The following is a 72089-nucleotide window of genomic DNA, read 5'->3' as shown; positions in this document are numbered from 1 at the left end:
TCATTTCATACCTCAACTATTTCTCTTTTTGCCATAATGATTTTGTTTCTACATTGAATTATTTTGGGTATGAAAAAAAGAAACCCTTTAATATTATTGAAACAAAACAAAAGTAAGCAGACACAGGAGTATCCAGAGGTGAATCTGCCCTAACAGACTACATGAAAAATAAAAGTTGGTTAAATTGGCTGATTTCTCCATTGCTTCATTGCTCAAGAGCCCCTGACATTTTAGCTTCACGCTTCCCTGCCCACCCTTTGTTTTCTTCAGTAAGCCAGCGATCAAGGAATTCTGATATGAATCACCACTCCCTAAGGTATCTATTTGAAATGTTTAAATTTTCTTTTATTGTGATTGCTGAAAACAATGACAAAACTATATTCAATTATTACATTTGTGGTAAGAACTTCTCGTCTATTGGCCCGAAGCTTTACTACAAGTGTAAAAGCATATATACATGCTATGAAGAAGATTTGCAAACTAATCTGTTAGTAGTAGGAATAGAGACATTCAGCTCAGAAACATAGATAGGCAAGGCCTCTTTCTGATTTCCCAGGAGTCATGCCAGGACGAGCAATGGCCGGGCTGAATCCTGGGTGGGTGTGAAAGAGGCAGGCACTGAATTTTGTATCTGATTCCAGCATAATCAATTACCCTTGATCAGCATGACTTCTTTTCCTCAGTAGTTTCCATGGGAATGACATTAATAAAACGTTTTAACTTCTGAGAATAGCTTGCTTCTTTTCTGAGCCATGGGGCTGAAAACCGCTGATGAGAGGAGAATAAATATTTAGAAGGGAGATTAACTGTCTTTTTCCAGAACGCAGACACTGCAGTGGTCCCCCTTATCCACAGTTTTAGTTAACCTGTGATCAACTCTGGTCTGAAAATACTAAATAGAAAATTCCAGAAATAAACAATTCATACGTTTTAAATTGCATGCTGCTCTGAGGAGTGTGATGAGATCCCTCACCTTTCTGCTGTGTCCCTCCCGCGACATGAATCACCCCTGTGCCCAGTGCATCCACACTGTAGATAGTCCCTGCCCAGGAATCACTTAGTTGCCTTCTTGACCATCAAATGGACTGTGGTGGTATCTCAGTGCTTGTGTCGCTATTTTACTTTATGAAAACCCCAAAGCCCAAGAGTAGAAATGCTGGGAATTCAGATAAACCAAGAAAAGCCATGAAGGGCTTCCTTTAAGTGAAAAAGTATGCACATATAGGAGAAAGCATAGACAGACATGGGGTTTGGTTCTATCCTTGGATTCAGGCATCCCCTGGGGGTCTTAGAACATATCCCTCAAGAATACTGTGTTGCTAATTTCTCACACTCCTCTCACTCTCCCGGAAGAGTTACAGTCCTGTTCTAAGCACGTAGATGAGCACAGCATCACTATTAATAGACATCCCCAATAGATGCTGGGTGAAGTTTCGAATCTGCATATTTCCATTTTGTCCTCACAAAAGACTTGTGAACTAGAGGTTATTACTCATAAGACTAGTTAACTCCGGGTCCTGTTTTCAAACGCGTGCATTTCTCTCCAGCTCCAAGCCTTACCACCGCCGTACGCTGCAGTTTGACAGCAGTTCACTCTCTCTCTTAAGATGCTCTGTGCTACAACACACAAGTAAGAAACTTCAAGCAGCTTACAGGTAAGATGATATTTATATCCAAAATCCATGAAATGCCTACATAGAATGATGTATTTGTTGGAAGGCCATCTTGTACCCATAGCTATTACTTATAAGTCATACAAATCGATGCAGTATTTTATATTACTCAAAAATTGTATTAAGAACCTCATCTAACAATTTGTCTTACTGGTCCCCACTCTTAAAAAATATATTATTTGGTGATTTTTTTTTCCATGCTTAAGTTTGGCTTATTCGTCAAGAAATAATTTTAGGAGAGACTAGTGTTAGACAACACTCAAATAATGCCACACCAGTATATAAATTACATCCTTTGAGTTTATCTTTCAAGATACAAATGCTTCTTTCTGAAAAGACTGGAAGGAGCATCATGACTCATCACTACTGAGGACCCAACATAATCAGTACTGTGTGTCTTCTTTCCATAGGGTGGATGACAAACCCCTTATCTCTGAGATTATATATGCTCAGGCAGCAGCCTCATTGTGCAAAGCAAGCTTGATAGAATGTATTGGTAGAAATTGGAAACCAAGAAGAAAATTACTTTTTTTATACCTAAGATTTCCAAATGTTTGTGGATGTAAGATGTTTCTCTGTTTTATTATATTAGAGAATTTCTATCCTTTCTGGTGAAGAGAATATCAGAAATATTCTCAAAGTCCTCAGTGCTAAATTTTTACAGAAAATCCAGAAGACAGGATCATAAAGAGTTATAATGTTTCATTAGGCTAAATGTGTGGTTCTCCCAAGATTTATTTATTTAATTTTTAATTTTTTTTTTGTTACAGATGTTTCTCCTTTTTTACCCCATTGACACCCTCCTCCCCATTTCCCCCTGCCCTGTCCCCGGCTTTTTTTTGTCCATGTCCATTGGTTATGCATACATGCATATAACTTCTGTGGTTTATCTCTTCCCACCCCCTCACCCCCTCTTCTGAGGGATGTCAGTCTGTGCCCTACTTCCATGTTTCTGGGTCAACCGTATTCCTCAGACTGTTATGGTCATTATATTCTGTATATAAGTGAGATCGTGTGGTATTTGTCTTTTTCTGCTTGGCTTCTTTCACTTAGGATAATACTTTCTAGGTCCCTCCATGTCGTCTCAAAGGATAAGAGATCTTTCTTTCTTACAGCTGCATAGTACTCCATTGTGTATATGTACCACTGCTTTTTTATCCATTCATCTATTGATGGACACTTGGGCTGTTTCCAGATCTTAGCTATTGTAAATAGTGCTGCTATGAACATGGGGGTACATATATTCTTCCTGGTTGGTGTTTCAGGCTTCTTAGGTATATTCCTAGAAGCGGGATCACGGGGTCAAATGGAAGTTCAATTTTTAATTTTTTGAGGTAACACCATATTGTTTTCCACAGTGGCTGCACCAGTCTGCATTACCACCAGCAGTGTATTAGAGTTCCCTTTTCTCCACACCCTCGCCAACACTTGTTTGATGATTTGTTGATGGCAGCCATTCTGACAGGTGTGAGGTGATACCTCATTGTTGTTTTAATTTGCATCTCTCTGATGATTAGTGATGATGAGCATTTCTTGATATGTCTCTTGGCCATTTGTATGTCCTGTTTGGAGAGGTGTCTGTTTAGGTCTTCTGCCCATTTTTTAATTGGGTTCTTTGTTTTCCTTTTGTTGAGTTGTATGAGCACTCTATATATTTTGGAAATTAACCCCTTATCTGATATATCATTGGCAATGATACTCTCCCATACATGGGTTGCCTTTCCATTTTGATGATTGTTTCTTTTGCTGTGCAGAAGCTTTTTAGTTTGATGTAGTCCCATGTGTTCATTTTTTCTTTTGTTTCTGTTGCCCAAGATTTATTTGTTAAGGCACTGTTCATTCAAAGGAATGCTTAAAGTAAAATTAAATGTAATAAGATGAAAGGACACAGTAACCCCCTATCCCACTCCCCACACACACATACAATTGACCAGAGTCCTCAGTTTAACCAAAATAGTCTGACATTTGACATATTTTCAGAGATAAGGGTAGATGATAAGAACAGGAGGCCAACTTCAGTATTTCTTGAAAATAATCCCTAAATGGTAGTTGTTCTACTGAGGTCAGTACACATTATTTATTCTCCTACTGCTACAGTTCTAGAGGTTGAAAGTTGGTGTAAAGAATGGTGACCATGAATCCTTACAAAATGCTTTCTCAGAACAAAAAGAAGGACTTAAGTCATCTTTATTATAATGAAATATGCTGTAACATCCTGTAGACATTTTTAATATAAGCATTGGTTAAAAAGCATTTTTTTTAGTTTAACCAAAATATACTCAGGAAAACAAAATTGAGCAGAGCATCTTTTATTCCCCTAACAATCAATATATATTTTTTGCAAGGAGGTGGAGTGGGAGCAGTGGGGCATTAGTACTGGTCTGGGGCTACACAGAGGAAAAGTTAACAAAGAGTTCCTACATTTGAGATGAAAATGTCCCTCTTCTGGAGCCAAGGCAGGTACAAGGAGCCTGTCACCATTATCCATTATATTTTTTGTGAGATGCAAATTATTCAATAAATGACAGTGGTGCATTTTATTTCATTATGAAATTACTATTGATTTTTTGCTATTATCAATTTCAAACTGATAAATCAAAACAGTACAATAATACTCACTAAAACCAGGGCCAGCAAATATGGAGCACTTCTGTTGTTGCTATTTTTAAAAATGCCTACAACTGTGAAGAAAGTATAAAAGTCCAAATCTAGCTCATACATGCATCTAGTCTGACAGATGTGCTAAGTGGCATTGTAGTTCAAGTATTCCTGCTATGTGACCAACCCTAGCATAGACCCCAGAGCACAAGATTAAAGGGCACTAATTCTCCTTGTGCAGTGTTTCTCCTCAACTGCAGCAGCTTCTGACAAGGGCACTAGGGCTGATACCCACAGCCCACAGGATGAGGGAATCCAGGCTCTCTTAGATCTCATGCTGTGCTTTGAAAAGGAAGAAGTGGGAATCGGATTTCACACCCCCCACCCTAGACCAATGTTTATAATTGCATACCCTTAACAGTTAGAAATAATTGAGTATATCCTCCCAACATATGTAGATGTATTTATTTATAAATTATATCCATATATTATTATTCTAATGAAGTATGCACATAAAACCTATACAAATAGACTTTTTATAAAAAATTAAAATATGTAAACAACAGTCCTCATACTTTTGGGCTTCATCCCAATGGGTTGTTTTGAGCAATTCCTGGAGTGTGCATACCCTTTCTCCTCCCACTTAGGACACCGCTGGTCCAGGCTGGATAAGTACAGGTGGCCTGTCCTTTTGAATTCACAAGTCCCCTTATTAGCAACTATCTTTTTTTTTTTTTTTTTCTTTACTGACTTTAGAGAGAGAGGAAGTTAGAGGGAGAGAGAGATAGAAACATCTATGAGAGAGAACATTGACTGGCTACCTCCTGCATGCCCCCTAGTGGGGATCTGGCCCACAACCTGGGCATGTGCCCTGACCTGGAATAGAACCAGCGACCTCTTGGTGCAGGGGTCGATGCTCAACCACTGAGCCACACCGGCCAGGCAGCAACGATCTTATTGTATTTAATTTTTAGGAACAGCATTAAAGAACAGTTGAAAAAAATTACCACATTCATTTGGGAACATCATTTCTAAAGAGAATGTAAGCAGTGGTAAAAAATAATTTCCCTGGTGTCTAGGCCATTTCTCGTATTGCTTGAAACCGGGTTAAACCCAGTTTGAGAGAATTCAGTAAAATGGGCTTATGGCTATGTAAGACATTAATACAAGTTTGGTAAAAACAATATACTGGCTAAAAGTGGGACTAATGTGTAGAATTCCTTAATTACTTATGTTAAAAGTCATTTTTAGTTAATTATATGTATATACTATGGGTTATGTGAGATCATAACATTTTCACAGCATATTCAATTAGATATTTCATAAAATAAAAACAATAAAATGGCATATTTACATATAAATGTTTGAGTAGAATAACAGGACATAAATAGTTTTAAATTTGGGATATTTTATTTATAAACCAAGAAATAGTTTTTTTCTGCTGGCCCTAACTAACCCAGTTTTACCTTTGGCAAGCCTACCCGTGTTTCAAAATTTCTCTCTAATTCCATTTCTTTATCAACTATTTTGAAATCTGTTCTCACTATAGTCAGAACTAGTCACTTTTCTGCAGTCCATCCATTGCACATTTGTGCCACTTTTCATCATCAGCCTGAATAATAATAATTTTGTCCCAGATCACAGTTTGTAAATGGCAGATCCAAGAAGAGTTCAACTCTCTCTGAACTCAAGTCTATGTCCCTCTGCCATACTGCATCTTAGGAATTATAATGTCTAGATCGGGGTCCCCAGAGACCTGGCATGGTGTTGCAGCATTTAGCATAGTACCTTGTACAAACTGGGAAATCATAAATATTTGGTCATTTAAACTGATAAATGCAAAACAGCTACTTTGAATATATGTATTCAAATTTTATATATAAACATATTATTTAATAAGTAATTTCATAAGCACTTAAATTCATATTGTTCTTCAAATTTATTTATTTGTTTATTTATTTATTTATTTATTTATTTTTTTATCCTCACCGAGGACATTTTTCCATTTTTGTTTGGATAGAGTGGGAGGGAGAGAGAGAGAGAGAAACATTCTCGTGAAAGGGACACATCGAGTGGCTGTCTCCTGCACAAACCCAACCGGGGCCGGGGACAAACTGCAACCAAGGTACGTGCCCTTAGCAGGAACAGAAACTGGGTTTCTCTGGATCGCAGGCCGATGCTCTAACCGCTAAGCCAAACTGGCCAGGGCTCAAATTTATTTTATTATTATTATTATTTTTTAAATCCTCACCTGAGGATATTTTTCCATTTACCTTCAGACAGAGTGGGAGGGAGGAAGAGAGAGAGAAAAAAAATCAATTTGAGAGAGACATGTTGATGGGTTGCCTCCCACACAACCCCGACCAGAGGCAGGGACGAACTGCAACCAAGGTATGTGCCCGTGGCTGGAATCGAACCTGCGACTCTTTGGTCCATGGGCCAATGCTCTAACCGCTGAACCAAACTGGCCAGGGCTTCAAATTTATTTTTAAGGAAAAGAATATGGGGCAAAATATAGGGAGAAAACCAATCGACTACAATAATATTCTATCAGAAAGCAAGAGAATATAACTTAAGTGGAAATAAACTGAAAAGGAAAGAAATTAATTACTTGAGATTGATTTTACAATCTATATCCAAAATCTTTGTTCTTCTTTGACTGTTTCCACTTCACACTAGATGGTTAATAATGTACATTAAAAATATAGAAGAATTCTACAAAGGATATTCGCTGCCTCATAGTGATACTTGAATACCCTTCTCAAGAATTCTAGGATGTCAGAATAGGCCATTGGAAATCCTATTTGACTGAGGTTTCCCAGGAAAACTGGTCCTTTGTCCAGACCCTTGGAAATGCTGGTGGAGGGGTTTGTAGGATATTAGCAGATGTCTGAGAAAGACGGGACGTCCCTGAGGCAGGAGAAAGTCATCATGTAAGATGAGTCTGGCCTTGGGAGTCTATCCAACTTGGTTAGAAAAGGGCCCTCTTGAGAACGGCTCTGGGTGGATTCTGAATACCTTCCAGGGCAACTCTTGAGAAAATGTCCTAAATTTCCTGTAAAGAAGCTTCTAAAGCTGAAAGAGTAGGGCTATTCTTTGGAGCCCAAAATAGCTGTATTCATCATTTAAAATCAATTCAAGCCTGGCCAGTGTGGCTCAGTGGATTGAGCATCATCCCGTGGTTCAATTCCTGGTCAGGGCATATGCCCAGGTTGCAAGCTCGATCCCCAGTAGGGGGCATGCAGGAGGTGGCTGATTGATGTTTCTCTCTCACATAGATATTTCTGTCTCTCTCCCTATAAACTTAGTAAAAACATATTTTAAAAAAGAAAAAGAGCCCTGGCCAGTTTGGTTCAGCGGATAGAGCGTCGGCCTGCAGTCCAGAGAGACCCGGGTTTGGTTCCCGCTCAGAGCACGTACCTCGGTTGCAGTTTGTCCCCAGCCCTCGTTGGGTTGTGCAGAAGGCAGCCACTCGATGTGTCCCTTTCACATTGATGTTTCTCTCTCTCTCTCTCTCTTCCTCTCTCTCCCTCCCACTCTATCTGAACAAAAAATGGAAAAATGTCCTCTGTGAAGAGAGAGAGAGAAAGAGAGACAGAGACAGAGAAAGAGAGAAAGGAGGGAGGGGGAGGGAGGGAGGGAAGGGAAGGGAAGAAAGAAAGAAAGAAAGAAAGAAAGAAAGAAAGAAAGAAAGAAAGAAAGAAAGAAAGAAAGAAAGAAAGAAAGAAAGAAAAAAAGAAAGAAAGAAAGAAAGACAGTCATTGCTCAGTCCTGAGTCCCAAACTTGACTTTTAAAAATTCAGGAGACAAGAGTCTTGAAAGAAAGTTTTCAAGAGAGAATAAGAAAAGGATTTTTCTCATCATTATCAAAGTTTGGACTTCATTCTAGACCCAAAGATTGAAGGGTTTATCATGAAGAGAATATACAGCAGAAACAATGGGAATATGGTACAGAAAACTGAGGGTGGAACCAAAAGAGAGTGGCTTTCTCTACCCTATATCCAGAAGTGAGTTCCACAGGAAGACACCAGGACCCAGAGTCCACGTGGGTTGAACAATTTTAATTGATGTCAACCATAGGCCGTAGAAGACCAGACACTCTTTCCCAAATGACATATATGAACGTTTTCTGTATGGCCAGAGGCCACCTTGGAAAGAAAGAGAGGAAAGAAGAGAAAAATATCCCTGAGGGAATAAACAATCATCCAGAAGATACCTTTATAAACCTTGAAAAGACTGAGATAACATCATTTGCAAGGTAAATTATCTCTGTATTAGTGTCCTAGGGCTCCTATAAATTAGGTGGCTCAAAACAACAGAAATGTATTCTCCCCCAGTTCTGGAGGCTAGAAGTCTGAATCAGGTATTGGTAGTACCATGGTCTCTCCGAAGACTCTGAGGAAAATCTGTTCTATGCTTTGCTCTTAGCTTCTGGGGTTGCCAGCAATCCTTGGAGTTTCTTGAGAAGGGTATGCAAATACTGTGTGGCAGTGAATTTCCTCTGTAGGACTCTTCTGCTTCATTAACTATCTACTGTGAATTGGGGAAAGTCAGAGAAAGGCAAAAGTTTTAGATGTAGAATGTAAAATAAGCCTATTCTGTCAAGTAATGAATTTATTTTCTTTTCAGTATTTTTCCACTTAAATTTTATATATATATATTTTTTAAATCCTCACTCAATGATATTTTTCCATTTATCTTCAGATAGAGTGGGAAGGGGGGAGAGAGAGAGAGAGAGAAACATTGATGTGAGAGAGACACATCGACTGGCTGCCTCCCATGCCACCCAACCAGAGCCAGGGACTGAACTGCAACCAAGGTATGTGCCCTTACTGGAATGGAACCCGCAGCTCTTTGGTCTACAGGATGATGCTCCAACCACTGAGTCAAACCAGCCAGGATGTATTCTTTGTTTTCTAATATTTTTCTTTAGAATAGTACATTATTGTAGTCTACTGGCTTTCTCTCCATTTTCATTTCTGTAAAGAAATAACAAAAATATATTTAAAGAACAATATGAATTTAAGGGCCAATGAAATGACATTATATTCTACAAGTATATATAATTTGAATACATATATTCAAAGTAGATGTTTTACATTTATCAATTTAAACTAGCAAATTTTGTGATTCCATGTTTTGGGCAAGATGCTATGTTAGATGTTACAATACCATGTGAGCCCTTTGGGGACCCCAATATAGTCATTATATTTCATAAGCACTAGACATTAATGCTTAATATTTTTTGAAGAGACATAATTCACCCCACAATAGCCCCCAATAAAAACATGGGTTTAAGAGCTAGTTCAGTTCATTTATGTGGTTATTTTTATTATTATCATTTTTTTGTACTGATTATCGTGTGTATCGTACGTTTTGACCCCTCTCCGGTGGAGCTGACAAACTAGACTACATGTGAATTTCATTTAACCACTTTTTTGGTTTTGCTAAGGCACAACAGCTGTAAATGTTTTTTTACATTTTCAATGGTCTTAAATCAAAGAAGAACATTTCATAACATATGAAATCCACATATGTAGTTTTATCAGAACACAGTCACAATCATTTGTCCATGTGTTTTTGTTTTTTTTTATCCTCACCCGAGGACATTTTTCCATTTTTTGTACAGATAGAGTAGGAGGGAGAGAGGGGAAGAGAGAGAAAGGGAAACATCGATGTGAAAGGGACACATCGAGTGGCTGCCACCTGCACGACCAACCAGGGCCAGGGACAAACCACAACCGAGGTACATGCCCTTAGCGGGAACCGAACCCGGGTCTCTCAGTACCGCAGGTGGACGCTCCAACCGCTGAGCCAAAACACAGGGCTGTCCATGTGTTTTTTATGGCTGCTTTTGTGCTCAGTGGCAGAGTGAGTAGATACAATGGAGGCTGCAGACCCACAAAGCCGAAATTTTTTACTATCTGTCTCTTTACAGAAAAAGTTCGCCAACCTCTGATCTATGGTGATGAGGGCAAGAAGAGGAGAAATGTAAAGTGATGAATATAAATGAATGGAGAAATATTCAGAGAGTTCACCTTTAAAAGACGAAAAAAAATGAGAACAGAAATATGAAAGGCTCATGAAGAAGAAGAAGAAATATTTGGAGAAGTAGCAAGGTTTATATAGAATGATGTCAGTGAGGCTAAAAGCTCAGAAAATTCTGAGGCTTGTGAAAATTGTTAACAAGAAAAATAACTTGTATTTGTGAGTAAGGAAACAGGAATGGTATGTAAGGCTACCATTTGGGATGAATGGCACAATGTTACTGGATAGAAGAAACTAATTTGAAATACTTAATTTTCTTTAACGCTACTAACTCCTTGACTGTATTTCCTTCCATCGTGTCTGTTGTAATTTATCATCATTTGGACAAGGTAAATAGTAATAAGAAGAGAAGAAGATCAAGAGAGTAAAATAGTAAAGAAACATACGTTGGCCCTAGTTCATCTCCAGGCCTGGATGAATATCCCAGGATACCAAAAAGATAGCACCATTTCAGCCTATCTAAAAGCTCTTGACTATTACAAAGCAGCTATTGATAATCTTAAGCAATTTGGAGAGAACTGAAAAGGTGCTTAAAATATAGAGTTAGTAAAATAAAGTCTCAAGTTTAAAAAGAAAATGATGCTGTGAACTATGCAAACTGTGGGATTGAGAGCTTGCTATGACTACCAGTGAGACTCTAGAATAAATTGTTGAGTGTTTAGGAACTGAGAAAGGAAACTTGTGATCAGGTTAATTAAAAAAAAATTATGGCAGATAAACCTCATAATATTTTGATAGCATTATGCCATATGTCTTGATTTTCCAAACTCCTTTGACAGGTTCTCTCATAATATCCTTTGTAGAAGATTTAGAAGAAATGATGCTTGCAAATTAAGAAGTATAATCAGTGCAGTTATGTGAATTTGTAATTGGAGTGCTTGATTAATGATATTCTCCAAAGGGCTGATTAATGAATTAAAGCCAAGTCATGAAGACTTCTTCAGGGGTATATTACGGTTTTATTCTCTCTCTCTCTCTCTTTTTTTTTTTTTTTTTACAAATGATTTGGTTAAGGATATTTCGGACATGATGCCTAAATTTTAAGAAACTCAATATCAGTAAGGAGTAGTTAGCATGTCCCATGGTAAAATCAAGCAGCAAAAATACCTTCAGAAACTGAAGCAAAATTCTACAATGAGACTCTAAACAAAACAAAGCAAAACATGACACCCCCCCCAAAAAAAAAGATCAAAACAAAATGTGGTTCTCAATGCTAGTTGCACAGAATTACCTGGGGAGATTTTTATTTCATTGGTCTGGGTGAAGCCTGAGCATCAATATTTTTTAGAGGCATCCCAGCGGATTCCAAGCTCAGCTGGAGCTGAGAATCACTTGCGGTACACTGACAATGAACTTGGAGGAGGGGTGGGAAGTGGAATAACCAAGCCAGTGCATGTACAAAAGTGTTTAGAGGATTCTGTGGGCCAAAAAGATCAATAAAGCAACATGTGACAATTGAAAAAAGCTAAAATGACCTTAAATTGTAAATATTGAATAGATAATTAGGAAATGGTAAAAGTAACTCCCATTTGTCAAGCAATTACTCTTGCATCAGGCAGAGTAAAAAAGGATTTTTCATGCATTGTATAGTTTAATCCTCACATTATCACTATGAGATAGACATTATTATCCCCAAATTGTAGTGGAGAACACTGAGGCTTAGTGAGGTTAACTAATTTGCCTAAATCACCCAGGTAGTATATGGTGTGGCTAGAGTTTACGAAATTACCATATGAGTAATGCATTGAAAAGGGCCTAGAGAGATTAATTGTACTGGGAATTTATTAGAAAGAAAAAATCTAAGTGATATTTTAATGAATTGGTGTTGACGTGAATATAGATAATGAAGAAAATGCAAATTTTAAATATTTTCCCAAGATTTCTAGCCTAGGAGACTGGAATATTTGTGGGACCTATGAAGAGAAATGGGATAGGGAAGATGGTTAAAGATAATTTTTGTTTTCAATAATAGCAGGTAATAGTTATTAAGTACTTACCTTGTACTTTATACATCTCATTTAGGCCTCATATAATCCTAGGTAGTATCATTATTCTTCACCTTCTAGAGAAGTTGCCCAAGAACACGGAATAAGTGGTATAGTGAGGATTGGAACCCAGCTCTCTGTGAGTGAGAGCCTGCACTCTGAATCACCTGGCTGGAGAGTATCACATACTGAGTTTATGGTGACTGCAATATCTTAGCAGAAACAAGCGGGCACAGTTGGAAATATGGGAGTAACAGCATAGGCAAAATGATTGTATTATATGTTCATGTAATAAGTAGTTTATAACTATGCCTACTGGGTAATTTTAAATGGAGTGTTAGCACATAAACACTTTCATGTGTCCTAAATATAGGATCACTAGTTTCCAAAATTTGTTATCAAGACTGTAGAGATGTATGGGAAATATATACTCTCTTTTATACAATTCCTGGTTCCTCCTTTCTAGTTTGTATCTCTTGCTCTCCAGTAGTGACAATTCTGAGTTATTCTTTTTATGTCTTAGATCCTAACTACTTTCTTTTGGGGAAAATCCATGAATGAAAACTAAAAATTACTTTGACTTGTATTCTAAGTTTGTTCTTAGCTAACTTGGCTTCTATTTTTATCATTATTTTGGCATCTTTATTGAGGTATAAATAACATCTGATAAACAGCACACATTTAAAGGGTACACACTGATGAATTGTAACACTTGTATATACCTGTGAAACCATTACGATAATTAAAATAACAAATATTTCCATCAATTCCAAATCTGCCCTGGAGCTGTTCACAATCTGCCCCTCTCTTCAGCCTCATCTCTCTGCAACCACTGCTCTGCTTTGTGTCCCTGTAGATTAGTTGGCAATTTCTAAAATGATATATAGATAGACTCACTGATTTTATACTCTATTTTTCTCTGATTTCTTTCACTTGCATGATGATTTTTTCATTCATTCATGCTGGGGTGTGTATCAGTGGTTCTCTCCTCTTTGTTCTAGGAAATATTCCATTACATGGATACATCACAATTTGTTTATCTGTTCACCTGTCGGTGGACTTTTGGGTTGTTTCCTGTTTGGCACTACAAATAATCCAATATGAACATGTATGTTCTTTGTCTTTGTATAGACATGTGCATTCATTTCTTTGGGGTAGACACCTAGAAATGGAATGATTGAGATATATGGTAGATGTATGTTTAGCTTTTTAAGACTGTTTTCCACCAGCAATGTAGGAGAGTTCAATTTGTCCCACATCCTCACCAATACTTACGGTATTGCCAACTAGTCAACAGGGACACAAAGCAGAGCAGTGGTTGCAGAGGGATGATGCTGAAGAGAGGGGCAGATTGTGAACAGCTCCAGGGCAGATTTGGAATTGATGGAAATATTTGTTATTTTAATTATCGTAATGGTTTCACAGGTATATACAAGTGTTACAATTCATCAGCGTGTACACTTCAAATGTGTGCTATTTCTATTTCCCTGATACTAATGATATTGAGGACCTTTTCATGTGTTTATTTGTCATCCTGTAGCTTCTTTGGTGAAGTGTTTGGTCAAATCTTTTGCCCGTTTTAAAATAAGAATTTCTGTCTTATTATTATTATTGACTTCTATGAATTCTGAATACAAGTCCTTTGTCAAATACGTGTTCTGCAAATATTTTCTCCTGTTTTAAGCCTTGGTTGTAATTGTTAAAAGTTATAGTTTGCCCCAATCAGTAAGCATTTTCTTCTAAACCAAGTGTAGATTATGACATATCTTAATTGCTAATAGCTACATCCATTATAAGAAAGTTCTTACACTTGTTAGGAATTAATGCAAAATTCTTATTCACCATAAAATACAAAAAACGTTTACCTAAAAATTTTTTTTTACTTACATTATATAGAAATGTTTGTATTTTCCAAAGTTATATAAATATAGTAAAAGCACCTATTTCATATAATGAGCAATTTTTTTCTAGATTGTTTTTAGCACTTTACCTATAAGCATAAGTAATAATAATGGACTGATTTCATTGCATGAATAACCATTGTTGAATCTCAGCACCATTTCATTAAATTTATTTTAACTAAAATTACTATCTTCCCCACCTACTTTTATTGTAATATATATATATTTTTAATCCTGATCCTGTGGACTCATTGGTCTTTAATGACTCTTTCACACTTTTTCCCCAAAAATAAAAATCTGCACCTGATAGCAAGCAGGTACCTTCATAAGCAATGGAACACGACATTATCAGCAAAACATCTATATTTAAAGTAAAATGCACCATTTGCTGAATTCTGGCACTTTCTTCTGTATCCTTCTGCCAAACTGATAACCAACTTTCACGTTTATAAAGTTATATTTTTAGTTGCCTGAAAATCCTAGACAGTAAGTGATCTTATACATTTTTATCAAAAAAATGTTATGACTTTTAAATGCCAGATGATGGTTAATATTATTATAAAAGTTAAAAGTAAAAATAAAATGGTAGATATTCTAGAGGCAGTACTATTGTGACATAAATAATCTTTGTAATTTTCTCTAATGTGCTGCAAATGTATTTCTAACTCTAAAAGAATAATCCCTTCATAGAATAGCAATAAAGTTTGATTTAGAGTGCCACTAAAAATTAACAAAGAGCTTCTAGCAGTTGTTTAGAAGAGAGTAGATCATACAAAAACTCTAGCTGTTGGGTTGTTTCCAATCAATTGAAAATAAATCTTCTTGAGATTAGTCCTATGTAGCATTTACTTCCTTTTGCATCTAAGTTGAATTCAGTATTGACAAATTATCTGTAACAGGAAGCATTTTGTGTCTTTTATTTGCATGCAAGGCTGTCTACACTGAAATACAAATCAGAACTGCCCTTTTCCTCCTCCATTAACATATCAGCTTTGACATTCAACAAAGAATTATATTTCAGAAATTAATAACTGGTTGAATAAATATAGCTCTATTTTCTTTATCCTTTAACTCAATTTACAACAAACGTACGAATTAAGCACAGTCCACATTTACTTGGCAGAAGGCTGTTTTAAAATGTCAAATAAACTAATTTTCCATCAAGACTCTCCTTCCCATTACCCACTGAGAATTCAATTCAGGAAAAAAAAACAAAAAAAAAAACAACGGAACAATGATATCTAAGTTATGCTTCATGGTACACTGATCCCTTGAGATGGTAGTAGAACTTTTAAAAATTTCAAATGTGTCAAGTAGCTGCACAGGGAAGGAGAGGGAAATGAAACACAATTCAGTTCATAGGCATTGTATATATTCCTCTTGGGGATTCACAGGGCATTAGCATATGAAATGTTCTGAGATGTTCTGCAGTTAAGAAAACTGTTTTCTAATCTATTTTACTTAATCATAACTTTACCCTCTATCATGCCTCCCCCTTCCCCAAGACTATCTGCACTTATTGACATCTTATGGAACTAGCGTTGGGACTAGTACACAGTTTGGGAAATGCTACAGAGGAGCCTCCGTGTAATAACTGTGCGGAATGATGGAAGTTGATATAAAGCCCTCAAGCATCTCTTGGGAAAATAACCTGGACTTAGTAATATTCCTCTCAAATCACCGGGGAATCATATGTTACCTATTTCGGCTTCAAGAGCTATAAAATTAACAAAGAAAATTTCATTCTTTGTCATTATCACTCCAGACCTTTCCCTTCTCTCTACAAGTCATTGTCATTCTAAACTTGTCCCTCTTTATTGCCCTTCCACATTCTTAGAGGTCTCTTTCCTCACATTCCTTCCACATATATATGAAATGAGACATTTTCTACTGTCTCAGAAGTTCCCAAGATGAAAATATTAGCCATAAAATATCCTATTTTTAAAGAGACCCCCCAAGGGGTCCAGTCTCACCTAGCAGTGACTTTGTTACTATCATCTTACTAGCACCCTCCAGTCTACAAGATGACAACCATGGGAAGAAAGGATCTCAGAGAAATGTGACAATTATTAGTTGACAGAGTGCTGGGTGCTGGGTCTTTCCTTCCCTTCCCACTCCAGAAAACCCCAACCAACAAAAAACCCCAGCAGAGGAAATGAGAATCCCTGCAGGACGGGAAGGCTGTGGAGAGCTTTGCGGTCTGCCCAAGATATTGTTAAGGGTGAAGGAAAATATTTGACAGAGTGAGTGTATCTGAAAGCAGTGATTGCAAAAAACAAAGCAATAAAGAAACATTTCGCATTTTGGTACCCCCAAACTTCAGATTATTCTTCCCTTAGTTGGCCACGTACTGATCTGTGCAAACTTGAGGAGGGAAGAAGAGAAATGGAGAGAAGTGGCAGGATAGAGGCATTGCAGTGCAGCAGCCCACACACCCTCCATTTAGTGTGGCAAAGGTGCATGAGTCTCCAGCCGGCCAAGTTCACACTCCCTCTGAAATAAGTTGCGCTTGAGACCCCTTAAGGTACCCAACTATGAGTACTACTTACCAACTAGGGGGCTAAGGAGTGCTCAGATGTGCTAGATCATGGAAGTGTCCAGAGGAAAGGCCTCTGAAAGACAACCTAAGTAAGTCGAAACCTTGACCCTCATAAGACAGTATGTGGGTGTCTGCCAAATAGCATCTACAGTCAAGAGAGAAGTGTTAACTATAACAATTAAATAAAGAAATTTTGCTTCTTCCCCCCTTTCTTCTCTTTTGTCATTCTCCTTTACTTTATGGGATCTAGAAGCAGAAGGGGGTAGCATGATAAACACCGGACTAAACATCACTGGACTCTTCAGACTTCAAAGGGAAAGCTGTGGAGCCCTGGCGGGTTTGGCTCAGCAGTTAAGAGCATTCAACCGTAGACCCAAGAGTCTCCCGTTCGATTCCAGTCAAGGGCACATACTTTGGTTGAGGTTCAGTCCCCAGCCTTGGTCAGGGTCATGCAGGAGGCAACCAATTGATGTGTCTCTCTCACATGGATGTTTCTATTTCTCCCCCCCCCCTTCCACTCTATCTGAAAAAATAAAAGTGGAAAAATATCATCAGATGAGGATTAAAAAATAAAATGGAAAGCTGTGGGTCTGTCTAATAAGTCATTAAGAGTCATGGGAAATATTTGACTGTGTGTTTGAAAACCAAAACAAAGTAACATTTTATGCTGGTACCCCAATAATTTCATGAGTCAATAAATCAGTGATATAATGTTTCCATTGTTCCCCCTTAATTGATATTTATCTCTAAATTCTTAATTCACCTCAGTCTTACCATATTTAAATATTTTAATAACAATTTCAGGATCTATTTCTCATTACAAGTATAGAATATAAATATAAATTCATTTTAATTCTATACTAAAGATAAGCAATTTTCTCAATTTTGCCTAAAATACAAAAAATTAATTTAAAAATTTAAGATTTGGTCAACATGAATGTTCCTCATAAGGAATGTCTTGCTCATCTTTGCATTCCCAGTATCTAGTATCTGGCATAGTATAGGCACAAAATAAATGTTTGTGAATTAAGCTAAACTACTGGTTGATATTTGAAGAAACTTCTAACAGTTTGAAGGACTCATTTTTTTTCCTCTCTCAAATTTCTTGTCTTAATTTTCCATTGTGATCATTAAATAGAAAGAAACCATTTAGAGGATAGTCTTATCTAGGCTTATTTCTTTTGCACTTAAAAATTAGCATTGCCCTGACCGGTTTGGCTCAGCGGTTAGAGCATCGGCCTGCGGTCCTGAGAGACCCGGGTTCGGTTCCCGCTAAGGGCACGTACCTCGGTTGCAGTTTGTCCCCTGCCCTGGTTGGTTGTGTGGGTGGCGACCACTCGATGTGTCCCTTTCACATCGATGTTTCTCTCTCTCTGTTCCTCTCTCTCCCTCCCACTCTATCTGAACAAAGAATGGAAAAATGTCCTCGGGTGAGGATGATAAAAAAAAAAAAATTAAAAATTAGCATTTATTGATGCTAAAGGAAAGCATTTTCCCACTGTTTAGTAACAAGCTATGTTCAGTGACACACAAATCAAATCTCCAAGTGGTCAAGAATACAAAATAAAATTAAGTACTATTGAGTGCTTATTACAAATTTGCCTTGGGCTAAGTCCTTGAAAGAAGCGTAAGTGGTTTCAAGTTGGTGGTAATATGCTCTTAAGGAACTATTGGAGGCTAGCATATAAACACTATGATTGGTTCAACGTTTAGGAAAGGCAGGCAGATGTAAAAGGTATTCCAAGTGGGAAGCATTCCAGTACAGAGGTTTGGAATATAGCCTCTGAAGCAACACTGCCTGGGTTTTAATCCTTTAGCAAGTTGCTTAACCTCTCTGTGCCTCTCATACTTAAAATGTGGGTTAAATGAGTTTATGCAGTACGTGGCCTCTAAGTAAGTGCTTATGATGATGACAATGTACAAAGACTTGGAGTTGGGTCTTTGAGGGACTCAACAAAGAAATTGATGGGAGCAATTCCTATATTAGAACAGTGAGAAAGGACAGGAAGAAAGTGACAGATGAAGGAGGCCACTGATTGCCAAAACATTTGGATTTTATTTGGTAATACAGTCACTGAACTTTTAAAATTGGTGAGTAACACTATAAAAATAGTATTTTGGAAAACTGGCTAGTAGAATGGTTTGGGATAGGGACAAGTAAAAGACAGAGAATATGATAATAATTGCCAACTGTTATTAAATGCTTATCATGATCTTTGTAAGTATGCAAAAAATATTAGGTATAAACATTCCTATTATGTCCCAGACAATGTGCTGAGTACTTTATATATGACATCTGTTATAGACTGAATTGTTCCCCCCCAAAGTCATACGTTGAAGCCCTAATCTCCAATGTGAAGGTATTTGGAGATCGGGCCTTTAAAGAGGTAATTGAGATTAAATGAGAATACAAGTCAAGTTAAATAAGGTTAAAAGGGTGGGGCCTAATCTAATAGTACTGGTTTCCTTATAAGAGAGAGACCAGGGATGAGAACACAGAAAAAGACTGTGAGGATACGAGAAGGCAGCCATCTGCAAGCCAAGGCCTTAAGAGAAACTACCTTCGCTGGCACATTGATCTTGGACTTCTAGTCTCCAGAACTGTGAGAAAAATACATGTCTATTGTTTAAGCCTCCCAGTCAGTGGTATTTTGTTATGACAGCACAGGCAGACTAAGCTCATTTGACTCTTAAAACAGCCCCATGGGGTGATACTGTAATGGTCATCTGTTACTCAGGAAGAAACCCCAGCTCAGAGAGCTAAATGTGAATTGCCAAAGACAGCTAGTAAGAGCAGTAAACAGGATTTATACTCAAGCTGACTACAAATATTATAGTTCAGTTTGATAAATGAAAGGATTTACATACAGTTTGGATTCAGGCTAAAAAAAAAGGGTTATCACCAGATGGCAGATTTTAAGCCTTGGGGTCTACACAAGATAAATAACTGGATTATTTGTGTGTGATGTGTATGTGTATAGAATATATTTGAGGAAAGGTCGTTTAGGGCAGAAGTGAATTGTTTGGCCGAAACTGTCAGGGAACCTAATGATGGTTGATGGGTAAATGAGGGAAGAGATGTGGTACTGTGGAGGAGAAAAACAGTATTAAAGTAAAAGGATACATGTGGTAAACAAGAGTAATGAGGGAAAATTTGGATATGGAGTAAGAGGTCAAATCCGGTATCATCTGTTTTAATTGTTATTGCCTATAACAGTGCTTTGCTTTTAGAAGACACTGAATAATACTGGATGGCTATAGGAAAGAACAGTAGAGAAAGATCAGATTTAATACTTGGAAGAAAGTAGCTACTTAAAGTATTTTGTTTTACTTTCTTTTTTAAAACAGGAGCAATAACAGATTGAGATTGAATTTACCTTGTCTCTTGACTGGGTTTTCTCTTTTAGAAAGGCCTGTAGCTAGCTCCAACTAAGCATATAAAAAACATGGATACTAAAACAAGTGATTTGATATCCAATCGATGATTGCTGTGTGTATATGTCTCTGGGCACAATAAAATACACAGCGGTAGGATTATCGAGTCCACAAAAACTAACTACAAAGGTAGTCATTTAGCTATTCTGAAGGAAACGAGTAGGTCCCGAATACAATCATCGGTTAATGTCATGACGGTCCTTCTTGCTTTACAGAGCTGGCTCTTCAACGCACCTAAGGAGTACGCCCAGCTGAGGGTCAGCTGCCTTTAGAGGAGGCTACCATCACTCTCAAGAATTAAAAGTCGCTACTAGACCTTTGCTAAGAACATCAATTGATCCGCAATGCACCCGCCCAAACGGCAGCAGCCTAGCTCTACAGACATCTCGTACGTAACACCAAAAGCAGAGAAAATTCGACTCAGCTGCAGAACCCAGTGCGCGGGGAGCTAAAGGTTTTCTCCACCACAGTTGCCTTGCAGACTGCACATCCCGGCATTCATTCTTTCCACGGGAGCCAATTATGAGAAGTTCCTTCAGCCAATCACATCCTGATCCACTGTAAACCCCGCCCCCACCAACTGAATTCTGGGACTTGTGGTTTTTACGTGGCAACATTATACCATCGTGGTTAAAGCAATGTAGGCCACGCATGCGATTCGAAATGAAAGCTCCTTTTAGTTCTTCTGCGCGTCTCCAGGCTAACCCCTTACTGAGCACTACTTCCAAGCTTTATAATCCTTAAAGATCGTAAACTATTTCTCTGTCATGCAGAAAAAACAACAAAAAAAAGACGTTATTTTCAGATTAAAGCACACACGTCCCACTCGCCGCCCCCCATCTTTAACCGTCGCTTTTGAGTCTCGCGAGAACAGCCCCTTTTGGTCGTGGTCGTGCCTCCTAGAAGGCGGTACATGTGAAGACTGACATAAGCCTCCTCCAACAGCATTGCCCTTTAACTAGCGTCTCTCCAGCGTGCGTGGGGACACCTCGGTGAACCCTGACCTCAGCTTTCCGTAGCGTCCCGCGTCTACCGCCTCCGCCCCCAGAGCGAAGGAGGCGGGTTTTGGCCTCTTGCCCTAGGGAGAGAGTGCGAGCGAGACGAGCCGGAGTGGAAGTGTCTGGCTCCCCTGAGAGGTCCTGCTGTACTCCTGGCTTCCCATGAGCTCGGTCTCCAGCGAGCAGCGCCGTCGTTAGGCCGGCCTCGTCGCCTCTGCTTTCCCCGGGACAGGCCCACGCCTCGCCAGTGAGAGGGCCACCCGTCGAGGCGCCTCCTTAGTCAGCGTCGGCGTCGCGCTGCGACCCTGGAAGCGAGACCGCCGCGAGCGAGAGGAGGAGCGGCAGCGGGCAGCAGCATCAGCAGCGCCAGCGGGCGGGATCGAGGCCGTCAACATGGCGAGCGCCTCCTACCACATTTCCAATCTGCTGGAAAAAATGACATCCAGTGACAAGGACTTCAGGTAAGGCCGAAATCCGACCCTAAACCCACCTCGGGGTCCCCCATCCGCGGCCCTGGCCCCACCCCTTTGGCCTTGCCCGGTTCTCCGCTTTCCCGAAGTCCCCAGCCCACCATTCGGTTCCCAGGTCCCTGCAGCCCTTTCCTCTCCCACCTTGTAACCCCCTCCCCCATTCTTCTCCGGGCCGTTGCCCGCCACTGGCCCTCGGCCCTGTCTGTGTCCCCAAACGTCCCCTCCGCATTCTCTGCTACCCCTTCCCTCCCCCACATCCGACATGAATTTCGTGCCCCTGGTAGCCCAGAGGAGCGAAATCACTCACCTCGTGGGGAAAGGAGTTGCTGTAGGCTCGGAGAACGGGAGGCCGGGCCTACTCGCCGGCCCGCCGGAGGCGCTAGGCCGCCCTGCTCGCGGGGGCCCGAGCTGCAGCCCACTCGGGGACCCAGCCGCCCCCTCCTTCCCCGTGCTTGTGAGTGGGCCTCGGTGCGGGCATCTCGAACGACGTGCTTTTATGTTTTGTGTTTGAGTTCTTGGATTAGCCTATAAACTTTCTCTCCGGATTATTTCTTTCGTGAGAGTGGGAAGAAAGGGGAGGGCAGCCAGGATGGAGGAAACTTGACTCGAAGGATTTTCCCGCCAGCATCTCTGTCATTTTCCCCTTGTCAGGTAAAACCCAAGCAGGAACTCGGGGTTTCAGTTTTATTTTATTAATATATATATAAACACATATCCAAAATTTACTGCCATAAAGTTGAATTGCTGAACTTCAAACAGAAAAGTGAACCAAGCAAATGGATCTTTTTGGGAAGAGGAGGTTTCTAATATGGGATGGTAAATATAGCAGTTCTGGTCCAGGAGACTTATCCTGTCTGGTCCACGAGACTTATCCGTGGTAACATGCATATTGAAGAACTGTTATATTTTCACTGATTATCTTTGTTTCTCTTTTACTTTGGCACTACAGTAATTGTTACATTCTTTTCTTCCCGCCTTCCATCCCATCACAAACTAAAAAAACTCTCCATCTAAAAAAGTATTCTTATGTCTTGTTTCTCTAAGGCTTAGTGGTTGTATTTTGTGTGTATTTTAAAAGAAAGAACATACAGTCTTCCATTAAAATTGTTGCTGAAGAGTGTGTTTGTTTATTGTATGAACGGTATGATTTAACTCCTGAAACCATGTCTGAACCTTATCTACCAGGAATAAACATCCCGATTTGTGAAACAAGAACCGTGAAAAGTGTAGAGATTGTGTTCCTAATTAAATGGATCTGCTGGCATATGAAAATGGCCAATGAAATAGTTTCAGTTATGTGACTTCAAAGCCAATTGATTTTTAGAAAGTTGTTACCTAGGGAGTTTTTTAGTATTGCATTTGAAACTTTTAAAATCAAGTTTGCTAATACTAAAGATTTTAGTGCTGTGACTTTTTGGAGGAGACATGTTTGTTTTGGGTATTTTGATATTTGGATTTGTGTAGCTCTAGGGCCAAAATCGAGATTATTAGGAGGAATAAGTTTTGCGTTGTTTTTTAAAAGGATTTGAATGTGCTTCCCTTTCATTTGGAACTTTGCTCCCAACTCAAGCCACTGAAGCTTAAATATTTCAATGGAAATATACATAACTATCAGCTAATAGAGTGTATGATGTGATTCCCCACCCCTCTTTCCCATTTCTGTCAATTTGGCTCATTCTGTAAAAGTACTACATTTTATTTTATTTTGATTGTGTTTGATTTCAGTCTAAAGATAGCACTTTCCCTATAATAGTACAATTTGGTTCAACTAGTCTGGCTTGTGTATGGGTAATATGTTTAGAATACAGAGATCAACGTGATAATATGCATATGTGATTATTGACTGAAGCGTTCTTGAATTTCTTGTAAAGGCAAAAATATACACATGCTTGCGTTTTTGTGTTTTAAATTATATGAAAGAAATTAAGTTATAGTCAATGTTGAATTTGATAAGGATTATCTATCAATTTGGGCTGGAAAAAATCAAGACATTGCTTGGAGAATTAATTCTCCCAAAAGTGTAATATTGAAATATTTCTAATAGTTGGTGAGTATTATAGAAAATACTTTTAGGTAGAAGATATGTTTAGGAACAATAAATGACTTCCATTAATTTGGCATCATTAAGAATTTTTATTAACTCTGTTTTAAAGACTTGTGATATGCTCAAGCCATCCAGTTAACAGTCAAGACAAGTCTTTGGAACTAAAGGACTTACACATATTAAATTTACAGACATTTAAGAGACTAATTAGAATAGTGAGCATTTGAAGTCAAGTATTTTGGAGATTTTTCTGTATATTTTCAGTACAGGCATTTACTTGAATATGTGTGGTCTATTTTATTTTATTTTATTTTATTTTTTTTATCCTCACCCGAGGACATTTTTCCATTTTTTTTGTACAGATAGAGTGGGAGGGAGAGAGAGGAAGGGAGAGAGAGAGAGAGAAACATCGACGTGAAGGGACACATCGAGTGGCTGCCACCCGCACGACCAACCAGGGCCGGGGACAAACTGCAACCGAAGTACGTGCCCTTAGCGGGAACCGAACCCGGGTCTCTCCGGACCGCAGGCCAACGCTCTAACCGCTGAGCCAAACTGGCCAGGGCATGTGTGGTCTTTTAAAATGATGCTTTCTAGTTTCTCTTTAGAAATTTACTTGTTTATTCATTTTGATGTAAATATCACCGTTTTTCCACTACGTGTTTTAAAATACCTAGTGCCAGAAGGATGTTGAAGACAAGGCTAATTAACATTAGAGTATCCAACATGTGCAAACCAGTCTACCTTGTGCTTAGGGTAAAAGAAAAAAAAAACATCTAAAAGGAAGAAAAAAGTTTATTCTTCTCATGGTAGACTCCAAGCAGAAAATCTGCTAGTTTCAAGATATAAGTTCTAGTCATGTAGGATTTTTTGTTGTGAAATATCTGTGAGATTTGGGGCAGGCTACTTAATTTGGAATTAAACTTTCACTTGAGAGACTTGTATATGGGTGATTACAAAAGGTCCCTTATGGGCCTGAAATTTCAGATCTTTGTGGATAACTGCATTGTCCCTTAATGCAAAGAAGATAAAGAAATAAGTGCCGGTTTGAAAGTTTTGAAATGTCAGCACTTTAAAAGAATTGTTTTATAGGACTTAAAAATAGGCTCAATTTATTGAAAAAAACAACTAATGCCTCTTTCTCTTTTTTTTTTTCGTGTTTAGTCTACTATAGTCTTTGAAGGTAGGACATATATTTATTAAGGTTTAGTGCCAGTATGTAGGTGATTCTGTAGATAACAGACTGAAATTCAGTGTACATGAATCACGTGATTACTCCACTTAGAATATTAATAATATTGAATATTCAGTGGGTTAAGGTAACAAATTTCTGCTTTTATTTTTATATACTTCACCACCAACTGAATTAAAGTATTCCAAGGAATCAAGAGTTAAAGAAAAAATTTGCCATTCTTTGATCTATTTATAATAGTTAATATTAATGGTTAGTGTGGGCTTTATACCCTTGATCCTATTTATTTATTTATTTATTTTTAATCCTCGCCTGAGGATAAGTTTTATTTATTTCTTTTCTTTTTTTTTTTTTTTTTTTAGAGAGATAGAGAGAAACATTGATTGGTTGCCTCCTGTATATGCCCTGACCAGGAACTGAACCCACAACCTTTTGGTGTACAAATAGCAACTGAGCCACCCAGCCAGGTTGATCCTATTTATTTTTACAACTCTAGTTAACTTGATACTAACAGTCTCTTACAGCTGAGGAAACTGAAATGGTGATGTTAATTACTTGCCCAAAGTCAGTTTGACAGTAGTAAATCTAGGCTTTGCAGATACCCACAAAGCATGAACTCTTTTTCTATTTGTTTGTTTTGTTTTGGTACATGCCCCTAGCGGAAACCGAACCCAGGACTCTCTGGTCCGCAGGCCAACGCGACAACCGCTGAGCCAAACCGTCCAGGGCTCTGGAGAATGAACTCTTAACTGCCACATTATGCTCTTCCTCCAGAGTTTTGACTGGGTGACATTGAGAGTAAGCTCATAAATTTCAGTTCCTTCTAAGTTAGAGTTATGGAATATTTTGTGCTGGAAGATGTTTTTTTTTTTCCCTTTATTGATTTTTGGAGAGAGAAATAGAAACATTCATTGACCGCCTCCTGCATGCCCACTGGGGATTGGGCCCACAACCTGGGCATGTGCCCTGACTGGGAATCGAACCAGTGACCTGTTGGTGCATGGGTTGGCACTCAACCACTGACCCACACCAGCCGGGCTGGAAGATGCTTTTAATAATTCCCGAAGAGAGACTGCAAAAAGTTGAAGATCTAGTGCTTGCCCCTCAGTAGTATCTACATGGTTGTTGGATGGTTAAGACACTGTTGTAAAAAGAAAAGTAACCCTATGGCAATATGTCGTTGTCAGGCTGAAGTGGCAGAGAAGATGAAAGCAAGGAGATTCATGTTTGTGGAGTGTCTGAGTTAGGTCTTTGAATTGTAGGTAGAGAAAACTGTGAAAGCACACTACAGAATTTCATTGGGGGAGAGAGAGTAGATAACATCTGGACTGCACCTGGGGGTGAATACTGTTCTGGAGTCTCTTTGAGGGTAGTAACCTTGTCTTACTGAATGGAATCCTTTACTCTGTTTAGTGACTTGACCTTGTGGGTTCTCAATAGATGCTTATTTTAGTTGAACTGCATTTTAGTTCTAGAGTTAAGAGAAAAGCATGTAAGCATTTGGGCAAGTTTCCTCCAGAAGCCAATGTAAAAGCTACCAATCTGTTTTCTTAAATACCATTTTATACAATCTAAAATAATTCACTGCATTGTTGAATTTCCTAGCTTGATAATGGTTTGCATTACCCATTGTTTATGTGTCTTGGATATTGGAAATAATTTTCTTAAAAGCTGTTAAGAATGCTAATAATCTCAGCCCTGTTAAATGGATGCATAGGTTTTTGAGAGCTGGAAGGGACATTAGAGATCCTATAACATAGCTGAAAGTACTGTGTGGGCATTTACAGTAATGTAACAGGAAAAACTAAGTGAAGTTATCTAGATTGCTTGTGCTTGAAAAAAAGTAGGTTTAATCAGAAGAAATAGATTTGTAGAGATAAAGAATGTGGTTTGGGGGCATTTTTAAGTACTTTGCAGACTGATGGCAATGTTACTTGATTTCACTAATATGATTTTTCTTGATATAGGTATACCAGTATCACTGATTATCAGCAGTGATCATGGCTCATCACTGAAAAAGGGAAAGGCACCTCATTGAGGAAACTGGGAAGAAGAAAGATGACTAAAAATTAGTTTTGTTTACCTGAATGATATTAAGACTGTCCCAGGTTAATTCATGACTCTAAGGGAATAAATAAGAAAAAGTCAGATAGCAGTCATCTGTGTACAAGATCTTTAAAAGAGAATTGGTTCATTGAGTGATGCAGTTGGCCCACATCATTTAGATTTTTGATGCAGTAGGCCACAGGGCAAAATTGTGTTTACCTGTGAGGGGAAGAGTTGTGGTGAGTGTTACTTATTGTGCAGTACAAGGTATTTATTTCTACCATTATTTATGCTTCTCTACGTTGGATTTACTAAGGGTGAATAAGTTCTCTCCTCAAGGAACTTTCAGTCCTGTAGAGTAAGCCTGGTGTATAAGTTCCAGACTATGACTGTCTTGTTCATAACTGTGTTTGCAGAGCCTGGCACAGTTCCCAATGATAATACCCCCTGAATATTTGTTGAATAAATGAATGAATGGCACTGCCTGTAAGTTAAATCCACATGGGACTCCCTCGGGAGTCTGAAAGTTAACATCTTAATTTCCCCCTCTCCCACCTTAATTTAAGCCTTTTATTTATTTTTTTAATTCTTATTTTGTCTTGTTACATTACCATCCACCATTTGTCCCATTTGGAAAACCTTGATGTTACCCTTTTACCTTTCTTTTCTTCTTTGGTCAACTGATGAGTATTTCTCAGATTAGTCTCCCTATCTCCGGTTGGTCGGGGTTTCTCTTTCTCTCTCTCTCTCTCTCTCTCTCTCTCTCTCTTTTACATTGATTTTAGAGAGGGAGGAAGGGGGAGGGAAGAGAAAGAGAATATTGATGTGAGAGAGATAAATTGATCAGCTGCCTCCCCTACCAGACCTATGATCAAACCTGCACCCTAGGTGTGTGCCATAACTGGGAATCCAACCTGCGACCTGTGCACAGGACCAACCAACTGAGCCACATCGGCTCAGGCCTCTTTAATCCAATCTGTTGGTAACTCTTTCTTTAGAATTTTCTTCCTCAATATCACAGATGATGAATGCCTTTCCCACTAATTCCCATTGACTACAAGATAAACTCTGAACTTTTTAGCTGTTGCCCACTTAATCTTACTGAAATTACTCTCCCCAAAATTCCTAACAGTCTTCATGTAACTAATTTAGTGGGTATTTTCTTTACTCGTCAATTTGATTTGTAAGCAATTTACCCCTTTTTCCTTCTTGAAATTCTCTTATATAGGTATCCCTGACACAGCTTGGGTTTATTACTATTACAGTGAGGGAGGCACACACACTGTGGGATGTCTCAGCAAGGATTGGGACTTATTTATTTGGGTACTTTTGGGAAAGGTCTAAGGAAGTGGAGATTTGCTTTAGATTGGATGTTGTTTGAAACCAGGGCAGTTCTGTCATTTGACATCTTAATGTTACAGGTAGGGCCGACTAAAGCAGAGGAAGAGCTGTAATTGGTAAGGAAGTAGCAGTCACTCAGAGAGGAGGAAGTTTTTGGTATTTTATGTTGTTAAATTAACTTGTCTGGTATGGTTGTTCTGTGAGGTTGTATATGTCCAGGAAACAATATGCTTTAGCTGTAAACATCAGCTCAGTTTGGAACAACATTGAGGTTTAGGTATAAGCCTCTGATCAGTTCCTGGGTTCAGGGGCTGCTGTTTTTTTTTTTTTTTTTTTTTCCTCAGTCTTCATTTTTTGGCCAAAGGCAGAATGATTTCGTCTGCAGGACATTAATGCATGATGTTCACATCTTCATTATTGCTGATACTTTGTTGTTTCTAATCAGAGCACTGGCCATTCAAAGTAGTCTAGTTGAACTAGGTTTATTAATCCTTTCTCCTGTTAAAAGAGGAGTGGTTGTGACAGTAGCTGTTCAATAACATTAAGACTCTGGACAGGATATATACTCAACTGTATGTAACACCTGAGTTGTGTGGTTTTCCTCTCACTTCTTTGTCCATTTCCTACTCATCATTTATCATCTCCATGTCTAATCCATCTCAAAACCCTATTAATTTTAACCTTATAAATCTCAGAGTTGGTTCTCACTATTCAAAGTTGCCGTAAAGATTTAATTAGCAATACTGAACCGTTGCTTCTAGGAGAAATATAGGGTTAGGTTCCTATGAGCAAGGCACAGAATTTTCATCAGTTAGTCAGTTTGTAACTTTGTTTTATGTGTGTTTCTGTTTAAAAACATCTTGTTTAATACACATTGTTGATTCATAACATTGAAGTCCAGGCCAACAGTGCTATAATTCATACCTGAACAAATTTTATCTGACATATTTTCTAGGAGACACATCACAGCTTTCTTGTACTTAGGAACACTAGACAGCACTTTGACACTGTGCTTGGGGGTCATTTTAAATATCAAAATTACCAACAAAAAGCACAAATGTACATAAAACATGGCACTATGTAGATTGAGAAGAGGATACATTACTGCCTCTTTATCCGCGGTTTCATTTTCTGCAGTTTCAGTTACCCACAGTCAACTGTGTTCCAAAAATGTTAAATGGAAAATTCCAGAAATAAATAGTTAATAAGTTTTAAATTGAGCACTGTTTTGAACTCTCTCACCATTTTACTCTGACCAGTCTGGATGTGAATTATCTCTGTCCACAGATCCACACTGTATATGCTACCTGCCCTCTTATCAGATTGACTTTCCACTGAATTGCTCGTTAAGTCCTTTACTCTTGAGGTACTTATTCATCACCACCTTCACCACCCACACAAAAATAAAAAATTTAAAATTCCAAACCAGTTTTCCCAATGCAAACCCCTATTAATGCTTTGAGAACAAAACTAACCATCACTTCTTTGGTGTAATCATTGCCAAATGCCCTTGAGTATTGTTTTAAAATTTTTGTAAGATTTAAACTTATCCATTTACCTGTCTGTCTGCCATAGTAGATGAACAAGTTAAGAGAAAGGGACTGAGTCTATGTTTATTATCTTAGCCATTAGCATCATACCTAAAAGAGTAAATGCTCAAGAGACATTTTACCAATTGGCTTCTGAATTTGCCCTGGACAGCTTTCAAAATGGTCGATTTCTTTATAAGAAGATTTATAGTACACTTATTTATATTAAATTAACAGAAGGAAGAAATTCTCAGAATTTTCTGGTTTTCAAGTGTCAGCATTAAAAAGTAACTCATTATAATCTCATACAACATCAGTCCAATTTTTCTGAGTTTTAAAAATATCGCTAATTTTGCTGGTGCTCATTTTAACACTTAAAAAATTTAACCATTAATTAATAGGTTTTTTTTTTTTTTTTTTACAATCAGTAGACTTCTTTATTAGAATGTAAGCTCTCTGAGGTCAGGAGCCATAGTTTATTTATCTTTTATCTGTCCTTTGCCCATAGGCATATAAATGGTTAAATGAATGAATCTGTATGCTAGTAGAATCATTTCAGAACCATAAAACATCAGTTTTTTACATTGAGATCTGCTTTTTTATTGAAATTGATGGTCATTATGTTTTTCTCTAACCAGATGATTAGCATTTCAGGGATTCTTAGGAGTGCTAACTGCTATGGTTATTTAATGAACTTTAAGTAAAGTGGTTACGATGCTTTTTTTAATGTTTTATGTGTGGAAGTGCCTGCATTCATGTGCTACTCGGTTTGTTTTATTTTAATTTCCAGAATATTGTGTGGTTTTGATTTACTTTTGTCATATAAAATGGGGAAGGTCTTTTAATTAGGAGAAATGCCCATTTTTTAAAAGTACATGCTTAATTTACCTTGTATTACCCCAATTTAAACATAAGCTTTTCTTTAAACAACTTTTATAACATTTGGTAAGAATTGTGTTTGTATGTAGTTTAAAACTTTGTGAAATCAGCATTAAATGAACATACTGATTACTGGAATTATCCTTAAATTGCCTTATAAGTAATGAGTTGCTAAATTAATAAGTTGTTTTGCCAAATCCTTGCCACATAGTTTATTGCCTACATTTCCAGACTATCTGCATAGCTGTTTTATCATTTCATCTCTAATGGTTGGTTTTTTATTGATTTAAATGTGGATTTTTGACATTTCTGCATGTAACATAAAATACTGAATTTTTCTAAAACTGGATCTGGTTCAAATAAAAGAAAAGAGCATTACGTAGTTATTTCAGTTAGATTCTTTTTTATAGGTAAGGGGAGCCAAGAATTATGGGGAAAATTCATTTGGTCTTTAAACAGATTTGGGGGCTTTATTTCATGTGATTATCTGATATTTTGAGAAATTACTTTTACAGTAATGAATTGCCTGGTGAGGTATAAGGGAAAACCTGAAAGTCTGTTTACCGTATTTTTATCTTCTGTTCAACCCTTTTATTTTTTTATCTTTATTGTTGAAAGTATTACAGATGGCCCTCCTTTTTTTCCCCATTGACCCCCTTTTCTTTACTCCCACTCCCCTTCTGCCTGCTCTACACAATTCGCTGTTCCATTCAACCCTTTTCGTTTAAAACTGAGATTAGACCATTGATCACTCAGGGTTTTTTGTCAGGCCATTCAGTATTAAACCTTCCTTTGACAGTGGTTCTTAAGGGGGGGAGGGGCTTGGATGTCAGGTGGAACAACTTTCTAGAATCACCTCATTATCATATTAAAAAGACACTTGATAACTAGTGAGAATTGGGGTGGAGATGAAAATTTATATGTTGGTAATTTCCTAGTAATTTATAATATGTAACTTCAGTCCAATACACAGTATTATTTAGGAAGGTATTTTTGATCACAGTCAAAGGCTTCCTAGATAAAATTGAAATCACATGCAAAGAAAAAATTAAGAGGAGCTTTTCTCTCCCTAAAAGCAGTGATGCTATTAATTAGAATGAAAGACTAGGTCCTGTCAGTAAATTTGAAGTCAAGACTAACCTGGGGGAGATAATTTTGGGTAATGATACTGTATTTAAATTATCAACAAATTCTAATATATTTTGATAGGTTTATGGCTACAAATGATTTGATGACAGAACTGCAGAAAGATTCTATCAAGTTGGATGATGATAGTGAAAGGAAAGTAGTGAAAATGATTTTGAAGTTACTGGAAGATAAAAATGGAGAGGTACAGAATTTAGCTGTCAAATGGTAAGTTGTTTTTTTACTTGCTTACTAGGCCCTCTACCACATTTCAAATAATGTGATAATTGGTAAAGTATCTTAGTCTTGTACTGTCTTTCTGGAATAAGTGGCCTGTGAATGTTTAGCGTTTATACTTGGTACATATGATACATTTTCTTATAGTTTCTGTATTGACTAAATGTAGCCTTTTATGGTATTTTATTTCTTATGACATACATATAGGAAACTCCAGAAAGAGTGGTTCCCTCACTTGTTTGACCTGTTTTTTTGTGTTTTTTTTGCTTTATTAAAATAGGCCTTCCTGCTTCTATCCAACTCTATATTCCAGTGTAGGGAAAATTTAACAACCAGTGATCAAGGAAAGTAAAGATAAAAATAATAATACTTAAAGAATAGCAGCAGTTAAAACCATCATTAACGAATCAACACCAATGATAAAATACTTATAAAGAACCTTTCTTAAGATTGTGAGAATTCCAATTGTCTTTGTGTGGACTGTACAGTAGGAACATCTTGTTAGGCATGATGCTAACAAGAAAACTTAAACTTGTTCTGTTACTGCATCTATTTATGCATACCAAATATTAGAAATCCTTAACAACTTACATAGTAAGTTATTAATAAATATAACTTAGTTTCATATAGAATTAAATTATGGAATTTTATGTCATACAGTGTTTGATATCAATTTAAATGAAGCATTGTCTTATTCTTTATTGGATATTTTATAAATGTTTTTAATTTGTTTTGCGCTAAGCCTTTACATATTTACTGTAAGAGCAGGCAAAAATGTGAGAAATCATAGATCAGCATAGAATTTCTAGACATGCCATACAACTTTCTTTTATACATGTTTCTTTAACCTAAGACATTTGCAAGCTTAAAATAAAATGGGTCTTTAAAAATGATAAGTTGCAAAATAATGCCAATGAGTCTATAATTTTACTTTGGTATTTTTATCTTTAAAGTTTTTTTGCCATGTGCTTAATAAAGTTTTGTTCAAAATATATGCTGAACATTTACCAGCTTTTACATACAATAAGAAAAAGTAGTCTTTTTTTCCAGATTGAGAGTTGAGAGGTATGTAGGTTTTTTTCACTTGAGTATGAATCTTAACTCGTAGGAACCTGAGCTTTTGATCTTTTGATGGTCTTTTATATGTAAAAGTAATGGGTTGGGGGAGAAATGACATATTCAAGAAAATAATTGAGATATGAAGAAAAGTAATTAGGAGATAAAACTCAGGATCTGATTCTTGGGGGAGGAAAAATCCCAATAGATAGCTGAATTACTAAGTAGCCTTATCTAGAAATTGGGAAAACTGTCAAAGAATTTATTACCCAAAAGACACTCAGGCCCAGAAATTTTTTACACGCTCTGAAACCTCAAAGAATATATAATTCCAGTACACAGTTCTAGTACTATTTCAGAACATAAAGTATGAAAACCTTCCACTATTTTATTTAAACTAAACACTGATAACAAATCCTGACTAAAGATAACACTAAAAAAATAAAACTATAGACACGTTTCATTTAAATGTTCAAAATCAAATTAAACATTATACTAAGTGTAGAATACCATGATCAAGTGAGGTTCATCCCAAGAATATAGGGCAGCTGAATATTAAGTGCTTTATTAGTACATGTATTTCATCATGTTAATAGATCAGAGAAAGGAAAAAACTGCCTGTTTAATTGTCAAGGCACTGCAAGATTTTACCTTGATTTTGATTTAAAAAACAAACAAACACACACATTTAGGCTACTTTGGATAATGAGAGGAGTGAAGCACCTTCCAAAGACCAGCATATATAATGTTTCATTAGGGGAAAGAACAAGTCAGGGATGCTTTATCTCACTAGAGAGAATTCATCTTCTGTTTGAAATAAAACATTTAATAATATGGAATTGATAGTACCTTTTTAACATTAAAAGTTCACAAACACACTTTCATACCTCAACACAAATACCAATAAATTACCAGATATCTCCACACACAAGTCAGGAACAAGGCAAAGTTGTGTGTCTGTCCCTTTTAAAAGGTATTAGCCACTGTAAGACGGGGGGCAAGAGGGGGGAATTAGACGCATAAGAATTGGAAAGGTACATGGGGAAAATTAAGTCAATATAGAAAAAAAATTTAATGTAAACAATAAGAATAAGAAGTAACAGAAAGTAAAATTAATGAACAAAATTTAGTAGCTTTTATATAAGCAGTTAATAACCAGTTGGAAGTTATGGTAACAAATGTCCATTTATTATAGCAACAGAAAAAGAAATGCCTTGGAATAAATGTAACAATAAATACTACAATGGTGACCTTGAGTGAGGGTATTTATTGTATGATATAAGAGGAACTTAATTTAACTATTTTATCTAGTTTTTTTTTTTTTCCACAAGCTAGACAAGTTGATTCTAAAGTAAATTTTGGTGGGAAGGAGAAGGGCACAGGGTGTTTGCTCAAGATAGCCAAGAAAACCCTATAAAAGTATAACAGTTGCTGGAGTTGGGATGGGAGTGGGGGTGTTGATTAGCCTTACTTGGTAGGAACACACACTATTATGTTTCTCTAATCAAAGCAGTGAAGTAGTGAAGCATTAATAGACCAGTGAAGTAAAATAGGATGGAAAGTACATGATGAAGGTGGCAGGCATCAGAGGTGAAAAGTTGGACCTTTTTATCATTTGAAAAAGATAAAATTGTGTTCTTACACAAAACATCCCTATTTGAGGTCACCATTGTTTTGTTCACCTTAAATTAGTGTGCCCTGTTGTAGAACTTGATTTAGATGGAGTCATACAGTATGTGCATTTTTGTGTCTGGCTTTTTTCACTCTCATTAACATCTGTGAGATTTATCTCTATGTTGGGTGTATTAGTGTTTCATGAGTTTATTACTGATTAACAGTCCATGATACCACAGTCCATTATACATTTGGTGTCTTTCTAAGGTTTGGATATTATGAATAAAGATAAAATGAACATTCTTGTATGAGTTAATTTAGTGCATGTATCTTTATTTCTTATGGATAAATACTAAAAGTATGAAATTGCTATTGTCCATTTTGATTTTTTAAGAGCCTGCCAAATTGTTTACTAAAATATTTTTACCATTTTACATGAAATGACTAGTTGTTCCACATTCTCACCAACACTTAGTTGTGTCACTCTAATTTTAGCCATTCCAGTGGGTGTGCAGGTGTACTTTTAATTTATATTTGCCTAATAACTCATGATGTCCAGTGTTATTTTGTGTTTATTGATCATTTGTTTATATTTTGTCGATCTTTTTAAAAATTGAAGTTGTCTTTATTATCAAATTGTAGGAGTTCTTCATATATTCTGGGTATAAGTCCTTTGGCACATGTTTTGTAAATATTTTCTTCCAATTTGATGAGATTGTTTTATCTTTTTCTTTTTTTTTTCTTTTTTTTGTTAATCCTCACCCGAGGACACCTTTCCATTGAGTTTTTAAACAGAGTGGAGGAGAGGGAGAGTAGAGACATCAGTGTGAGAGAGACACATCTATTGGCTGCCTCCTGCTCGACTCCAGTCAGAGCTGAGGATTGAACCTGCAACCCAAGTACGTGCCCTTGACCAGGTATTGAACCCATGACCCTTCTGTTCGAGTGCCAGTGCTCTAACTGTTGAGCCAAACTGGCCAGGGCAATGATGAGCTTAAGTTTTAAATTTAGTTTAGTTTAATTTAAAAGTTAATTTCAGCTTTTCTTTTATGGTTATTAATTACTGTGTCTTAAGAAATCTTTGTTTACCTTTCTTCTAAAAGCCTTATAGCTTCAACTTTTAGTTCTGTGATCTGTCTTGAATTAATTTTTATGAAATAGGAAATTAGTTCATTTTTTTCCCCATAAAGATAACCAGTTGTTGAAGTGCCATTTATTGAAAACACCTTTTCTCCCTAGGGAATTACATTGGCATCTTTGTACAGAAATCAGTTAGCTATAGAGGTGTGGGTCTGTTTCTAGACTGTATTCTGTTTATCTGTCTATCCTAATGCCAGTGCAACACTGTTTTATAGCATAGTCAGGCCTTTTCAACCTTGGCACTATTTACTTTTTGGGCCAGATTATTATTTGTTGTGAGGTGTTATTTACGTACTATAGGATCTTTACCAGTACCTTGGCCTTTATACACTATTTGCCAGTAGCATTCCTTCTTCCCTCAGTGGTTAGTAAAAATCGCCCTTGGTTGAGAAATGCTGGAGATAAAAGTCTAAAAGTAAGGTAGTGTATGTTTCTTAGCTTGATTCCTCCTTTCCCATGAGTATCTTTATTTTTTTAGGGTCTTTGTATTTCTATGTAAATTGTAGAATCATTTTGTCAACTTCTATTTTTTCTATAAATAAGCTAGCTCAGGTTGAAGCTATAGAAATATTTGAAGAGAATCAACATCTTAACAAGAATAAGTCTTTTAACCATGAATTGTAGTATATCATACTTTTTTTGTTGATGCCTCAGGATTTTCTACCTAAATAATTGTCAAAAGTGACTGTCCCTCTTTTAATACTGATTTTGGTAATTTGTGTTTTCTCTTTTTTCCCTTCAGTTCTTCTAATTGGGGATTTACCAACTTTATTATTCTTATCAAATAACTGATTTTATGGTTTGTTAATTTTCTCTTATTTGTTGCCTGTTTTGTTGATTCCTTCTCCTTATTACTTTTCTTCTCACTGCCTTTTTTTTTTTTTTTTTTTAAATCCTTACCCAAGTATATTCTTCCATCCATCTTCAAATAGAGTGGGTGGGAGAGAGAGAGAGAAACATCAATGTGAGAGAGACACATCAATTGGTTGCCTCCTGCATGACTCCAACCAGGGCTGGGGACCAAACTGCAACTGAGGTACGTGCCCTTGACCAGAATTCAACCCGCGACTCTTTGGTCTGCAGGCTGACGCTCTAACCATTGAGCCAAACCAGCCATGGCCTTTCTTCTATTTTAATTCTGAAACATTTAAAAATATATATTTTTCTTTAAGTACTTCTTGAAGTACATCTTATAAATTTTGGTATTTTCATTATCATTCTATTTGAGGTATTTTAAATCTCCACTGTGATTTTTCTTTGATCCGTGGGTTATTTAGAAGCAATTTTCAAATGTTTGAAGGTTATCTAGATGTTTGTTTTTATTTTGAATGGTTTCTAATTTAATTCCATTATGGTCAGAGAACCATACTCTAAGATTTCAAGGTGGTTGTGTTTGTTTCTTTGTTTTTTTTTTTGTTTGTTTGTTTTCTTTATTGATTTGAGAGAAAGGAGAGAGAAATAGAAACATCGATGAGAGAGAACATCGATTGGCCGCCTCCTGCATGCCCCCTACTGGGGATTGGGCCCACAACCTGGCCTTGTTGCCCTGACCAGCAGCCTCTTGGTGCATGGGTCGATGCTCAACCACTGAGCCGCATCGGCCAGGCTGTTTTTCTTTTTAATGTCGATTTTGTTCATGTACTTTGAAAGTTGTATGACTGGGTTCATACACATTTATAATTACATCTTTCTGATACTTGACCTTTTATGAGTATAAAATACTTCTCTTTAAATATACCATATCTTGAAATATATTTTCTCTTATGTTACTATAGCCACTCCAACTTTTTTAAGATTGATGTTTGTATAGTATATCTCTATATAAGATTTTTATTTTAATCTGTTTTTATTTTTAAATTCTGTGTTTTGTAGACATCAGATAGTCCGTTGACATTTATTGTAAATATTGATATGGTTGAATTTAGGTGTGCCATTTTGCTTCTTGGTTTTTTGTTGTTATTGGTGTTCTTTGAGTTTTTTGATTGTTGGTTTTCTTCCCCTGCCTTCTTTTGGGTTAATCAAATATTTTATAGCAACAATTCTCAAAGTTTGATTTGGGGATTCTTGGGACATCCCATGACCCTGAAAGTGTCAAAACAATGCTAGAGTATTATTTTCCCTTTGACTCTCCTTTTCTCATCAGTGAACAGTATAATTTTCCAGAGACCACATGCTATATGATATAACAGCAGATTGGATCTAGTTGTTTTCTATTAAGCCAAAAAATTAATTTGCAGAAATGTAAAATTTTCTCGCTTTTATTGTATTTTTTGGAGAATATAATTATTTTTCTTTAAAATGTTCTTTATGTTAACATATAATGGGTTTATTATTGTCACTTATATTTATTTATTTTTTATCCTCACCCGAGGACATTTTTTCGTTTTTTGTTCAGATAGAGTGGGAGGGAGAGAAAGAGAAACATCGATGTGAAAGGGACACATGGAGTGGTTGGCCGGGGACAAACTGCAACCGAGGTACTGCCCTTAGCGGGAACCGAACCCGGGTCTCTCTGGACCGCAGGCCAACGCTCTAACCACTGAGCAAAACTGGCCAGGGCAGAAGCTAGAACTTTTAAAATTAATTTTTTAACTCCTTTTATTTTCACCTCCAGTTTTCATTGTTTCACATTAGGTCTCTCTCCATATATGCCATATTTTTGTTGTCACTGCCTTCATTTTGGTTTGAGCTATTCTTGGATTTTAACATTTTTGGTTATTTTTCTTCCTTCTCTTATTTTCCAAATTTCTCTCCCTACCACTTCTGTAATCGAGTAGTATTTATTTACTGGGCATATATATGTGAAACATTGATCTGAGCATGTATCAAATTAAACTGTTCATTTTGTCACTTATGCTTGAGAAATTATTTATTAGCTCTCAATTTTATTTACCACATCTATCTATATGAATTGGTCTAACTTTAAAGGTTCTCCATAATGCCCTGGGGGCCTAAATTTCCTATTACATTTTTCATCTGCCTTTTTCCTCTCCTCATTTCTTTCAATATCCATTCCACTTACTCTAGTCTCTGATCTTTGTATATGAAATGTTCTTTTTTTCTAACTACATTCCATCAAAGCCCAGTACCTAAAAATCTCTTAGGTGTAATCTGTGAATACTAACATTGAATTTAAAAGTTATTATTATTTTACAAAAATCGTGCAGAGTAGTGAATGCCTTCAATTTATTTCTAAAGTAGTCATGTTGATTCCTTACCTTACCAACAAGATGGGAGATTATTGGTGATAGAGGCTATACTTTTGTTATTCAGTATAGTCCTGAATATAATGGCTCCTCCTTAATTGAGTAGTCATGCAGTCAACATTACTACTGTGTGCTAGATTTTATGGGAAGGACATAAAGCAGTGACTTCTCTCCTTAACCAGTGGACCTACATGCAAACCTGTAACAACAGAAAATACTAATATGAAAAGCATATACAAGATGCTTTGGGAGAACAAAGTAGTACTATCTTAAATTTCTCTATACTATACTGGAAATCAGTAGGGAAAAAATTGAAAACAGATTACAAGGAGCTTCTGAATCAACAATTTCCTTTATACCCTTATTTATATACTGTTTATGATTCAGGCATAATGTGTTTACTTTGTGTTGAACAGGTGCTAGGTGGGAAAGTTAATGTTTCTATTTGTTCATTTTTTGTTTTTATATTTATCTAGATGTAAAGTTTAGTTTTTCTTTTTTATATTACAGCCTTGGGCCTTTAGTGAGTAAAGTGAAAGAATACCAAGTAGAGACTATTGTAGATACCCTCTGCACTAACATGCTTTCTGATAAAGAACAACTTCGAGATATTTCAAGTATTGGCCTTAAAACAGTAATTGGAGAACTTCCTCCAGCTTCCAGTGGTAAGTAAGCAAGATCACATTTTTCTATTTGCTTTTGGAGGTATTTCTTCTCTACTCTTTGTTTGTTTCTTCCTGTCCAGGGCGGGAGAGAGATGTCTATCCTAAAAGATCTTTGGTAATCATTCCTTTGAACAAAAAAAAGTTTAGAGTCTGTTTTTAAATTCTCACCTGAGGATATTTTTCTGTTTATCATCAGATAGAGTGGGAGGGAGGGAGAGAAACACACACGACCAGACTAGGGCCGGAGACGAACTCCGATTGAGGTACGTGCCCTTGACCAGAATCAAACCTGCGACTCATTGGTCCACAGGCCAACGCTCTAACCACTGAGCAAAACCAGCCAGAGCCAGAGTCTTATTTTTGATTTAAAATAAATCCTCTTTAAAAAATATTTTTATTGATTTTTAGAGAGAGGAAGAGAGAAGGAGAAAACGATAGAAACATTGACAGCTGCCTCCTGCACATCCTCTACTGGGGATCCAGCCCACAACCCAGGCTTGCACCCTGATCAGGAATCGAACCAGTGACCTCTCAGTGCATGGTTCTTTGCTCAACCTGCTGAACCACAATCAGCAAAAAATAAATTCCATTTTAATTAACACATTGTTGACCACTCATGAGTTAACTCCTATTTTCATGCCCATACGTTGTTGACCGCTCACGAGTTAACTTGTGTTTGCACTTGCAATAGCTATTTCAATTTTTGGAACTCAGGGTAATATAGGATTATTGTATTTGTGACTCTGCCCTGAGGGTTGAAGTTCGAAAAACAGCACACCATTCTATATTCTCATGAGGACTCCTTTTCTTCCCACTCTTTGGAAAGTATAAAGTGGTCTAAAAAAGTAGCATTTGTTCTGATCAATTGCACTTTATTCAGTGCATTCAAAACTTACTCTAATTACAATAGACAAAATAAAATAAGATACAAAAAATTTCTACTTGAAGTAGCTAGGAAATGGATATCTGCTGGTTCAAATGAGTGCAGCTCAGAATCTAACACTTCTTCTGGTACTTCTAAAAGAGCTCCTTTCATTGATTTCACCTTTTAGGCTTTAGGGCAACTAAAAGACCACGTTTTAGAAAAAATAGTCACTAGTGTAAAAAAAAAAAATCCAACTGGAACATGCAAAGTGTATGTTTCAGAAGGAAAGCTCAGTGAAACGAGATATATTTGCAAAACATTGTGTACCATTACACGTACGTGGTTGCTATACAGTATACCACTCCAAAAAAATTACTAAAATATATATAATATGTAGCAGATATGTTCAAAATTTCATTTAAATTCATTTTGTATAAATAAAGTATACTGAAGTTTATTTAAAAGTATACTGAAAGTTTTACTTTCATACTCAATTACGAAAAAATAGCTGATGACATGAGATAACTTCTGCATAAAACTGCCAGTCAACAATGTGTTAAATTAATATTTTGATTGAATTTAAGTATCTTATAGGAATATCATTTCTGAAGGATTCTTATATTGGAACAAGATTTAATATTGTATGTACCATGACTACAGAATAGAGTTATACCATCCTATTCAGTGAGGGTAAAGATAACTGTTTCATGAGTTATTTCTGATTAGCGCTTTATTTTCAGTATTAAATTTGCTTTACATTAGAATTTATACAAAACTTTTAACACTGTTAAGTCAGCTGTGAGTTAGTTCAGTTTACTAGTATCCTTAGATAAGGTGAGCCTGTTATAACTACTTGGGAATAAAAAAATTAAAACTACAATTATTTCACCAAGTATGTTATTTATAATTGCATTAGCTTTATTGATATTCCCCCCTCCCTTTTGAAACATGTTTGTTCTTAGTTGATTTCTGGTTGTCAACCATTCAGTTTATTTTTTGGAGAAAAAAAAATGTTTTTCTCACTTTTTAATAACATAAATCTACTTTACTTATTTTTTTTTATAGGTTTTTTTGTTTTTGTTTTTTAATTTTCACCTGAGGATATTTTTCTGTTGATTTTCAGATAGATGGAAGGGAGGGAGGGAGAGAGAGAGGGAAACGATGTGAGAGAGACACATCAATTGGCTCCCTCCTGCACAACCCCAACTAGGGGCAGGGGATCGAATTGCAACCGAGGTACATTCCCTTGACTTGAATCGAACTTTGGTCTGAACTCTTTGGTCTGTGGGCCGACGCTCTAACCACTGAGCCAAACTGGTCAGGGCCACAAATCTACTTGAAAATGGTAACCTTGACTTAAGAGTTCTCTGGAACAACATTTTTACTTTGTAATGAAGTTATGTAATCTTTGGATTAGAATGGATTTTATTAGAAGTTACAGTTATCCTTTTTTTATTTTTTTAAAGAAAACATGTTAATCATTGGTTTTTGTTTTGTTTTGTTTTTGTAGTATGTGCCCCTAGCGGGAACCGGACCCGGGACTCTCTGGTCCGCAGGCTGACTCTCAACCGCTGAGCCAAACTGGCCAGGGCTAATCATTGGTTTTTAATTCACTGAAATTTAAAAGTTTAGGTTACTGGTAAAAGAGGGCTCCGGTAGTGAAAAATCTCATTGCTGCTTTCCAAGCACTTACAGCTACTACTAACTCCAGCTGGTATTCATGCCATTCATAGAAATAGTTGTCCATATAAGTTGATACTGTCTTCCCTGGGTCATGTACTCCTGCAGTTATGACCTCTAATTTTTGTTTATGTCTAATAAATTCTTTTATTGAAAAATAACCTGTTTTTAAATACATGTTTTTGTGACACAGATCTCTTGGGTCAGTCTCATAATTAAGTTTAAAGTTGTTGAATATTTGGCAACTTCCATGAATATAAGGTGGAATTCAAATACTTACCTTGAAATTATTATTGGTTTCTTAAATTCATGCAGGCTCCGCATTAGCTGCTAATGTATGTAAAAAGATTACTGGGCGTCTTACCAGTGCAATAGCAAAGCAGGAAGATGTCTCTGTTCAGCTAGAAGCCTTGGATATTATGGCTGATATGTTGAGCAGGTAAGCATGCCTATAATTTATTACTTGTAATATACATACTATGTACATTTATTAAACTTCTGGTAAATATAATAAAACTTGGTCTAAAATTATTTGTGTTTAAGTTGTGGCTGTTTTATAAATATATATGGTTAAGATTGAGGGGAGAAATAAGCTAATTATATTTATCATGTAATATTGCATAGCAAGCATGTTTTACATAGTTTTGAGAAGTATAGTTAATAAAATTTGTGATTTAAATATTTCAGCAAAGTTTTTGTTGTTTTACTCTTTTATATTGAATACAATCTTCTACTTAGATAAGATATGTAGATGTAGCAAGTTTTCCAGTTAATGTGATTTATAAACTTCAGCAACCATGTTTATACTGCATAGTCTTTGTGATTTATAAACTTCAGCAACCATGTTTATACTGCATAGTCTTGAAGAGGAATGAACTTGTCTTTATATATTTGTAGCTTTTCCACTTTCCTCAGGAAGTCAAATTTGGGAAGATACAAATATCTAAATAACAACTCATGGGGAAAATACTTAAAAAGACCTGTCAATTTCAGTTTATCCTTGGTTTTCATAATTGTTATGCGTCATCATTATTTGTGGCTATACACTCTACTTGAAAATAAATAAGTGCCTTCGTGTGGTACATACTGGAAAGCTATTGTCCTGGCACACAAGAGCTTATACTTGACTATAGGAGATTAGAATACAAATGGCTGTAATATAAGGCAGAATTAGACTAAATATTAACTGTGAGTATAGTGTGTTTTAGAGTTTAAAATTGAAGGATCCAAGAAAAGTTTATTGTGGAAAGAGTGACATTTGAATTTAGTTTTGAAGAAGGGATAGGGCACAGGTGTATATGTCTAGGTATAGAATATATCAGCATTAGTCTTGGAGTTGGGGAACAGTGTATTCTAGTTTTCCAGAATATAGAATGAATAGAAAAGTAGTAGGAAGTCATTCTGATAGATTGGAGTCATCTTGAGAAGGGTGAGGAATTTATACTTAATTTAATAAGTATTGAAAATTCAGTTAGACTTTTTGTTCTCTGTGTGCCTTAATTACTAGAATTGTCTTGGCACATAGATATTTGACTGCTGTTGACTCACTGAACTACACATGTGAAATGATTTGGAAGAGAGGGTTGGATCAACAGGATAAGTGAAATTTAGTATATAGATGTTTAGAGGAAAGACAGTGGAGGGAGTAGTCAAGAGATGCTGATATTTTGAGTTGTGAACCCTGAAAGACATGTAATAGAGGAAAAAGCTATCAATAGAGAAAATTAATTGAGAGATCTGGGAAGGGGAAAATTACAAGATCATTGTGTGTTTTTTATTTTTTAATATATTCCCAAGTCTGTTGATTGGATATCCTATAAATGGGAAATACAGGTCTAGGTTCTAGAAAGTAATTTAGGGATACAAATTTCAAAACTATGTTCACTTACTTGAAGTTTTCAGTTGGATTGATAGAGATGATAAGAATTCAGTTTTCCTTTCATTCTGAATTTGGATTATGTCATGTAAATTTTTACTCTTGGAATACATTGAGTTCAAGGGCCAGACATTTCAGTAATGCTCAGATGTCTGGAATTTATGTCATTTTCTTTCTTTTTTTATTTTATTTTAAGGCAAGGAGGACTTCTTGTTAATTTCCATCCTTCAATTCTGACCTGTCTACTCCCCCAGTTGACCAGCCCTAGACTTGCAGTGAGGAAAAGAACTATTATTGCTCTTGGCCACCTGGTTATGAGCTGTGGAAATATAGTTTTTGTAGATCTTATTGAACATCTGTTGTCAGAGTTGTCCAAAAATGATTCCATGTCAACAACAAGAACCTACATACAATGTATTGCTGCTATTAGTAGGCAAGCTGGTCATAGAATAGGTAAGAAATGTTTAAATATTTTCAAGTTTTCTTTAATTAAAAAGTATTAATGAATGTTTTTAAGAACCAGTATGCTTTTCTTAGGTGAATATCTTGAGAAGATAATTCCTTTGGTGGTAAAATTTTGTAATGTAGATGATGATGAATTAAGAGAATACTGTATTCAAGCCTTTGAATCATTTGTAAGAAGGTAAGTTTTTAAGATCTCTATTTTTTCAAATAAAAATGTTTCTTTAAAATAGTAGTTAAGATCTAGATCAGGTAGGTGAGAAGAAATGGGATATTTTACTGACAGCCTGGAATCAGGCCAGAAATGTATAAATGTATAGTGAATTTTGTATCTTTACATCAGTTTTTGAGGTCTGTCACATCCACTTTGCTAGGGCAGTGGTTCTCAATTTGGAAACCTTGATTCTAATAATAAAACTGCAGTTATGTACTAGAAGGGGCCATATAACAGATTCTTTTTCCATTTGCCTGGAATTGACGGCGTAGTAGCACACAGTACAGTGCCTTGATACTTCACTGGTGGTTATCTGCAGCAGTCCCTTGTCACTCATGGTTTTAAGTAGCTATAGTCACCAAATTGTTACAGTCAGAAATTGAAGGATTCATTTTCATCCTTTTAATTGAGAAACAAGTTATTCCTTTGTTTTTGAGCATTTATATGTTCTTTCTTCTTAGCTTATAGGTAGAAGAACAAGGCTAGATGAATGTGCCACTGGCGTTTTCACAAATAATCCTAACTGCTAAAGAGCAACTTCATATGGGCTTTTAATCCTCTAGTCATATGTTAAAAAAAATAGCATATAGTAGTCCCCCTTATCCGTGTTTTTTCTTTCTGAGGTTTCAGTTAGCCACTGTCAACTAATCTGAAAATATTAAGTGGAAAATTCCAGAAGTTTTAAATTGCACCCCTTTTTGAGGAGTCTAATGAAACCTCACACCATCCTATGGGGATGTGAATCATCCCTTTTTCCAGCGTATTCATTCTGTATATATACTACTAGACCTTTAGTTAATAGCTATCTCTGTTATCAGTGCTTGTGTTTTACTTAATATAGTCATGTGCTGCTTACTATTATATTATTAATATTCTGAGATATTTCTTATTAGGTGATTTCCTCCTTGTGCAAACATCATAGAGTGCACTTACACAAATCTAGATGGTATAGCCTGCGACATACCTATGTGGTATAGAGCCTATTGCTCTGTAGGGGAGGAAAAATAATGTTATCTCTACCCTTCTGTGTTCTTGGTTGAGACCCCTTATAATAAGAAAGATTCACAAGAAAAGTTTAATAACATGTATATCTCATGTCTACATGAGAGAGTCCCACAAAAACTGATTAACTTGTCAAAATGGCTGAAGCCACCCCTTAGATACCATTTTCAATTGAGAAAAGATGATGTTAAGGGTGGGGGGAGTCGGTTATGGGAGATTACCAGGAAAGACATGATAAACAAGCATAAGGTTATTATACAGATTTGAGTCCTGGTCTCCTTCATTGATACAAGTTTTTAAAGATAAGGTCATCCCCCTGTTCCTGGTACAGCCAGGAAGGAACCATTACAAATAGAGATTTCCCTTATAAATGTAAATATCTTTTACACAGGGTACTTGTTCTTCAGAGCTTCTCTATTGTCTGCTGTTTTTTAAAATTAACCAGCTTAATAGAATCCTTACACCAACAGACATAATTTAGGGTGACAAATTCTATTCCCCTACAACTCCTAGGCTATAAACCTTACTGTACTGAATACTGTAAGCAGTTGTAACACAGTAAGTCTTTTGTAATACATTGCATTAAGACCTTAAATCACTAGGTGATAGGAATTTTTTAGCTCTATTATAATCTTATGGGACCACTGTCATACATGAGGTCCATTATTGACCGAAAAATTGATAATGCAGCACATGACTGTGATGGCCCCCATATGTAAAAGTAGTAATGCTGGCAGTTCTGATATGCCAAAGAGAAGCCATAAAAGTGTATGTACAGTGATACCTCGGTTCTCGAACGCCTCGGTTTTCGACCAAATGGAGATTCGAGAAACTTTTGTCTCGGAATCCGAACAAATATTTGGAACTCGAACTTCCGAGATGAGCCGAGTTGAGCTGAATGGCGTTCATTCGGCCCAGCGCGCCTTGCTTGCGTCATCAGTGTGAGTGCAGAGAGAGAGTCACGCTTTGTGGAGTCACGCTTTCCTATTGGTTTCATTGCTTCGGTTCTCGAACAATTCGGTTCTCGACCGTCCTCCTGGAACGAATTATGTTCGAGAACCGAGGTATCACTGTATGTGTAGGAAAAAAACAATATATATAGGATTTAGTACTGTCTGCAGTACAAACTGGGGAGGTCTTGGAACATATAACCCATGGATAAGTGGGGGACTACTGTAGATAGATTTCTCTCTATACCACCCAATATTCTAATGTAACCATTTTTTATAAAAATCATTTCGAATCCAGAGATGTTAATATGTGAAGGTTAAAGTTTATCTTAAAATTGATATAAATAAGTAATTTGGAAAGTAAATCTTTTTAAAATGAAGCCAGTGGGAGAGAAAGATGTAGGGCTTTGGTGTTGAAAAGGCTGGGATCCTCTTTCCTATGCTATATTAAAGGAGAGAAAATCTGTTAACAAAGCAAATGTGGCAGGTATTTAATCAAGGAGAAAAGTACAGTTACTCAAGACAGTTTTTGTTTCTTCAGATGTCCTAAGGAAGTTTATCCTCATGTTTCTACCATTATAAATATTTGTCTTAAATATCTTACCTATGATCCAAATTATAATTATGATGATGAAGATGAAGATGAAAATGCCATGGATGCAGATGGTGGTGATGATGATGACCAAGGTATTTCAAATTAAGTAGAAGAAATGTGTTTGTTAAATTTTCATGAAAGACCAGTGTTATAGATGGAGTTGATTTCTTACCCCAAATTGCACTTTATTTATTATTTATAATAGTGAAAATTGAAATGACCTCTATTCAACAATAGCAAAATGATTAAATAAATTATGGGGCATCATGGATTGAACTGCTATGCAATATTTTCAAAATCATGTTCTAGAAAAATATTAAAGCAGTCAATAGAGTGAAAATGCGGGTAACAAATGCGGGTAACAGAAATTACTGTGTTCCAGTTTTATTTCATTAAAAAAACAAAGTTCAGCCCAGTAAAATTGAAGATTTATTTGGCTTTAATTATAGGATTTATGAATCTAGCAACTACACGAGATCTCTGAGAGCTGGTCAAAATAGAAGGATTTTATAGGAAGATGGGTGAGGCAAGGGAGTTATTAGCAAAAGAAAAGAAAGGATTATTTGGGGGCCTGGACATCTTTTCTTAGGGAAAGGGTTTTTATTTATATAGATTGTCTCTTCTTTTTCTAAGGATGGAGAGGGCTTTTGTGATAGATTACCTTACTGGTGCTTGACCAGAGTACTCCATACTAGTTGATTGAGATTATGTTTCTTTGATTCTTTGAATGAATTTATATAATGGCTTATCTCTAAAGTCTGTAATTTCATTAATCTTTTTAAAACAAAACGAGAACAACTTACAAAAAAACTCCTCTAAACCCCATATTATGCTCTAGCTACTGTCTAGTTTCTCTCCTTTACAGCAGAACTCTTTAAAAGAATTCTCTCCAGTTCCTTTCTTCCCTTCTCTCTTGAATCCAGTTTTCCAGTGATGGACAAGATTGCTAGTGACCTCAAATGTTTGATTCTGCCTGTTACTCAATCTCAGCAGCATTTCTTTATTGAACATTCAGGATACTATACTCTCTTGGTTTTCATGCTGTTTTTGTGATTACTCCTTCTCAGTCTCCATACTGGTTCCTCTTCATCACCTTGACCACTAAACTTTGGAGTATTCTAGGACTCAGTGCTTGGACTTCTCTGTTATATACCCTTTTTCCATTGATTTATTTTTTTAGAGAGAGTGGGGTGGGGGGTGGGGAGAGAGACACATCAGTCGATTGCTTCCTGCACCTACCCTGACTGGGTCCAAGGATCCATCCTGCAACCCAGATATGTGCCCTTGACTGGGAATCGAACCTGCGACTCTTCAGGGTGTGGGCCAACGCTCTAACCACTGAGCTATGCCGGGCAGAGCTTCTCTGTTACATACTCATATGTTGTTGTTCATCTCATCTAGTCTTCTAGTTGAGAATCCAAATTTTATCTTTATCTGAGATCTTTCCTTTCAATTCCAGGTTCATATATAAAGCTGTATGATTTACTGCTTAGATGTCTAACCTTCTCCCCACCCTTCTTCCATCCTGTCTAACCTGTTTTTTAGCCTTTTTCATCTCAGAATGACACCTCAATTCTTTTTTAGTTTCTCAGACCAAAAACTTTGGGGTTATACCTGATTACTTTTTCTCACTTTTCTCTCTCCCATTTCCCTCACCCCCCATCTCAGGGTTTTTCCCTTACCCTTTTCAGCATTTTTATTTTCTTCATTACTTAGTCACTTTCTGACATTTTGTAATTGGTTTCCACCTAGCAAGATGTAAGCTTCATGAAGGCAGAGATTTTAATTTTAGCTATTTATTGATTGCTTTATCCCAGTGCCTAGGACAGTGCTTGACACATAGTAGGCACTCAATAAATGTGTTGTATTAATGAAGGGAAATCTTAGCTTCTAATTGGAATATCCTTTGGAAAAAGCTGTAGCAGTATGTTACAGGTTTTGATTGTTGGCTTTTTGTACACGTATGTTGAAAAATAAACCAACTTCAGCTGCTTTATCAACTATATATTATAATTTCAGTGTTTAAGATGTTTACATTTTTATCACCTTTTTTAAAATAAAGAATATCCCTGCAAAGTTTTTCCCATAGTTGAGTTGCCATGAGAAAAACTTCACTTATTTATTTGCTTTTAAATAGTCCATTTTGATAGTAACTTGTAATTTTTAAATAGCTATTGGTGAGTAAATCAAATACCTTGGGTTTAGCAGTATTTAGTTGGGTTTTCCTATAATGTGCTAAGAAGAGATTAAGTAAACCTTTTGGAGATTGGACGATTTTATTAAATATCCTAGGATTTTCTAAGGCTACATTTAGCTTTCAATGGCTAATTGGGATATAAGTCAATAAAGAGATGATATCTTTTTCCCCCAGTGAGGAATCATTTCAGGGCTTTAGTCTTATCTAAGAATAACAAAATTATTGTTAGGTAATTTTGGACTGCTCCGAGAACTGCTAATATTTTTGCCATCCTCCCGACTTTGTTACCAACTGATTCATCCTGATGGTGTTAGGAAGAAATCATTTTAAGAGATTTCACACACACAGAAGTTATCAAATTATACACAAATGAGATGGAATTGTTAATGCTTGTGGTTGGATTATTTTTTAAGGCCTAATAGGAGTTTGGAGAAGATGGTGCTCTGCTGTTACAAGGGCAGAATTTTCTTGTTATAATTGAGACTGTAGTTTCTTTAAATTATATTAAGACAGTATCTTGAAAGGTTGAGAATATGCATATTTGTTCTTAATAGCCTCCCATTAACAAATTTAGTGGAAAGTCTTGTAGTCACAAAGAAAGCTGATGTCAGAATTCTTTTTCTCCCAGAGTTATCTTATAAATATAAACTCCCCAATTGCTTATTTGATTTTCCTGTAGTGTCAAGTGATTTTATTTATCCTCACCCGAGGACATTTTTTTCCATTTTTTGCACAGATAGAGTGGGAGGGAGAGAGAGGAAGAGAGAGAGAGAGAGAAACATCGATGTGAAAGGGACACATCGAGTGGTTGCCACCCGCACGACCAACCAGGGCCGGGGACAAACTGCAACTGAGGCACATGCCCTTAGCGGGAACCGAACCCGGGTCTCTCCGAACCGCAGGTCGACGCTCTAACCGCTGAGCCAAACCGGCCAGGGCTATCAAGTGATTTTAAAGAAAAAAAAATTTTTTTTTTCTTTATTGATTTTTTTGAGAGAGAGAGAGGAAGGGAGAGGGAGAGAGAGAAACGTCGATGAGAGAGAACATCGATTGGTTGCCTCCTGCATGCCCCCCACTGGGGATTTGGTCCACAACCTGGGCATGTGCCCCGACTGGGAATCGAACCAGCGACCTCTTGGTGCATGGGTCAACACTCAACCACTGAGCCACACTGGCCAGGCTCAAGTGATTTTTTTTTTAATTGAACTTTTTATTCCTATTGTTTAAAAGGCTGGGACATTTATGATTTTACAAATATTTATGTTCTGAAGACGTTTAATGTGTTAATGATGTTAAAGGGTCAATAAGTGAGTAATGATGACTCACTATAAAAGAAAATTTTTAACAAATTAAAAACATAATTATAATTTTTATTTAGAGATTATGTGTAAATTTATCAAAGTTAACTGTGTCTGTTTAAGTTCTAGTTCTTTATAAACTTGTCCACTGTTGTATGTTAGCGAAAAGTTAAAAAACTGTCTTAATTATGAATTCATTTCCTAAAAACGATAAGCTTTTTCTATGATTAATAGCCTAACATTAAAACTTCTCTTTAGGGAGTGATGATGAATACAGTGATGATGATGACATGAGCTGGAAAGTGAGACGTGCAGCTGCTAAGTGCTTGGATGCTGTAGTTAGCACAAGGCATGAAATGCTTCCAGAATTCTACAAGACCGTCTCTCCTGCACTGATATCCAGATTTAAAGAGCGTGAAGAGAATGTAAAGGCAGATGTTTTTCATGCATACCTTTCTCTTTTGAAGCAAACTCGTCCTGTGCAAAGTTGGCTGTGTGACCCTGATGCAATGGAACAGGGAGAAACACCTTTAACAATGCTTCAAAGTCAGGTCAGTTTAAAAAGTCATGCTAATAAATGTGATCTTTAAAATTGTATTTTTGATGTGGAAATGTGAGTTCCAGAACAGCTTAAGTGAAACAAAGTTCTGGGATATGTTTGTATAGTAGTTTATGTATCTTCATATAAGGGTTACTTATAAATAGTTTATTCTGATTGAAGTATTCTTAATTTACTGGGTATACAATATTAAAATAATTTTATGATTCAGTAAAATAACTTTTAACCTTGATATTAGTGGAGATATCTTAGAACTATGGAGTTAGACTACTTGCATTCATAACTGGCTTCACTCCTAATTTAACTCTGTGATCTTGGAGAGATTATTCATTTTATTAAACCTCACTTTTTTCATTTGTAATAAGGATTTACTTAGAACTGTCTGCCCAAGGTAGTGATAGAAGAAATTATCTATGTCAGCATTTAATGTAGTGCCTTCTACATAGTAAGTACTTATAAATGGCAGCTCTTGTTGTTAACAAAATACATATTTTCACTTTAGGTCATTTTTTCTAAGATCCTAAACGTTATAGCTATATAGCTCCTGTTTGGTACATGCTAGGCATTTTCCTGTCATATATGTAATCCCCACAGCAGTGGGGATTTGTCCATTCTTATAGATTATAAAACATGTGAGCCAGATTAAACAACTAAACCAGAGGAAGGGATTATATATACCATATCTATCTTGTTTCAAGTAGCACAAATTTAAAAAATTTGTGGTGAACACTGGAGATTAATTCTAGAAAGAAATGAGATAGAGTATATAGGTAATGTAAACAATTGAATAAGCATATAGAAGTTAGATAAAGTCACAGGAAATTCTGATCATGCTGTGATGAAGTAGATAGGCGTTTTCTTTTGTCTGTAGTTCTGAGATTATGTTTGATAGGTTATGTGGCTGTATCCTGGCATTCATAAGATTTATTAGTCAATATCCTAATATTTAGGTTTTACTAACAGATCATTAGAATAGAAAGTTTAGAAGCATACATTTCTGAATCATGCCCTTGCTGCTTGTTAGCTACATTTGAAATGAGGTTGATTTCATTGTAAAGGCAAACGAAAAGCAAAAAAGAAGACCCCCTTTAATGGTTTCTTTTCCATAATTTGTCTTTTTTCTGTTAATGTTTTTCTGTGCTATTTGTGTTCAACAAAACCATTTATAAATTATGCTCTGAATATTGTGGTTGTGAAAATTTCATTATTTGGTTAGATTTATATTTAGTCTTGTGCATTTCATAATTAAAAATTAATCAAAGAAGACTTCTGTTGCTCTGTAGAAAGGCTAATGATAATTTTTCTCTATCAGTATCATATCAGCAAATACAGTTACAAGAGAACAGAATTGATGCAACAAAGTTTGTTTCTAACAATCTTGTTAGCAGTTAGAAGAATTAGGAATTTAACAAAAAAAGATAAGTTCTTCCCTTTCTTTTCATCCCCTGTAATTTGTGTTAAGGATGCAGAAGAAATATCACTAGCTGAAACAGCTAATGAGTCTGTGATAATTACAGGTTCCCAACATTGTTAAAGCTCTGCACAAACAGATGAAAGAAAAAAGTGTGAAGACCCGACAATGCTGTTTTAATATGTTAACTGAACTGGTAAATGTATTACCTGGGGCCCTAACACAGCACATTCCTGTTCTTGTACCAGGTATGAAAGAAGTAGTAAATCACTTATGGAACTTAGTATGGACTTTATTAAGACTTAGATAAGTTTAAATAATTCTTTGAAAAGGATACTTTGGGACAAGTTAATTTGTACATAAAACTAAACTTTGTTATAGAGCCTTTGTTACTGAGCCATCTTGAACATCTAAAGTTAGAAATTTGCAAGTAAAAAGTTAAATCTTATTCTAAAATGCTTGGCTTTGATATTATAGATTGTTGAATTTCTACTACTTTAGCGATAATGCGATGAAGTAGAAACTAGCAATATTTTAGGGATTAGTTAATTTTTTCTTTCATAATACTATACATGAAAATTACTGGATTTTTTTTATTGGCTTTTTAGGAATCATTTTCTCATTGAATGACAAATCAAGCTCATCAAATTTGAAGATCGATGCTTTGTCGTGTCTATATGTAATCCTCTGTAACCACTCTCCTCAAGTCTTCCATCCTCATGTTCAGGCTTTGGTTCCTCCAGTGGTGGCTTGTGTTGGAGACCCATTTTACAAGATTACATCTGAAGCACTTCTTGTTACTCAACAGCTTGTCAAAGTAATTCGTCCCTTAGATCAGCCTTCCTCGTTTGATGCAACTCCTTACATCAAAGATCTGTTTACCTGTACCATTAAGAGGTTAAAAGCAGCTGACATTGATCAGGAAGTCAAGGAAAGGGCTATTTCCTGTATGGGACAAATTATTTGCAACCTTGGAGACAATTTGGGTTCTGACTTGCCTAATACACTTCAGATTTTCTTGGAGAGACTAAAGAATGAAATTACCCGTTTAACTACAGTGAAGGCGTTAACACTGATTGCTGGGTCACCTTTGAAGATAGATTTGAGGCCTGTCCTGGGAGAAGGGGTTCCTATCCTTGCTTCATTTCTCAGGAAAAACCAGAGAGCTTTGAAACTGGGTACTCTTTCTGCCCTAGATATTCTAATTAAAAACTATAGTGACAGCTTGACAGCTGCCATGATTGATGCAGTTCTAGATGAGCTCCCACCACTTATCAGTGAAAGTGATATGCATGTTTCACAGATGGCTATCAGTTTTCTTACCACACTGGCAAAAGTGTATCCCTCCTCTCTTTCAAAGATAAGTGGATCCATTCTCAATGAACTTATTGGACTTGTGAGATCACCCTTATTGCAGGGGGGCGCTCTCAGCGCCATGCTTGACTTTTTCCAGGCTCTGGTTGTCACTGGAACAAATAATCTAGGATACATGGATTTGTTGCGCATGCTGACCGGTCCAGTTTATTCTCAGAGCACAGCTCTTACTCACAAGCAGTCCTATTACTCCATTGCCAAATGTGTAGCTGCCCTTACTCGAGCATGTCCTAAAGAAGGACCAGCTGTAGTAGGTCAGTTTATTCAAGATGTGAAGAACTCAAGGTCTACAGATTCTATTCGTCTTTTAGCTCTACTTTCTCTTGGAGAAGTTGGGCATCATATTGACTTAAGTGGGCAACTGGAACTAAAATCTGTAATATTAGAAGCCTTCTCGTCTCCTAGTGAAGAAGTCAAATCAGCTGCATCTTATGCATTAGGCAGCATTAGTGTGGGCAACCTTCCTGAGTATCTACCATTTGTCTTACAAGAAATAACAAGTCAACCCAAAAGGCAGTATCTTCTGCTTCATTCTTTGAAGGAAATTATTAGCTCTGCATCAGTGGTGGGCCTTAAACCATATGTTGAAAACATCTGGGCCTTATTGCTAAAGCACTGTGAGTGTGCAGAAGAAGGAACCAGAAATGTTGTTGCTGAATGTCTAGGCAAACTTACTCTAATTGATCCAGAAACTCTCCTTCCCCGGCTTAAGGGGTACTTGATATCAGGTGAGTACCTAGGTTTTCTTATTTATTTTATTGCTCTCAGAGGGAGGGAAGGAGAGAGAGAGATAGAAACATCGATGAGAGTAAAATATCAATCATTTGCCTCCTGCATGCGCCCTGACTGGGGATCAAACCTGCAAGCTGTGTATGTGCCCTGATTTGGAATTGCTACCCTCTGGTGAATGGGATAATGTTCCAGCCAATTGAGCCACACCAGCCAGGACCCTAGGTTTTCTTATTTTTAAAAATTTTAATTAATAGCGATTGGTTGCCTTAAAAGATGTCTAATGTGGAAGTTAAAACATTTTTATATCTTGTTACACATAGAACCCATTACCTTATGTTATAACATGAAGCCATATTCGAATAACATTTTGTTGTTTAAAAGGCTAAAGAGAGTAATTAGATAATGGTTAAATAAGTTTGTTTTAGTGTTCATTATATTCTGATTGTTATTCTTTGGTCTTAAAATGTGAAAAAGACATATGTCTCTTGAATTAATATATTCTGAGGAGCTTACTAGTAATAATTATAATACTAAAGTTGATATACTTAACTTTAGTTCAAATGACAAATCCTAGAAGTGTTTTCAGGTTTACCAGTGTAAATCCCTTTAAATGAAGCAGAAATTGCTTTCTTTTTAAATTAAAACAAAAAAAAAATAAACTTTTAAGATTTAAGCTAAAGATGTCCATGAATTTTAGTGGACTTATGTACCAATAGACTTAAATTTATTTTTATTTAGGTTCATCATATGCCCGAAGCTCAGTGGTTACAGCTGTGAAGTTTACTATTTCTGATCATCCACAACCTATTGATCCACTGTTAAAGAACTGCATAGGTAAGTAGAAAAAATATAAACATACTGATTAAATATTTAGTAGTTAATTGTCAAAAAACAAATTATTTCAATAACTAAAAATATCACCAAGGAACTAAAATGCTTTTAAGGGTCTAGCAATTGTTTCATTAGAAAGATATTGATGATGTATGATCTTATATACTTATATTCTGTCATCTCTTAGTTTGAAATTGTTATCAGATTATTTTGCAAATAACTGAAATTAGTAAATACACTAGGGTATCTTTAGAGTCAACTACACACTTGCTAATCATATTTTGGGAATGGCCTAAAATAACTAGATAAAGGAAAAAAATATTTGATCTATCTAAATAATCCTAAAGTTTCCTCCCAGATAAACAAGTCTTTTTTTTTTTTGCTGGTTTGTTTTTCAATCCTCACCTGAGGATAATTTTTTTTCCATTTATCTTCAGATAGAGTGAGGAAGGGAGAGGGAGAGAGCAATCAATGGGAGAGACACACATTCATTGATTGCCTCCCACACAACCCCGACCAGGGCCAGGGTCCAAATCTGGGGTATGTGCCTTTGACTGGAGTCAAACCCACGACTTTTTAGTGTATGGGCTGATGCTCTAACTGCTGATGCTAAACTGGTTAGGGCTCCAGTTTTCTGTTATTACTTGTAACCTTTCAGTTCCTTGGGGTATCTGTTGAGACTTCCATATGTAACAACCTAAGAAAAAAATAGTAATTGCCAGAAGAACTAAGAGGAGACACTCCAGAAAGAATAGGGCTCTATTTCTGTGAAGACAAGAATTAGCTTTGCGGATTCTTTTTTCATGATGCCATAACTTCCCTGTGTTGTTTTCATCATCAGTTTCCTAGAGGTGGTAGTAGCAGCTAAAAGCCCTCAGAACTCAATTTTGTGCTTTCTGGAGGAAATTTTCTATCAGAAGATTCTTGCCTATATTCCCCTCATCTTTTTTCTTTTTTTCCTTTTTGCTTTGGTATATTAACTCATGTTTGATACTGTGTAAGGTAGGACAAAGGAGAAGGCCTGTGCTACATCTCTAGAGACATCTTTCCGGATTGACAATAGTCAGTTCATCATTGGTATAGTTATTCAGCCAGTTATACCTTCTCATTGAATTATGGTTTGGTTCAGTATTATCTGCGATTTTGTGAACATCTTACAACCACCTAGGAAGCTTTTTAGAAACTGAAATTCCTAGACCAAGGAGTTGAGGACCACTGATCCTAGTCCATGTCACCATTTGTTCATAATAATAGCAATGTTTTTTAAAATGCTTTACTGAAAGCATCTTTTTCTCATTAGTATTCTAATTTATCATCTTAGTAACTCTACACAAATGGGGTGAAGAAGTTTAGTCTAGTACATTTAAATTCTTTTAAAAATATATTTTCATTGATTTTAGTGGAGGAAGAAGAAGGGAGAGAGAGAAGAGAGAAGCATCTGTCGGCTTCCTCCTGCACACCCCCAACTGGGGATCAAGCCCACAACCTGGGCATGTGCCTTGACTGCGAATCAAACTGCAGCCTTTTTGTGCACGGGACTATGACAAACCAACTGAGCCACACTGGCCAGGGTTTAAATTCCCTTTGAATCCAAGCTATCGCCTAAGCTTTTTTTGTAATCAGAACTTTCTTGAATGGCCAACATTGAGTCTGCCATTCTGTAGTGTCTGGAGTATTTCTTTCCTCCCATTTTTTCAAATTGTTCTTTTGATACATTTAAGTCTTATGGCACCTCTCTTTTCCCCTGTGAATTCTAAAAGATTGCTACTGGTAGGATTGAGATTACATAATGATAGTTCCATGTGAATACCAAGTATATACTAAACACTGTTCAACAATGTGCGTGGTATTTATTCTGCTCAGCAGCCCTAAAAGGTTTATAATTCTCTTTTATAAAGTGGGAAACTGAGACTCTTAACCTAAAATAACTTGCCAAAAGTTATACGATTGACAGATAAAGTGGTTTGGATCATCATCTATATGACTCCAAAGATCTTTGCACTATAATTTTTTCACTACATTTGTTTGAAATGTCTTAATGTGCCTAGGTGCTTTAGTTTTTGCCCCATGTTAGGTTTCAGTCTTCTCCTTTTGTATTCTTACCCTCTTACCAATTCATATATTTCTCATTAAAGATACAAATAAAAACAGGGCATTTGGAGGCACATTTTTCTTTGTCATCTGATATATTGTGTACTTTTTAACAGTACTTCTTCATTCTGGATTCTCACTGTGTATCCTCTGCATTATGGGTACTTAAGAGTAGATTATCAGTTAAATCGACTCACACTGTGACATGATAGTTAATCTGCTGCCAAAAGAAACTATATAGTTCACTTAGTATTTCATTGTGTTCTCTCCTGACCCGAATTGAAGAAACAATAATACCAATAATCAACTATCAATTTTTTTAAAAGTATAGTGTGTATTTTCTGTTAAGCTTACCTTCATTGTATGTTGCTTCTCTTATAATTTTTTCAGGGGATTTCCTAAAAACATTGGAAGACCCAGATTTGAATGTAAGAAGAGTAGCCTTGGTCACATTCAATTCAGCAGCACATAATAAGCCATCTTTAATAAGGGATCTTCTAGATACTGTTCTTCCACATCTTTACAATGAAACAAAAGTTAGAAAGGAGCTTATAAGAGAGGTAAGCTAATTAGTGAGATTACACTTTCTCTAAGATTATCTTTTACTTTTAAGTATATGCATATATTCTTTTGTGTCTCAACAGGTAGAAATGGGTCCATTTAAGCATACAGTTGATGATGGCCTGGATATTAGAAAAGCAGCTTTTGAGTGTATGTACACACTTCTAGACAGTTGTCTTGATAGACTAGACATCTTTGAATTTCTAAATCATGTTGAAGATGGTTTGAAGGACCATTATGATATTAAGGTAAGATGTTTGTGCCTGTTCATAGAATGTTTGAGAAGACTTAGCTACAGTGACTTTTACCCTTGTAATTTACTTTTGTCTATTAAATGAGAAAAATTACTTTGCTTGTCATGAACTTTAATATGCAAAATTAATATTAGTACAATTGTAACATCAGTTGACATACACAGAAAAAATCCAGAAACCTTTTCCTTGGAGGAGGTCAAGTCTAAATGGATGGGAAATTCTAAGAAGTTCTGTACCAGCTTCCTTAGTGCATAGTCCCTAGATGCTTTCCCTCCAAAGAAGAGTCCAGACAAGTTTTGCTGTTCATAGTATAATCTGTGATCTGTTTGGTCTCTCTTAAAAGTGTGCTGCAGCTACTACCTATGGAGGGTTTTCTGCTTTTTGCATGATAACCATATTTACCTGAATGAGGGGTTTTTGTTTTCTAGTCTAATATACTGAGTTTAATATCAAGAGTTTTGTTGAAGGATAACACACAAGAACTGTTTTCAGATACCTAAAGCAATCTGTGTAGAAGCAACTGGAAGAGAAATCATACCACTCCTTAGATTTAGAGCATGAACTTTGCTCATAACTGCACTTTGTTTTCTTATTTGATCATGACCATTTCAAATGTGAACTATTAAAGGGTGAATTGAAAAGTAATAATTGCATTGTCTCTTTTTCTTTTCCATTCATGGCCTTTGGTTCAGCAGTTAAAAGTGGTAGTTCAGCAATTATGCAGCCATACTTGGAACTCCAATTTTCTTTTTTCCATATGTGGTAGTAACCCGACACTTCCCAGAATCTATTAAAAAGAGCTTCCAAGGAAGTAATAGGATTTTCCTGTTCTACAGTTTATAGTCCAAGAGAAGAAAGGTTATGGGTTACCAGGCTTTCTATGGATTAATCTAAATAACCTTTTTGTTCTTGATTTTTTTTTTTTTTTAAGGAATATCTGCTAAGATAGTAGAAACTAAAAGCTTTTCTCTTGGTTCAGTTATTTTCTTATTCAATGCTTTTGATTTTGCTGCACATGAGCTATTTTAAAAAATTCTAAATCGATAGCCCTATCCTAACAAGTTAAGTAAATGTCTCTGGGAACAGGACAAAGTTCTCCGGTTCTAATGGGTGGCCAAGATTGAGAACCACTTTTCTAGTTCTGTCCACTAGGACCACGTTTATAGGTAAGGCCTCTCTAGTACTTGTAACTAAAATTCCTCGGCTAAGGTTTGTGACCACTCTGAGACAAATTGCATTAAAGTGAAACTGTGGTGCATGCTAGATGTTTTCCTTTTAAAAGCTTTGAATTTGGAATTGTCTTTAGAAAATAACACAAGGTCTAAATTTTGTCTTTTCTTACTCATAATAGATGCTAACATTTTTAATGTTGGTGAGACTCTCCACCCTTTGTCCAAGTGCAGTACTACAGAGGTTGGACCGGCTGGTCGAGCCATTACGTGCCACATGTACAACGAAGGTAATCATTGGTAGACATCAACTGAGGCCACACTTGGTGTATTCAGGATTCCTAGTTGATTTTATATTCTAGATGTCCTAATTTAACATGCTAGCACCATATGTAGCAGTATTTTATTTTTTTTAATCCTCACCTGAGGATATTCTTCATTTATCTTTATCTTCAGATAGAGTGGGAGGGAGGGAGAAAAATCAAACATCAGTGTGAGAGAGAGACACATTGACTGGTTGCCTCTCTGCACAACCCCAACCAGGGCTGGGGACTAAACTGCATCTGATGTGCGTGCCCTTGACTGGGAATCAAACCCACAGCCCTTCAGTCCATGGACCAATGCTCTAACCGCTGATCCAAACCAGCCAGGGCATAGCAGATTTTAAAAGTTAACCTATTGAATGTGATGTTTTAGAAAACTTTGCACTATTTAATACTATTCTTTAAAGTTTTTATTTATAATAATAAAAATAATATGCTATATATATTGAAGTACTGATGCAGGATAAAGTGAGAGAGTTCCACAAAAAAGGAAATATTTAATTCTTCTGGAAGTGAGGTGGGGATACTAATCATAGAAGTCTTCATATGAGCATGATGACATTTAAAGTGGACCTTAAAAAGTCAGAAATACTTTCAGATTCAGAAAGTGAAACAGGGCTTTTCATATAAAAATAATTATATGAATTAAGGCACAGAGCTGTCGGTACATGATGTGTTTTAAGAATAATAAATGAACAGGGTGTCTAGAGGAGTAGTTTCTTGTTGGAGGCCAAAGCAGGACTTGCTAAGCAGATAAAGCTCAGGTTCTCAATATTTCAGCCATGATGGCTCTGGATTTTTTGTTTCCCTAATGGGCTTTATTCCCTTAAAAGGAAACAGGCTACTGCTAAAAAGAGGTTTAAAAACAACTATGCTTAGAGTAGAACACGACTGTTGGACCTATGAAAGAGCAGCTCCGCTTTATTTGCCAGACACTTCTAGGTGTTTAAATGTGTTTGTACAAGAACTTGTCTTTTATAGCAGTATAAATGTACTCAATGTTACAGGTAAAGGCAAACTCAGTAAAGCAGGAGTTTGAAAAGCAAGATGAACTGAAGCGGTCTGCCATGAGAGCAGTAGCAGCACTGCTGACCATTCCAGAAGCAGAGAAGAGTCCACTGATGAGTGAATTCCAGTCACAGATCAGTTCTAATCCTGAGCTGGCAGCCATCTTTGAAAGTATCCAGAAAGATTCATCATCCACTAATTTGGAATCAATGGACACTAGTTAGATGTTTGTTCAACATGGGGACCATGACATTGACCGTATGATGCACTGAATCGACAGGTTAATCATAAGACATGGAAAGAGAAGTGTCTAAAAGCTTCAAAATGTTCCACATTTTTTTTTCCTTCATGAAGACAGTTTGGCTTTCTTCCATTTTTGTTTTTGTAACATTTATTTCAGAAATCTGTATTTCCATAACCCAGAGGTTGTAAAACCACTAATGTTTTAGTGGTTAGGGTAACATTTAAAATGGAAACTAAAAGTTAGGATTTATGGCATATGGAGATAGGGTCCAGGATCTACTTGCCCTGTAATGTTTAGGATTAAAATGTTAAAATTTTGTGACCATGAATTTCTTTCTTTTATAAAATTTCTCATATTTAAAAATCAAAAATTCTGCAAGACAAAAACCATGTTTCATTTTCTTGTATAACTTTTTGTTTCAGCAACATAAATTGATTTTTTAGCTGGCAGATAAGAATATCTGTGTAATATTTGTTACATTTCAGAGAGTTTGGCAATTTAAAAAAGATAGTAAGGTATCATTTTTTTTAAAGTATAGGGATTAACAATATCCCTGTTGCGCACACTAATTTTGCATGAACAAGTTTACAAATATGTATTGTCTGTAAAGCAGCATGTGCAGATTATTCATAATACAAAAGTTAAAATAAGTATTGTATTAGTGCAATTTGCAGATATTTATTTTTGCACAGAAAACATATCTGGAGAGAGAGTGAGGAGTAAATTTTTGAAACTTTGGTTTTCTTAATGCCAGTGTGAATTTGCAAATGTTTTCAGCAAATCAAGTCACAATAACAATTTGCCACTTTTTTCTATTATAAATTTTCTTACACATTTAAAATTTGAATATTTAAGTACACATTTTTTTCTCAGTTACCCATTTGTGTGTGTTGCCACTTAGAAATTAAATTAAGGCCAGTTTTTTTCTTTCATTCCCTTTGGATCTGTACATCCCTTTATTGGAGGATACAAATACTGTGTATGCTTTTAAATTTTAGTTTTAGGAAAATTCTGAAACCGGCTGTCGCAGGTTTGTTAGCTGCTAATAGAATTTTCTTTTAGTTGAGTTAGATCCCACCCCCACCCCCCCTTTTAGAGCTACTTTACGTATTGTATTTGGTAAACGGTGACTACTTGTCCTGATTAAGGGGTTTCTGCTGGGGGAAGCAAAGCTTTGCAGTACCTTATATCGTAGTTAAATTTTTATTTAACATATCTTTCAGTGAACTCATTTCACACTGTAGCCTCTTCCTTCAAATTTGTGGTGCTCCTGTAACAGTAAGAACTAATTTCTGAAATAAAGACATCTCCTAATGCTGTGCAAACATAGTTTACATGTATTGAAGGAGGCAGTTGTTCAATTTAGTGACTAGTTTCAAGCAATCAGATGTTTGAAAACTGCACCCTTTATTTTTGAAACTGTGAATTAGAAATACTTTTCCTGCTGTATTACTTTACCTGCTTTAACATCCAGATATGCAGTGATTGAATTGGTAACATACTGTGGTTATTAGATTAATAGCTTAATTTTGAATATTCAGATGATAATGCATAAAACATCATTACCCATAAGGATTTTAACTAGGACGTTGACATGGAACATTACGTGAAGTTGGTGCCATTTCAGAATGTGGCAGGTGGTAATCTTATACCATAATTTGCATAAAACTGTAATAGAAATTTATTTTGAGATGTTAGTATATTATGTACTATGCATTACCGTGGTATAGATGTTGTGGATATATTTAAGTATTTGGTTACATGGTTTCACAATAAATTACAATACTGCAGGCTCTAGGACCAAATAGGAGACTGACATGCATATGTTGTGTGAATGTCTTAGTTAATTATCTACAGTTAAATTCAAGTACTTTTCATGTATTGGATCTCTCACTTTTTAACCTTCCAAGATACACTTCAAGTTTTCCAAGCTGGCTAATTTTTTTAATATAGCTGAAACTGTTTTAATACAAAAAATAGATTCCGCTCTTTCTAGTAGTAGATATGGTTTACATATATAATGTATATTCATAAGCATAAAAATTGGTAACAGAAGAATACTCAGATTTTAAATGCCAGGTCATACTGATCAACTCTGTTCTTCTAGTGTGATGTCCTGGTACCGATACGGAGGTTGCAAGGTGTGAGGTCCAGTCACAGACTCCGCTCATACTGCTCACTGCTCTTTTAATATTTATTAGCAAGTTCTGCTTAGCATCTCTACATATGTAGGTTCTACAGGAGATCTGAAAGTTAATCATAAAACAACGGCTTTTTACTGGTTTTCTTGAGAATGTTTAAATTGTTGAGCTCTACCTGATTTTTTTTCTTTTTTTTTTTTTTAAATCCTCACCCGAGGACATTTTGCATTTTTTTGTTCAGACAGAGCGGGAGGGAGAGAGAGGAAGAGAGAGAGAGAGAAACATCGATGTGAAGGGACACATCGAGTGGTTGCCACCCGCACGACCAACCAGGGCCGGGTACAAACTGCAACCGAGGTTCCCTTAGCGGGAACCAAACCCGGGTGTCTCTGTACCGCAGGCCGATGCTCTAACCGCTGAGCCAAACCGGCCAGGGCTGATTTTTTTCCTTAAGAAAGCTCAATATAGGGTTGTGTTTTGAAGTTAGGTTATTTTATGAAACTAAGGCAGAAAGGAAATTTGGTATGGCAAGGCCTAACCTAAATAGTTATAAAATCAATAACATTGATAATTTTTTAAATGATGGTCATATATTCATTAATGGTATCTAAAGCTTCTTAACCTTTGGGAATTAGAATTCTTAAGAAGTTGGGGTATGACGACTTCATCAAATGTTTGAATACATAATTTTTTTGTAACCATAGTTAAATAACTAAATCAGTCCTTTTTTTTACATTTTTTGTTGAGTAAAAGATAAAGAAATAATAGGCATATCTAACTTAACCAGTTTTAAGGGATATTCTGATACCTCTAGCTCAATCTCAGACATATGAATATAAATTATATAGACATGATTGAAGTTCAAAATAATGAAAAATTCAATTAACTGGTCAAGGGGACTTGTAAATTATAATTAATCACATGATAAATTATATGGTAACAACTTTCTCACAATTTTTTTTTTGGTACGTGCTCCTAGCGGGAACCGAGCCCGGGACTCTCTGGTCCACAGGGCAATGCTCCAACCACTGAGCCAAACCGGCCAGGGCAACTTTCTCACAATTTAACAAGTTGAACATTTCTGCCAACTTTATAATTTTTTATTATTTTAATCCTCACCCGAGGATATGCTTATGATTTTGGAGAGAAAGAAACATGGATATGAGAGAAACATCCATCGGTTACCTCCCGCACGAGCTCCATCTGGGGATTGAACCCAGATCCTGGGTCTGTGTCCTGACCGGACCAAGCCTGAGACCTCTCAGTGCACAGGACAACAACCAACTGAGCCATGCTGGTCAGGGCCATTTATGCCCCCTTTAAAATTCACCCAAATAAATTGTTAAAATTAATTGCCAATCTCTAGATAAAATGTTTAATAAATGTTTTGATAGTAAAAAGCTTAAAAAGTATACCAAATTTTGGATTCTAGCTTTATTTTAAATTGAATTCTAATTTTTAAATCACTGCCACCCCAGATTCACATCTGTTTTTGAAATCTTAATCCTCTGTGGAATGGAAAATGGGCAGTATACAGTCTTCACTTTACTGTAAAAGGATATTCTGGATTTAACTGACTTTTCCAGTTAATTAAAACTCCTTTGATACCTTTAGTTGCAAAAGTGGGGCACAATGGAAGTATCTGGTGGCAAGCTGCCACTAGCTCACCAGATATGGTCATTAAGAGTGATGCAGACTGAAATTACATATTTCCCTTTTACAATACAGTAAGTTACTTTATTTTATTAATACTAGAAATATAAGATTTGTGAACATGTAATGGAATTTAGGAAAGGTCTATCAGCAACATGTTTTTGTTCTTTGTAACTTAGAAAGTTAGCTCTAAATTCAAAATGGGATTTGTTTTTTATAACATAAAAGCCAACTTCAATTAAAACATCTGAGGAGAGTATAGCAGATAAATTTACTCTGTTAGAGCATGTCAACAGGTATCAGGTTTCAGAATGATTTTTAGTAAAGGGAGTCTTTTTTTATCCTCACTCGACATTTCTCATTTTTTGTTCAGATAGAGGTGGGGGGTGGGGGGCGGCGGGGAGAGAGAGAAACATTGACCTGAAACAGACACATCGAGTGGCTACTGCCTCCCATATGACCCCAACCAGGGCTGGGAACAAATCACAACTAAGGTACGTGCCCCTTGACCAGAATCGAACCCGTGACTCATTGGTCCGTGGGCCCACACTCTAACCACTGAGCCAAACCGGCCAGGGCAGTAGAGGGAGTCTTAATACCCTGACCACTTCATATATGTGTGTGTGTGTGTGTGTGTGTGTGTGTGTGTATATATATATATATATTTTTTTTTTATCCTCACTCAAGGACATCTTTTTCATTTTTTTTTGTTTGTTCAGATAGAGTGGGAGGGAGAGAGAAACATCAATGTGAAAGGGATATATCAAGTGATTGCCACCCACACAACCCCAACCAGGGCCGGGGACAAACTGCAACCAAGGTACGTGCCCTTAGTAGGAACTGAACCCTACTAAGGGGTCTCTCTGGACCGCAGGCCGACGCTCTAACCGCTGAGCCAAACCAGCCAGGGCTATATTTTTATTCTGATCTTAAATATTAGTGGTGATTTTAGCAAATTGAATTATTTCATTTAGGTTTTAGAACAGAAAAGGCTTACATTCTGTGAACTGAAATTCCTTCTGGATTAGGAAGTATTGAAATTGGTGTATTTAGCCATTATCAGTAACTAATGGTCGATGCACCTTAAGTGATTTTATTCTAGAATGCTCTCTCACAAAAAAGTCTAAAGAATTGCACTCCAGAGTTGGTTAATGTATAATACTAGAACCTCATGTTTTAACAGCTGTAATAATCTTACTGCCCTGCAAAGCTGTTTCACTTGTTCCACAGATATTTCTCTTTTATATAAACCCACCGCTCACTTAGGTAAGGGCTACTTAAGTATGTGTGGTGGTAGTTTACCATAATCTGGGTGCATTTTTAAAAGACAAATGTGCATCTTGCTTAGAATTGTTAACCATCCATGAACTAGGGTGTTCTAAAAAGTCTGGAAATCAACTCCTGGTTCCTTATTCCAGAAGTAAAAATGCATGTTCTTTTTAGGTCAGAATTTTTCAACCTTGGCACTGTAGGCATTTTGGACTGGATAATTCTGTGTCATGGGGTGCTGCCCTACGCATTGTAAGGTATTAGCTTGCCTGGTCTCTACCCACTTAGATACCACCAGTACCACCCCCTCCCCCTTTGTGACAACCAAAATTGTCTCCACGTATTGCCAAATGTCCCCAGAGGAGGAGGCATGGAGTTACAGAAGTGCCTCAATTGAGAACCACTGTTTGAACTGAGACTACATACATACAGAAGTGTTCAGGTATTTCCGGGTGTCGGTGCTTCAGCTTCCTAGCTCAATTTAAGTACTGCTTCTAGTTAAATTTTTTCCTTCCACCAATATTTAGAACTTTCATGATTTAGTGAAAATAAGTTTCTACTCTGCATACTGTTACCTCTGATTTAAATGGATGGTCTTTATTAAATCATTTAATGTACTGTTTTCCTATGGGTATGAAGTGCTTTCTGCATCCTTAATAGAAATACGACTATAAAGGAGCTACTACTGTACAGGGGAATGTGAGGCAGTTTGAGTGCTTTGGATTCAATATACTATTTTTAAAAGTTCAGGAACAATAGCCATGAGCAACTAGTGTATTTTACCTGAATTCTTAAAAGAGTAAATGGATTTTCCAAATCACTCATTTACATTCTCTTCAAGAAAAGTTTGTCCATTAATTTGCTTTCTTGAACTAGTATGGGTAATTTCCTGTTTAGCTATAAAGACGTGTCAAATAGTGATATATTGTGTAATTCCTAAACATATATTTGAACTTTGCAGGCAACTATTAAAATTAGCTGACTAGCAGGTTTTTGCTACTTCCCTAGGATTTGTTGGTTTGGAGACAATAAAGTTCTTGATGACTCTCAATACCCACACATGGGCTTTTAAGGACTGATGGTGATAGCATGTGGCAGAAAAGCTACCGCATGCCTATTTGAAACGAGACTACTGAGCGAGTGAATAGTCTTTTCAACCTTCTGAATTGTTTCGGTCCCATTTGAGAGAATTGGTGTGAGCAGAAACAAGTTAACTTTTACGTGATATTACTGAAATATGAACGAGGCTGATTGGTCAGCAATTTGCGTAAGTTCAGAATACTGAGTTTGGAAACCTTGAAAATCGGTCTTCAAAATCTACTTTTAAAAAATTTAGAAATTTTGTTTTAGCATCAACTGTCCTCAGTGCAATCAAGTATTATCAGATGACCCCGTGTGGCTGCTCAAATGCAAGGCCCGCTGTGAGCTGTGTACTACTGCAGCCCATGCTCAGTGCTTTGCATGTCAAGATTGATACCAAATTTTTTCCCAGGCTCCATTCCTGTAATCAGAGGCAAAGCTAATTACATTTTCCCTTCCCTTGTTCCTTGATTCTTTAGTACTGTGTTTGACATGGGCAACAGAGTCTGGAAAGACACACTGCATAAGTTCTATTAAAATAGTATCGTGATAAGGGGGAAACACGATTCTGTGACTTGTGGCACAGAGGTTCCTGGGTGCGATCAGGACAACCCTCAAGCCAAGGAAGTCATTACTCTGGAGTGGGAACAGAATTGGCAAAGCAAAGAGACAAGATGTCATGGTGTATTCAGAAGCTGAGTATTGTAGTTTTTTTTGTTTGTTTTTTTATCCTCACCCGAGGACATTTTCCCATTTTTTTGTTCAGGTAGAGTGGGAGGGAGAGAGGGGAACAGAGAGAGAGAGAGAGAAACATCGATGTGAAAGGAACACATCGAGTGGCTGCCACCCGCATGACCGACCAGGGCCAGGGACAAACTGCAACCAAGGTACGCGCCCTTAGCGGGAACCGAACCCGGGTCTCTCAGGACCGCAGGCCGACGCTCTAACCGCTGAGCCAAACCAGCCAGGGCTGAGTATTGTAGTTTTTAATACAAGGAGCTGTGAGAGACCAGAAAGGGCTGATTATAGGAGGCCTGTACACTGTTCAGATTTACTTTCAGGAATGATGCCAGCCATAGAAAGACTTAAAGGCCAAACAGCCCAGTGATCAGATTTGTACTTTTAAAAGATTACCTGCAGTTTAGGAAAGAAGGAAAGAAAGACATTTGGTGATGAGTTAGGACATTGCTAAGGTAACAGGTGAGAGGGAACGTTAGTGTGTTTTTAGAGTGGAAGTTGGGATGTCAGATAAAATTACGGGACAGCAATTGATTGAATATTGGAATCCTATGCTATTCCGTAGTACAAACAGTCCCAATAACAGGTAGTTTGGAACAACTTACTATTCTACATTGTACATAGCATGGGGGTCTGCTTCCATCTTCTGGCCAAGCTGCCATTCAGAATGTTGTTAGTTGCTGTGACAGAGGGAATGAGGACAATCTTCTAGTGCTTTCTCCTGACTGGCATTCACCACTTCTGATCACATTTTGGTGGGCAGGAAGTTTTATGGTCACACCTAACAGGCTGAACATTATTCACAAGGCACTGCTGAGAATAGTAAGCTCAGCTTTGCTGTGGAATGATCCTTTGTTAGGGACAGGGGAGTAGAGGAGTTATGCCACATTGCATACTTCACAATTCAAAATTAGATGTTCCTTCTCCCTGGCCAGGTAGCTCTGTTGGTTAGAGCGTCATCTTGATATGCTGAGGTTGTGGGTTTAATCCCCAGAGCACACCAATCAATCATAAATAAATGGAACAACAAATCGATGTTTCTCTCTCCTCTCTCTAAAATCAATTTTTGGAGAACCCAAAAGATAAAAAATTAGATGTTCTTACCTATTCTGACAAGTTATTTTCAATCACCCTGGCACTGTGTTTCTCTTAAGTTCTACTCGGTGCCAGTGTCTTCCTCCTCTCCCTCCTTTATCTTTTCTGTCTTCCCTCTCTATGGCCGCCTTCACCTTTTCCAGAGTAACAATCCGATTTCGTTACCTGCTTTTTAAGCTGTGGCTTCCAGAGCCATGGATAATCTACCTCAAGCATTTTCTTCCCCTTTCACCTATCAGGTGTATTTTTTTTCAAACAAAAACATCAATCTCCCTAAGAATGCCAATAATTTAAAATGTTTTATAACATGTACTTATGTAGATACTCTTATTTCATATCCCAATTCTGTGATTCTTTCTTCTATCAACCTTCATCTCTCCCATTTCAGACAGCCACTCTGAAGGATACAGCTTGGATGTTTTCATCCAGAGCTGTTGGAACTTGAACTCTGTCTAATATCCAACTAGCACCTATCCACCAAGCTCTGTCCTCACTATAAACCCATCTTCGTCCTGCAGTCTGTATTTCCCACCATTTTCTTTCAGTCTCCTAGCCTGTCTTTATCCAATCTTGATCTTCTCATTGATTTTTATAAATGGCTTATTCATAAAATTACTTGTCCTTTTATTGCATTTAGGGATGTTCCCTCTCTCAACTCCTTATCTTTAAGTGGAACATTTAACCCTTGCCTACATACCCAGTAGACTTACTTCATCAGTACAATTCAGGCTATTATTCCTGTTCTTCCACCTGAAAATCTCATCCATTCCCATCCTCATATCCTCATCTCAGAGACGTAATTGTCCTTCAGCTCAAGACCAACCTCTCACCTAGGTTTCCTTTAGGTCGGTCCTCCATCTCTCGTTTCAGTGCCGCCCCACTGGTTCCATCACTGTCAAATATGCTGAGGCTTCGTCTAAAAGATTTAAATTGTGATTGAATCCTCCCCAAGTAGCCAACTATCTGTAGAGAATTAGATTTGCTTTCCCAATATTTTTGCTTTCTTTTCACTTCTTAACCTATTCCAATCTGGCTTATACCCCTCTATTGGTGATGATAGCAAAACAACGTCAGGTAAAGTCTTAGATGGCAAATGGCCTTCCGTCTCCTTCTTTCTTGAACTCACTGATACTAATACTGTTGATCACTCCCTTCACGATACTACCTGTTGTCTTGGCTTCTAGGACACCACTGACTTCTGGGGGTTTCCTTACTCCTGTGAGGCCATTGCATCTTAGTTTCCCTTAAAGATTGTTCACTAGGGCCTTCATTCCACATGTCTTCTCATTATATATAACCTTCCTGGGTCATCTCATCCATTCGTGTGGTTTATATGTTGCTGATCTCTCAATCTGTATACCTAGCCACTTCATGACCCTGTATTTCTATTATCAAACCACTTGCTGGACGCCCCTAAAGGGGTCTCAAACAGCATATGCAATACTGAACTCAGCATCTCCCCCTCATTTTTTTCTGTCTTTATGTCTTATTGATGGCACCTTCTTTACCCAAACACTCAAGCTGGAAATCTTAGCCCCGCTTGGGGCAGAATAGCCTAAACAAGGACCCTGCCGCCAGACATCGCCTGTGTCTGAACCTTGGCTGAATGTTCATTCTTTGACTTGGGTGAATGACTTAGCCTGTTTTCTTTTCTAGAACACGGGAATGAAAACAGTAACTACCTCATAGGGTTGTTGTGATGATTAAATAGGAATACTTGTAAAACACCTAAAACTGCCTGGTACGTGGTCAATGCTATTTAATTACTAACATTCTGCCCATTTATTTCTTAAATATCTCTCAGGTTCTCCCCCACTACTCTTTAGGTTAAAGACCTCATTTCCTCCTTATTTATGATTGGACTGCAAGTGGCTCCTAATTGGTATTTTGTGTTCATTCATTTAGCAAGTTAATATATTAAGCATTTTGCTGGGTCCTGCAAGGGCTGCGAAGGCAGGTGAGAGACAGTACCTGATACAAAGAAGCGTGCTGGTTACCATGAAAACACTGACAAGGAAGCACCAAAAAATTCTACCATGTGAGAAATATATACAAGGGGCAGAGGGGGTGAAAATGGAGGATATGATCCATTCTACATGGGTTGGGGAGGAAAGGTTTGTAAAAGAGATGAAATGTCTTGAGATAAGAGGTATTCCTTAGAAGAGTTGTTTTTAAAGGAGTGCATGATATTAGCCTGGATGGTTTATTAAACTAGTTGACTAGGCTCCAGCTCTAGAGGTTCTGGTTCAGAGGCTGGAGTGGGGCCCAATAATTTGTATTCCTTATAAATTCTCTGGTCTCGACGCTGCCTCCCCAGACCACACTTTGGCCATCACAGCATCAGGATACCCAGAGAGCATTCATTCCCAAGTCTCTCCGCACAACTGCCAAAACAATGGTCTTACTCATTGCACATCCTTGCACCACGTCTTTCAGTGGCTCCCTTCAGCCTGCAGGGAAAGTACAAGCTCCAGGTCTGGCTCCTGTCTGCATCTCTAGCCTCAGTAAAGGCCACATCTAGGACTGACCCTTAACCTGAGGGAACAAAGTATTTCCCTCAGCCACCATGCTGTTCCTTGCCTTCTAGCTTTGCTCAAGTGAAAGTTGTGCCCTTTGCCCAGAATATCTTGCCTTCCCTTTCCTTTGTGTGCAGCTCAAGTCAAGGACTCCAGGAAGCTTTCCCTGCTGCCAGTAAC

At 36.8% G+C, this 72089-nt stretch overlaps 1 protein-coding gene across 1 annotated transcript; it reads left to right on the top strand.

The window, feature by feature from the left end:
* The first annotated feature begins 21274 nt into the window (after positions 1 to 21274).
* On the top strand, positions 21275 to 61771 carry CAND1 (cullin associated and neddylation dissociated 1). Its single transcript, XM_036251612.1, has 15 exons — positions 21275 to 21638; positions 31888 to 32031; positions 39567 to 39721; positions 42582 to 42705; positions 44339 to 44595; positions 44680 to 44785; positions 47312 to 47457; positions 51119 to 51411; positions 52937 to 53078; positions 53439 to 54932; positions 55675 to 55770; positions 58249 to 58418; positions 58503 to 58667; positions 60025 to 60132; positions 61173 to 61771. Exons 1-15 carry the CDS (start codon positions 21571 to 21573, stop codon positions 61395 to 61397), a joined length of 3693 nt encoding a protein of 1230 aa, XP_036107505.1. The 5' UTR covers positions 21275 to 21570; the 3' UTR covers positions 61398 to 61771.
* Positions 61772 to 72089: the final 10318 nt, after the last annotated feature.

Source organism: Molossus molossus, unplaced genomic scaffold, assembly GCF_014108415.1.
Source record: "Molossus molossus isolate mMolMol1 unplaced genomic scaffold, mMolMol1.p scaffold_m16_p_10, whole genome shotgun sequence".
NCBI classification, from domain to species: domain Eukaryota; kingdom Metazoa; phylum Chordata; class Mammalia; order Chiroptera; family Molossidae; genus Molossus; species Molossus molossus.
Note: the sequence above shows the minus strand (reverse complement) of the source record. Positions and strands in the feature narration are given on the sequence as shown.

Coding starts and splice junctions, on each gene's coding strand:
- CAND1 (XM_036251612.1), top strand. CDS start 21,571: ATGGCGAGCGCCTCCTACCACATTTCCAATCTGCTGGAAAAAATGACA. Junction 44,786..47,311: donor TTTGAATCATTTGTAAGAAG/GTAAGTTTTTAA, acceptor TTGTTTCTTCAG/ATGTCCTAAGGAAGTTTATC. Junction 47,458..51,118: donor TGGTGATGATGATGACCAAG/GTATTTCAAATT, acceptor ACTTCTCTTTAG/GGAGTGATGATGAATACAGT.